Source organism: Gastrolobium bilobum, unplaced genomic scaffold (genome assembly GCF_033153095.1).
Source record: "Gastrolobium bilobum isolate Gb01-03AN ecotype WA unplaced genomic scaffold, APGP_CSIRO_Gbil_v1 utg11607, whole genome shotgun sequence".
NCBI lineage: Eukaryota > Viridiplantae > Streptophyta > Magnoliopsida > Fabales > Fabaceae > Gastrolobium > Gastrolobium bilobum.
In genome coordinates, this window is record NW_026898683.1 from 422,510 (window position 1) to 474,033 (window position 51,524).

General features: G+C 34.1%; 5 protein-coding genes across 6 annotated transcripts; 2 read left to right on the forward strand and 3 right to left on the reverse strand.

Moving 5' to 3' along the window:
- Nucleotides 1-13,558: 13,558 nt before the first annotated feature.
- On the reverse strand, nucleotides 13,559-14,026 carry LOC133318305 (ferredoxin, root R-B2-like). Its single transcript, XM_061520297.1, has one exon. It carries the CDS (start codon nucleotides 14,024-14,026, stop codon nucleotides 13,559-13,561), a length of 468 nt encoding a protein of 155 aa, XP_061376281.1.
- Nucleotides 14,027-16,282: 2,256 nt separating this feature from the next.
- On the reverse strand, nucleotides 16,283-18,913 carry LOC133318264 (large ribosomal subunit protein uL1). Its single transcript, XM_061520257.1, has 5 exons — nucleotides 18,755-18,913; nucleotides 18,341-18,560; nucleotides 17,719-17,884; nucleotides 17,016-17,221; nucleotides 16,283-16,590 (listed from the first exon to the last, which is right to left on the reverse strand). The coding sequence occupies exons 1-5, from the start codon at nucleotides 18,757-18,759 to the stop codon at nucleotides 16,537-16,539; spliced, it is 651 nt and encodes a 216-aa protein (XP_061376241.1). The 5' UTR covers nucleotides 18,760-18,913; the 3' UTR covers nucleotides 16,283-16,536.
- Nucleotides 18,914-21,207: 2,294 nt separating this feature from the next.
- LOC133318300 (myb-related protein 2-like) lies at nucleotides 21,208-22,884 on the reverse strand. Its single transcript, XM_061520291.1, has 7 exons — nucleotides 22,703-22,884; nucleotides 22,533-22,609; nucleotides 22,352-22,409; nucleotides 22,179-22,269; nucleotides 22,001-22,070; nucleotides 21,365-21,905; nucleotides 21,208-21,296 (listed from the first exon to the last, which is right to left on the reverse strand). Exons 1-7 carry the CDS (start codon nucleotides 22,836-22,838, stop codon nucleotides 21,208-21,210), a joined length of 1,062 nt encoding a protein of 353 aa, XP_061376275.1. The 5' UTR covers nucleotides 22,839-22,884.
- A 10,253-nt stretch (nucleotides 22,885-33,137) lies between these two features.
- Nucleotides 33,138-36,959, forward strand: LOC133318314 (uncharacterized). The gene is made up of 6 exons (XM_061520306.1): nucleotides 33,138-33,224; nucleotides 33,323-33,373; nucleotides 33,568-33,619; nucleotides 35,065-35,123; nucleotides 36,362-36,407; nucleotides 36,832-36,959. Exons 1-6 carry the CDS (start codon nucleotides 33,138-33,140, stop codon nucleotides 36,957-36,959), a joined length of 423 nt encoding a protein of 140 aa, XP_061376290.1.
- Nucleotides 36,960-38,369: 1,410 nt separating this feature from the next.
- Nucleotides 38,370-43,712, forward strand: LOC133318278 (F-box/LRR-repeat protein At1g67190-like). Of its 2 annotated transcripts, none has more exons than XM_061520275.1 (2): nucleotides 38,370-39,121; nucleotides 42,335-43,712. In XM_061520275.1, exon 2 carries the CDS (start codon nucleotides 42,379-42,381, stop codon nucleotides 43,642-43,644), a length of 1,266 nt encoding a protein of 421 aa, XP_061376259.1. In that variant the 5' UTR covers nucleotides 38,370-39,121; nucleotides 42,335-42,378; the 3' UTR covers nucleotides 43,645-43,712. The 2 variants fall into 2 exon arrangements, with proteins under 2 accessions (XP_061376259.1, XP_061376258.1); XM_061520274.1 differs by having other exon boundaries at nucleotides 42,339-43,712.
- Nucleotides 43,713-51,524: the final 7,812 nt, after the last annotated feature.

The following is a 51,524-nucleotide window of genomic DNA, read 5'->3' on the forward strand; positions in this document are numbered from 1 at the left end:
GGTCGCATGACCTTAGCTCAATCAGTCCTTGCTAGCATTTCGATTTATTCAATGCAGACCTGCATTCTTCCTACCAAGATTTGTAGGGATATTGAGAAAAAGATTCGGGACTTCATTTGGGGCTTTTCTCCGAAGACTAGGAAGATCCATGGCACTGCCTAGGATAATATTTGTAGAAGTAAAAGAGTTGTGGCCTGGGAATCAAAAAGATACGCCCCCTTAATAGAGCGTTCTTTATCAAGTTGGGTCGTGGCCTCCTTACTCAGTGTGATTCTTTATGGGTGAGAGTTTTGAGAAATAAGTATCGAGTGGGTGAAGGCCTTATCCCCCATCTTTCTGCCAAAAAAAACTCTTATTTCTTATGAAAAAGGATTCTGAATTTTTTGCTTTCAATCATAGAGGTTCTAGCATTCAGGTTGGGAACGAGAATAACACTAGTTTCTAGTTTGACAAGTGGGTTCCTAACTGTGTCCCTCTTGTTGGACAAAACACTGTGGAGATCAATAATAAAAATCGCTTTTGGATTGTCAACCACTTGGTTAAGAGCAATGGAGGCTGGAACTGGAACTACATCTCGACCATGATATCAAGAGAGGCTTGTGAAAAACTAGCTAATATTCTTCCACATACTCCCCTTAGTGGGGAGGATAAAGTTATCTGGACTCTCTCGATTGACAACATGGTCTCCATCAAATCTGCCTATAATCTTGTTATTGCTGCTACTTATTTTGAGGAAAGTCGTGATTGGGATGTAATATGAAATTGGGATGGACCGAATCGAATTAGATTCTTCTTATGGCAGGTAAAAATGATATCCTTATGACGAATGTCAGAAGGATGGAGCGTAAGTTGACTACCTCAGCCTTGTGTCCAAGATGCCTTTTACACGTGGAAAACTGTCAACATGTCCTTAGAGATTGTGCTTGGAGCAAGAGAATTTTGGAGAGGCTCCTCCAAAACCCCTTACCTCAGACTTTCCTCAACCAACCTCTTTAGCTTTGGCTGAAAGATAATCTAACTAAACGCACGGGTGCTTGCTTTGTCCAGCATTGGCACCTAACCTTTGGATTTGCTTGTTGGCATATATGTAAAGCTAGAAACGAGTTCATTTTCAATGGCAAGACTTCGAATGTTTGGGGGACTAACTTAGCTATAAAAAACTTTGTCTGCAGTATCATTGATGCTAAAAAACTCTTTCTCCCATGTGGCCTCTCGTCCGTGCAAAAATATGTTCAAGATATTAGATGGCAGCACTCTTGTCATGGTTGGATCAAGGTGAACGTAGACGGTTCTAGCACCAACAATGGGAAAAGTTCCAGCTTCTGAGGTGTATTGAGGAATGATACGGGCAAGTGGATTCTTGGTTTTTATGGTAGGTTGGGTCATGGTAACTCGTTAACCACTGAGCTTAGAGGCTTTCTGGAAGGAGTGCAATAAGCGAGAAAGGCAGGTTACAAATATGTGTAGGTTGAGGGGGATTATATGGTAGCTGTTAACATATCAACAAAGCTTGCCAAGAAGGCCACCCCTTTGCTCCCTGTATCAGCAGGATTCAGAACCTTCTTTTAGAGGATTAGAATGTGATAGTCTCTCATGCTTATAGAGAATGATTTAGGCTAGCTGATTAGCTAGAATCTTATGCCAACCAATTCCACGATTGGGACGTCCATCTTTTTGTTGAGCCTCTTTTAGGCTGCTGAGATCTTTTATGTAGAGAAGTTATGGGCATCAGTAGCCCAAGATTCTGTAGATTGTAGTTGTTTTTTTTTTTTATTTCCCTTATTTCCAAAAAAATAAATAATGTATTCCTAAATTATTTACACGTTTCTGATTCATATAAATATAATTTTATTTTTATTTTTAGCCCCTTGTTATTTTATTTTATTTTGGTATAATACCGAGACATCCTTATTCAACCTCTTTCGATTACCTTGTCCTCGGAGTATGGCCCTGAAGGCTACTCCCTTACTGGAACAACGAGTGCATTGAGTTTCGCCATCGAAAAAAGGATGAGACTAATTTCCTATTCGAGGAGAGATGCACGTCCTTTGGCCCCCAAATATTTTTCAAGAATTTACTTAAGACAGGGAATGAACCCAAACAAACACTTAGGAGCTCAGTTTCCAACTGAGCTACTTTTGGGGATTAAGTCCCTTGTTATTTTAAAGTGAACACATTTAGTCTTTACTATTCAATTAGTTTTATACTTTTATTATTATTCACCAAGAATTAATAATCATAGTTATCGTATTATACGATATGATATGTATTGTATGATACGATTCACAAGCGCAACAATATATCGAGAGGTTGTATCGATGAGATAGACACAATACAATATCGTAGTGTGTATTATTCGATACGAAAATCAAATCAAATTTTATAAATTTTTAATAAAAATAAAAATTTAATTTGTGATTTAAATTAAAAAACAATAAAATTATTATTAATAAAAAAGAAAATAAAAATTTGATTTGTGATTTAAATTTAAAAGTTAATTTGAAAAATCTATATTAATAAAGGAAACAAACAAATATTTAAAATCTCTTCGGTCTTCAAAATAAATAAATAAACAAATTCAAATTAAAGTAACATAAAGTTATGTAAAATGTCAGAATTAATTATGTCACTAATAAATGCTAATAGTGATAGTAGTAATAATATTAGTCTTAGTGATTAATGAGTAGGAGAATAATTATTTTGTACTTTAATTATTTATGTATTTTGCTAATTAGATCCTTTTTAGAATTTGAATTTATTTGATATTAATTATATTATAATTTTTTAAATTATTTTCTATTATATTTCTGTATCTTACGATTTGATACACATGATATAAAAATTGGACATGATATACGATACGATTTGGGATCTAACAACCTTAGTAATGGTATTTACAAAAAATACTTTTATCAAGTAATGATGGAATAAATGAAATGTCACATCATAAGACATTTTAAATTAAATAAACTATTAGAGTAGCATTAATTTGTTAGGATCCTGATTGTAACTATCACGGTTTGTTACCTTGTATATTAAAATAGATTAGCTTGATTTATGCTTTCTGTTCCTTAGTTTTAGCTGATTTCCTGATGTAAATAGATTAGCTTGATTTATGCTTTCTGTTCCTTAAGTTTAGCTGATTTCCTGATGTAAATAGATTAGCTTGATTTATGCTTTCTGTTCCTTAAGTTTAGCTGATTTCCTGATGTAACCAATTGTAAATCTTGGTCTATATAATAGACCCAATTTAATATATCATCAGGCTGCGAATGACAGCAACTTCTGTTATGGTATCAAGAGCTTGACGATCAACAAGCCTTCATTTTTTTTTTTCATCATGACTTCCGCACCTAAAACCTTCAAGGTTTCTGATTTTACACCAGAAGTTCTACAACATCTCATGTCCTTGGCTGTCTCTTCTGCCCCTCCAGTTGATAAACTTACGGGTAAGATTTTACACCCATCTTGGATCATCGACAGTGGTGCATCCCAACACATGACGGGCACACTCTCCTATCTATCCAATGTGCATTCTATTTCTCCTTGTTCTGTGGGACTGCCGAATGGAGTTCATGATATTGCTACGCAATGTGGCAGCATTACTTTGGGCTCTTCTCTTCATCTCTCCAATGTTCTTTATGTCCCTTCGTTGGCTTGTAATTTGATTTCTGTATCTCAGCTTCTGCGCCAGTCTTGCTTGGCATTGTTTGTTAATTCTGTTTGTTTGATACAGGACCTAAAGCAGAAGAGGACGATTGGAACGGGTGTTGAACGAGAAGGGGTGTATATATTGTGTGCATCATCAGCTTCTGCTCATGTTGCCAGTACGTCAGATTCTGCAGCACTATGGCATCGTCGTCTAGGACATCCATCTTCCCGTTATTTATCTTTGTTACCTTTTATTTCCAATGCAAATAATTTGGCTCCTTGTGACGTTTGTTGTAAAGCCAAACAACCACGAAGTCCTTTTCCTATTAATAATAAACGTTGTTTACATCCTTTTGATTTACTTCACTGTGATATATGGGGGCCATATCATATGGCATCTACAACTGGTGCCCGCTATTTTTTAACTGTAGTCGATGATTTTAGTAGACATGTTTGGATTTTTTTGATGCGCAATAAAACTGAAACTTCCACATGTTTACTTCGGTTTCTCCACTTGGTTCGCACCCAATATGATGCATCTGTTAAGCGAATTCAGAGTGATAATGGGACTGAATTTTTGTCATCTGTAGTCCAAGAGGCTCTCTCATCCTACGGTATTCATCATCAATTATCATGCACTTACACCCCACAGCAAAATGGACGCGTTGAACGTCGTCATCGTCACATCCTCAACGTGGCTCGTGCTTTGCGTTTTGATGGTCACTTACCTATATCTCTTTGGGGAGAATGCATCTTGACCGCTGCTCACCTCATCAACAGGACACCGACTCCACTCCTTGGTGGTCAGTGTCCCTATGAAGTTTTGCATGGCACTCCACCAAAGTATGATCACTTACGGGTCTTTGGGAGTTTATGTTACACTACTGTTTTACCCAAACCACATGACAAGTTCGCTCCTCGCTCCCGTAAGTGTGTGTTTGTTGGCTACCCTTTCAACAAAAAAGGATGGAAGGTCATGGATATCTCCACTCATGAAATATTTGTTTCTCGTGATGTTTTATTTCATGAAACTATTTTTCCATTGGCTGCAACTTCATCTGCACCTTCTGTCCATGTACCGTCACCACAAGCTGTCTTCACCGATTATGATGTGGCACCTGTTACTGCTATTGATACTCCCACAGCGGAGCTTGATGACAGGGGGAGTTCGTCCTCCCCAGTTCCGGGTTCTATTACTTCATCCACGGATGTCCCTGGTTCACCGGTTCCGTTGACAGAACCCAACACTGCATCTGTGGCAGATATTCGTGAACAGCGTGCCAGACGTCCCCCATCTCATTTAAAGGATTATGTATGCAACACAATGACTACACCCTTTCCTCGTCTCTCCACTTCTCCAATCGACTCAGGTATTCAATATTCCATTGATCATTATGTTTCTAATGCATTATTTTCTTCGCACCATCAGATTTTTCTTGCCGCCGTGGATAGTAACCTGGAACCCAAATCATTTAAAGAGGCTATGCAATATCCTCATTGGCAGAAAGCCATGCAAGCCGAAATTGATGCATTGGAAGCCAATCATACTTGGCAAATTCAACCTCTCCCTTCTGGTAAGAAAGCTATTCCATGTAAGTGGGTGTACCGCATCAAGTACAATTCTGATGGAACCATTGAACGCTATAAAGCGCGTCTGGTTATTGCTGGGAACAATCAGATCGAAGGAGAAGATTACACTGAGACTTTTGCACCGGTGGCTAAAATGACAAGTGTGCGTACATTTTTATCTGTAGCTGTAGCTCGAAAATGGAGCATTTTTCAGCTGGATGTTCAAAATGCCTTTCTCCATGGCGATTTGGATGAAGAAGTCTTTATGCGTTTTCCTCCCGGTTTCTCCCAAACCAAGTCTGGTCACGCCTGTAAGCTTCGACGTTCACTTTATGGTCTCAAGCAATCCCCACGAAATTGGTTTGCTAAGCTTCGTAGTTCTCTCCTCAGTTTCGGCTTTGTTCAGTCTCGTGCTGATTATACGTTGTTCACTTACTCGACTGGTTCCCATTATGTTGCTATACTTGTCTATGTAGATGATATTTTGTTGGCAGGTAGTGATCCTTCTCTCTGTGACCGTGTCAAAGCTCATTTACAAACCTGGTTTAAAATCAAAGATCTTGGTCCCCTCAAGTATTTTCTTGGCATTGAATTTGCTCGAAGCAAGACCGGTTTGTTTCTTACTCAACGCAAATTTGCTTTGGATATTCTTAAGGAATGTGGACTTCAAAGTTGTAAACCGGTTGCTTATCCTATGGATCCCAATCACAAGCTTGCTCTTGCTGAAGGACCTCCGTTTGATGATCCTAAACGTTATAGACGTATTGTTGGCCGTCTTGTATATCTCACGATTACACGACCAGAACTTAGTTATGCAGTTCACACACTTTCTCAGTTTTTGCAGCATCCTATGCAGATACATTACGATGCGGCTATTCGTGTTCTTCGGTACATTAAGTCCAATCCTGGCCAAGGACTCCTTCTTCGATCTGACAGTGATCTTCTTCTTCGTGCCTATTGTGATTCGGATTGGGCTAGTTGTCCCTTGACTCGAAAATCAGTCACTGGTTATTTTGTTACTCTTGGACATTCTCCTATTTCTTGGAAAACCAAGAAGCAAAACACAATATCCCGCTCCTCTGCTGAAGCTGAATACCGTGCCATGGCAGCTGCGACTTCTGAGCTTATTTGGTTAAAGTCTTTTCTCAGCTCTCTTGATATTCCTCATGCAGCCCCTATGCAACTGTTTTGTGACAGTCAGTCTGCTATTCATATTGCTTCTAATCCAGTGTTCCATGAGCGTACCAAGCATATCGAGTTAGATTGCCATTTTGTTCGGGACTATCTTCTCAGCAAGACTATTTCTACTCAACATATCCCCACTAGTTCTCAACCCGCAGATATTATGACCAAAGCACTTGGATCCAAACAATTCGATTTTTTGACTTCCAAGTTGGGCATCTCCTCCCTCCATGCTCCACCTTGAGGGGGAGTATTAGAGTAGCATTAATTTGTTAGGATCCTGATTGTAACTATCACGGTTTGTTACCTTGTATATTAAAATAGATTAGCTTGATTTATGCTTTCTGTTCCTTAGTTTTAGCTGATTTCCTGATGTAAATAGATTAGCTTGATTTATGCTTTCTGTTCCTTAAGTTTAGCTGATTTCCTGATGTAAATAGATTAGCTTGATTTATGCTTTCTGTTCCTTAAGTTTAGCTGATTTCCTGATGTAACCAATTGTAAATCTTGGTCTATATAATAGACCCAATTTAATATATCATCAGGCTGCGAATGACAGCAACTTCTGTTATAAACAATCTATATATACTCTACCTTATTTAAAGATAAATTCATTTTAAGAAATTATATGTGAGCAAAATATATAAAACAAGAATCATGATTCCCTCGTGAAGAGGAAATTCAATAGTTTTGGGTGGAACAAAACCCAATATCTCAGACCTTTGCCTGCATACATTACGGTAAATCACTAGGGGATGTTTGGTAGAGGAGAATTTTTTTTTACTAGGAAAATATAATTATTAGGGATATGGTGGTAAATGAAGTTTAGTAGGAAAATTAAAAAAAAAAGTTATTTGGTTGGCCAAAATTTTACCGGAAAAATTGGGTAGAATTTTATAAGTTTATGTTTGATTGAAGATAAAATATTGATGGGTAAATAGGTTAAAATTACCAAATTAACCCCTTTTTAAATTTTGAATGTCAATAGAAGTAGATCTTTCTTCCAACGTGTTGCGTCATCCATATCTCTTGTTTCTCCTACCAATAGAGTCTCAAATTACATCTGGACGAGGGACATTTCAGTCTACAATATCGCTCTAATTTTTTCACTTCCCTAGTCTTCTGCAAATACTACCTCAGAGGTGATATTTGCAAACAGTGTTTTTGACATCAATTTTACACACAATTGAGTTTGTATGGGTAACAAGGTTGTCTGGTCTTATTTTTTTTAACTCTCTTGCAAACATGACATTAATGGTATCCTACTATCACTTATCCATCTATCCCACCAGGAATCATCTACCAAACGTCCCCTAAATGATATAATAACTGTTGTATTAATTATATGAAATTACCTTTTAGCAACTATAATTTTAACATGGCTAAATTATGCAGCTACCAAATTAAAAATTTGTAAAATCTTCTGGGATTAGTGCCAATCATAGGATTCTGATGTGCAAAAGTTGCTTTTGAATTCATTAAGAAGCATTATGTCTATACTTAGCAAAACATAGGGAAAGTCGGTGGGTGGTTCAGGCATTATGCCATTAGTGCTCCACATATGAGAGTTTTTAAGCCATTTCCGTTGCAATTAGGTGCTGAATATTAATTTTTTTAAGAAAAATAAGTCGTCAAAATTAAGAAAGGAATAAGATAAGCTATATTATTAGGATTCGATTCCTGTTATTAATTATGATGTTTCATGAATAGCAAACTAAAAATAATACTAAAAACACTTGATTTGAAACCAGCCTTCTGCCTAAAGCAACCCCTTTTCTCTACTTTCCAGTTAAGTGGCTTCATTCTCAAACCTTGCATAATAACACACCTACATAAAATCAATCATCCAATTATGTACTTTTTTGAAAAAGTATCTTTAAACAATTATTAGAGGGAAAACTATTCATACTTTTTGTGTAGTTATATCCGACTATAAAGAATTCCAATTTCTATAAACTGATTATTTTATTTCACTATCAACAAATTAAGAACAAGATGATTTTGTCACGTAACGGCACTTATATATTTAATGTTTGGACGCGGAGTCCTAAATGATTTTCACGGTCTGTATTGTAACTTGAGGCGTATATTATTAATTTTACATTTTCTTTATTATTATTTTTTTCCCCGCGACCCTATCTTGAAACTTCAAAGTAAAAGGTCATGGATAATCACGTTTTGTTTAGTTAACACTTAACAGTTAACACCAGGATCTCACAAAAATGTATTTCAGATTTTGACATTTAAAATGCTATGTTGTATTTCTAACTTGGAATAGATAAAAAATAAAAAAAATATTTAACTTACAATTACGTATGAATTATCAAAATTTAATACTTTGATATCATTTATATTTAATGACTCACATAATTAATAAATTAGAACTGTTAAATATAAATAAGATTAATAAAAAAATTGATCTCAAGCTCTTAACTTGGGAAATTTAAATTCAAGACATTAAATAAGCTCGAACATTTTTAATTTTGTTCATGTGTTTGATGGTAGTTTTATGGATTTTTTTTCCACTAATTCAATATGGGACTAGTATATATTAAAATCATATTCTATTAATATAAATAGATTTTATGGCATGTTTAATAATAGATTTATTTTTTAAAAAAATGTAAAATATCTCTCAAAAGTTATAATTTTTTAACTTTAAAATAAATTAATTAAAACAGGTAGTTCGTTTAATATATATTACTTAATTTCAAATCAATTTTAATTAAATGTATGATTTAATCTCACAACCTCAAAACTTTTTTTTTCCGGGTTTTACTTTGCTGTGATTGTGAAAGCATAGTATGAAGCCAATCGATAACGTATACTTACTATTACTTAATATATATATATATATATATATATATATATATATATATATATATATATATATGGAAAAAAATATTTCTCCAGCAACTTGAGATAAGTTTCTCTCCGGCTACCCTAAAACGACGTCGTTTTATTTATTTATTTTCTTATATTAATTAATTTACCTTTGAATGGTTATGATTTTCTTTTTCTCTTTCTTCCGATTCATTTTTGTATGAATATGATTTAGTAGTCGGAGATAAAGTTATCTCCGACAGCTTGAGAAATGATAAACCCTATATATATATATTATATCGCTTAGGAAGGAAAATTAGAATGTAATTGGGCTGCTTCCAACGTCAGCTTAACGCGTGCGCTTATGAAAGTTCGATAATGACACGCAAAAATCCACTTGAGGACACACTTCTATAGCAAAAAACAAGATGACAAAGCTAAAATATTGGACATTGTTTGGCAATGATGAATTTGGATACGAAGAAGTGGAAAGGATCATGCATCAGTTAGAGGTGATGCGACCCTTTGACCAAACAGATAAAATATTTTGTGTAGAAGGGGTTGGTAGCCACCGGCATGGCAGCCAGCAACCCCTGTGCCGTCTAAATGTTTGCGTTAATGTTAAGTGACAAAATTGTCATTTTCTGTTCCTCAACGTAACAACTAAATGTAGAAAATCTCAACTTGTGTGACTCACCTATGAAATATCATTTGTTTCTTTTTGGTATGGAGATATTACCATGATTTAGTGCTCTCTCTGTAGAGAAATAGGATTGGGCTATGTGAACCCATTTTCATTTTGGATAACATTATTTAATCACGCAGACATTGAATTTGTTATGTTAATACTATGCATGCGTAGACTGGTAAGAGTTGTTTCGTCTCTGCATTAGTCAACGTACATTTCACAAGTTTTTTATATCTAGCCAGTAGTCATAGTCGCGTCGCTACGAAGCACCGACACTACTCCACACTCTCCGATACTCCGATACTCCAACATGCATTATAGAAATTTAAAAAAAAAATTAAAGCTTGAGTTGCATTGAGTTTTTAATTCTAACTATTAGATTCGTTGGAATACGATTACTATTTTATTGAGTTTAATATAAATATTTGGGAAATCTTATGTTTCTTTGCGAAATTGATAAATATTATAAGTTTAGTTTTATTTTTTTGTTAAATTATTGAATGTTAAATGTAATATACACTATATAAATTAAAAATATTATTTAATATCAAAACGTGTCCTAACGTGTCGAAATCTAATTAACATTTTTTAGAATTAACATGTCGGAGTGTTGTGTCGTATCGTGTCACGTGTCTCGTCTTGTATCAGTATTGGTGCTACATAAGTCATAGGCTTATGAAATCCGTATGTTTATTTATCTTTTTAGTATTTTGTAGGTTCATATCTTTGATTTTAAGGATAAGTTAAAATGGTAATAGCTCATAATATTGCAATGAAAAATATATTTGGAAAAAAAAAACTTCAAGTAAATTAACTAAGGGATTACTTCTCTCATGTAGTATGAGAGAAGTTGTCTCATGTTAAGAGACAAATAAAATGGGCCTCACCAACTTTTAGAAAAAAAAAAAAAAAAGAGGCACATTTTTTGAAAAGAGAGTGACATGAGAGATCTATCTTATACAACATAAGAATATAATTTTCGATTAACTAATATTTGAATCCCTCTGCTCAGAGTTTGTACTATATTCATAGAAGATCCGGCCGCAGTGTACTAATTAAGGCCTTTGAGTCTTACTCCAGGGACGGCCATTTTTATCTTTTCTTCTGTTTTCTAAAAATAATAAACAAAACTGTGCAACAGAATCATGCAAATCGTCAGCATATTCAAGTTGAGTTTCATAATATAAAATTCATCAACAATTATACGTGGATTAATTTAAAGAAAAAGTGTTTGTCCTTTTAAATGACACAACTTACATCATTTTATTTTCACAAAGGGAAATATTTAATATGTTTCAGGACCACCCAATGATTTGGTGCTCCCTCTCACAACATTAATTTTTTCTTTTTCTTTTTAACCCTGTTATTTTTCTTCTTTTTGAATTTTGCCCTTTCATTTACACTAAGGGACCACTTAAAAAATAGTGGTACAGGACCACAATAAATTCTCTCCTCACAAAGAGATGAGATTCACACCTTCATTTTTTTGTCCACTCTCTTTCCTCCTTTATCTATCTATTTCTCTCACTTAAAGTGACACAACTTTACATCCTTTAAAATAACACACATTTTACCCATAATTTAACTATTTATGTTGGGAGAGATAGGGGTAACTATATTTTCAAATTTGTCAATTGAACTATCGCGCGAATTACGAGTTTGAGAATTCTCAGGAATTATATGATGAGTCGTACAATTCTCATCACTTAACTTTTTGGGGTTTGCAATTCAACAAAAGATAATTTTGTCTAATCCACGTATAATAAAAGGGAAAAAGGTGTGTCATTTTAAATGACACACCTTATATCCTTTCACTCTCACAAAGAAGTGGGACTCACATTTTTAAAACTTTTTTCCCCCACTCTCTCTCTCCTATGATTTATCTCTTTATCTCACTTAAAATGACCCAACTTTGTGTCCTTTAAAATGATACACACTTTTTCCATAATAAAATGACTGAGACTCACTTCTTTACTTTCTCTCTCTTCTTCTTAATGGTACTAGCACCACCCATTTTTTGTATCATATAGCATGTATATTCCCCTAACTTTTTCATATAACATTTTGTTTAGGTTTAGGGAAAAACATTTATCTTTCTAAAGGATATAAGTTTATATCCTTTTGTTATCAAAAAAAAATAAAAAATAAATAAAGTTTATATCCTTTTAGATCCTAACCGTTGATTTCCGTCCATCAACAGTTATAATCTATTGGGCCAAAACTTAATGGGCCAAATTTATTATTAATTAATTAATAATTTTAATCTAATAAATTATAACCGTTGATAGACGGAAATCAACGGTTAGGATCTAAAAGGATATCAGTTTATATCCTTTAAAAGGATAGATGTTATTCTCGTAGGTTTAAGTATAAAAGAAGTGATTAATGTTTTTATGTTGTAGACAATAAATATATCTCCTAAATACATATAAAACAATGTGGGACCTATGTGGGTCAATGTGAGGAGAAGAGAGAAAATGAGAAAAAGAAAGGGTTCCACAAACTTTTATGTGAGTTATCTTCTATAAAATGAGAAACATTAAATCCATAATAAAAGAAATGATTTAATGTTTCTGTTATTGTAAGAGATTAACACATAAAAGTGTGTGGGAGTCCATGTGGGTCCAAGTGAACAGAAGAGAGAGAAAAAAAAATCTCATACATTTTTATATATGTGTAGGAGATAAATTTATCTCTTATAATATGATAATCAATAAACCTAAAAAGAAATATCTTAAATAATTTCCAAAATAATAATAATAATAACTCTAGTAACAAGTATATTAACAATCGCATGATTAACATAAATTGTTAAAGGAAAATACTACTCTCATTTTATATGAGGTAATTATCTCATGTTATTTCACTTAAAAAATCTTACCCACTCGTTTTTTTTTTCTTTTTTATGCTTTAATGGTGGGCACCACGTGACTTCTCTATGTAACATGAGAGTAGCATTCCCCATTGTTAAAACATATTCTTATTGGTACGAGGCATTTTTTCGGATTCCCGAGAAATTAAGAGTGGTAATTATATTTACTCACGTTTGGTACAAGTTTTTTAAAATTTTCTCGAGAATCCGATTTTCTCATGATTTTATTTTGTGTGTAAATTTGTTTGAAAATACCATCCAGGGGTGATATTTTAAGATTTCTATAGCAAAGGAAAATTTAATACAACTAAACATAGCATTAAGAAAATTAACTCAATATTTTCGGAAATATTTTAGTCTACCAAACACCTTCTTGACAACGTTCCCAGAAAACTCATATTCTCATCATATTCCTGGAAATCGTGATTTCCGTATAAAAAAAAAATTTCCTCTACCAAACACCCTTGCATCATTTCCTAAAATATGTTAGCATTTACTAATTTCAAAAGTTCAAGAGCTTGGTTAGAGAATCTAAAAAATTATGACAACTACTTACATTCATATACAAACGAAGGTACATACGAGTAATAGGACACAAGTCATTCAAGACACCATTTGAACGTTTGACTGCCAAAAGAAGGTGCATATCAATCTTAAATAACACATCTTCCTGGCACAAACAAAAATTCATTACCCTAAGCAACTTAAAATCCCACATAAGCAACATACTAACAATGGCTGAATGTGTGGCTCAAGTTTCTGGCCAGTAATTCTCAGTAGAGCTCGCCTTCTTTGTGAATATGAATAACACAGTCTGAAGTTGGATAGGAGACGCAGGTTAGCACAAAACCTTCCTTCAATTGATCTTCATCAAGGAATGAGCCATCAGATTGATTAACTGAACCAGAAACAATCTTCCCAGCACAGATAGAGCATGCTCCGGCTCGGCATGAATAAGGAAGTTCAACTCCAACATTCTCTGCTGAATCTAAGATGCAACTATCATCAGGTGCCTCAAACTCATGTTCTTGTCCTTCTGGACCAATCAACTTAACCTTGTAAGCATCAATTGCATTCACTCGAAATGAAGATGATGATTTCAAGCTAAAAGATCGGGAAACACTCTTCATAGACCCAAGAGAGGATGGGCACTTAACCATGGTAGCAATAGTGAATCGATTTTGGTTTGCAGTTTGAAACATGCAATGGGGTGAAACCTCCACATTTGACATGGCTGACATGATTACCCTGAAAATGAATTGCTATTACAACATTTCTTTTTAAGAACCAATACGGAATCTAGTACAAAGCAAAATAAGAGTTAAAATATATCATTTTTCAATGAACAAACGAGTGAACAGAAAAAAAAAAAAAAAAAAAACAACAACCTGAATTCAGATTAAGTACCATAAGGTTAACACCAGAAGGTAAATTAGAAGAAGAACAATACTTTACAGCAGCAGGTTGGCCAAAAAAGATTGAAGTTCACCCAGTGTATAATCTTTGTAATTGCTAATTAAATTTAAAAATATAAAATTCTAAGAGTGAACGTGCAATTAACAATCATTAATATCCACAAATCATATTCCCGTTAGGATCATCACGTTGATAAAAATCATGAAATATCAGAAGCTCTACTCTTCGTTCGAGGCTCCAAATTTATAATTAAAATGTTACGGTTTTGTTTTATTATTTTTTATTTTCTAAATTGTTGGTTTATTTTAAGTGGATGGATAGATTCTAAGTAAGTGCTAATAGTGGGTAGTTTGTTTTACTTCAAAATGTTTAGTTGTTATAGTGGGTAGTTATTATTTGTAAATTGTACCTTGTCTATTTAAACTCTCGTCGTATGAAATAAGAAATCATCATATGAATTAGTCAAGCTTCCTTAATAAAGCAATCATTCTATGTATATAATAGCTTGATATCAGAGCCAGGCATCAGTAGAAGATGCAATTAGTGCACTGTCCATTCAATTGAAGGAGATGTTCACCAAACTCTCCAATGCTCTAGTACCAACCACCAAACCACAACCTCACACGAGTCACATCCATTGTCATTATTCTTATTTCATTTCACATCCATTACAATGTTACGATCTAATTGTAAAGTATGAGATATGAGTATCACATTGGTTATATGAGTAACTAATATGAAGTTTATATGAACTTTAGACTCTCCTACTTCATGCGCTAGATTTTGGCGTGAGGCTCTCCCAAAATTCATATCCTAAAACCAAAAAACAAAGTAGCCTCGCTCCACCTTGACTAATGCCTATGTAAGTATTGATGAACCACATAAGCTTGGAGTTGAACAGAGTGAATATTATTATACACTTGTTATGCATAACACATAAGCTCTTCCATACACAATCAAAGGACGATCCTGAGACTCTAGCATAGCAATGCCACAACAAATAGAGATATAGTCAGCACTCAGCATAGAATACAATATTCTTCTTTGTGTGCATATCCTATTAACATGACAAATCGAAAATCCTAGCCAAGCAATCGTGCTAATAAAATGTAATTAAGAAAAATGAATGAATAAATAAACCAAAATTTAAAGGTAAACTTATCCTAATTTTACTGCATTTGCGACATATAGCTGTGTATTGTTACCCTAACCCAACCATTCCAAAAACATATAAAGGAAATGATAATAAAAAAAAGAAGCATAAGATGTGGGGGGAAAAAATATCACGGTTTCCATTAGCTTCGTTAATGTAATTTAGAGAGATTTAACAGGGCTTACCGTTACTGAGACAATAAAACCGTTGTTTTGTTTTGATACAGTGCTGAAATGGGAGCGAAGGATAACAAAATCACGAAAAAGGTAGAGAACCAAAAGAATGAAAGTGATAGGTTGTTATTAACCATTATCATTGTTGGCTTCTACCTTTCTATATCCTCCTCGCGAATCATTGAGGAGCACCTACTGACCTTTTTTTCTTCGAAAAATACTGCTAATCATTAATTATAAGGGAAAAAATTACAAGGGAACCTGAACCTCTCATATATACGGCATACACTCGTACGCAGAACAATCTTCGTGTGCTTTAAAATTCATTAATTTTTTATAAAAAAAAAAAAAAAAAAAAAGTGCGCACATGCACAAGATTAAAAATGTACACTTGACACAATTTGGCTAAATCAACGAGCTGTAATATTGCATTCAAAGTACACAAGGTTTCTACGCATAACCCATAATTAGAGCCTTAGATGGAGTTCCTTGCAATCTTGCCCTTAATTAAAAACGTATTATACTATTTTTCAAATAGTATTACACTAGTTTTAGAAATCAGTTCTAATTCTTACTATTTTTAAAAATTTGTTGAAATTTTAATTATTTAAACTCACTTAAACTTCATGTATATAAAAACCTAAATGACTCTTACTCGACAATTTTCCACCTGTGAACTGTCATTCAGCAGAGTAAGAAACATCAATAAAGTTCTAAACGAAATGCAGAGTACAAATTGACATGGAATAAGTATCTCCCCGTATAAGTATCAAGTCATAGAATAAATGCATCAAAGGAGCAGGTAACAACGAATTGTATGACACGAGAAGCTTAGAATTAGCTCCCATAGCATTATCCAACGTTGCTGAGCACTTAATTAAGTCAAGAACATGAAATACTAACAATAAAAAACTCATCCAACAAAACTGAAGAAAGCTCAAATCAACTGTCCAGCTATTAAAATAATCAAAATATATTAAGTGCAATGAGAAATTCAAAAAGCAGCCTCTTAAAAGACGCGGTACGATTTCCCCATGGTACTCTTCAGGTACAAGCATCTAACCTGAAATCAACAACAGATTACATAATTAGATATTGGCAGGATAAACCAAATAGAATATTGCAAGGACAAGAAAGAAACAAAAGAACAATAACACACGTAGCACAATTGAAGGATTAAGTCCCTAAAAATAGAGTAAAAAATTGCAAATCCGGTACTGTGACATTCAACAAAGATGCAAACTAAAACATATGCCAAAAAACCGATCTTCCTTGATTTGAGGTAAAATTTTGTACAGTGATTTAATAGCCATACTATGCTCATTGTAGAAAGCAGACTATTCTTATACTAGCTAATTTCTTAATTACAAGGATAAATATTCACACATGGCAAAGGGTAAACAGATCCAAGAACAAACAATTTTGAGAAAAGCACAACTAAAAAGGTAATGTAGCAATGATTTTACTCAACGAGAGTGGACTACTCACGTTCTGCCAATTCTTCTTTAACAAGGATACAAGGAAGTTAACACTCAGCTGCACATTTTGGAAGATTTGCTTTTCCTCCATACTAACATTGCCCACAGCTACTCCCATGCAGAGCACCTTCTTAAGCTGAAATTTGACCATGGCTTTAGTCTCATTAACCTTTGACTCGAGAGATTCTTGGTGAGTAACAAGTGTAGGGAACTTCCCTGCCATGTCATGCAAAATATCAGACTCCTAAAACTATAATTTTAATTTGAAAGAAACACAATATAACAATTCTTTCAATCAAACAAAGCAATTCGCTACATGAAAGGGAAGAGGGTGAAAGAAGCATGAACCAGATATATACGAAGTCATTTAAAAGATTTTCTGCAGTTAATACTTAAAAACAAAAATAAATAGCACAAAAGTGGCCAGATATTAATTAAAAGACTACGACGCCTAATGTAAAACAAACGAACAGAAGCAAATCACCAAGAACTTTCAAAATGCCCAGAAAGTTCTAAATCCTAAACCAAAAGAATAGAAGACATGCCTGCCTTGTTAATACTTAAAAACAAAAATAAATAGCACAAAAGTGGCCAGATATTAATAAAAAGACTACGACGCCTAATGTAAAACAAACGAACAGAAGCAAATCACCAAGAACTTTCAAAATGCCCAGAAAGTTCTAAATCCTAAACCAAAAGAATAGAAGACATGCCTGCCTTGTTGAGACCAGGACCCAGAAGGCGAGGAATCTGCTTAATGACTGCTTCAGAAGCTAAAAAGGCATGGTATTTCTTAGCTAGCTTTTTTACTAGCTTCTTATTTTTGTTGAGCTTTTTCAAAGCTTCAACATCCATGTAGTCCAATCCTATCTTTTCTGCCTGTAGATTAGAGTAATAGACATTAAAATAACAAACTTGGCAAACAATGGAATGAAAATTATTTAAGAAAAGTCCAACGCACTCAACATAAAAAACCATCACCTAACCTCTAGGAATGACATTACTCTTTGAATTGAAGTTACTAAATTACAGAAGCATTGAGTCATTTCAAGAAAAGAAATCAACAATAACATTCAGTAATTAAAAAAAAAAAACTCAAATAGCACACAACTAAAATGGAAGGAAACAAAAAGATAAGGTCCGTAGAACAATAGATCATGTTAAGGGTTGAAATAAGCATACAGCCAAGGTTTCATCTATTATAAAGTACTAAAAAAAGGAGAAAAATGAAGACCGGGTTTGAACCCTGGGGTACACTAGAGCACAAAATATTGCAAATAATTGAAGATCAAACAGAAAAGTTTAATGAATACTACAGATAGAGATAATAGGTACCTCTTCAACATGTTGGGCATCACCAAGCATGCAAATTTTCATCTTGGGGCGAGGGATGTGGGGCAACTTGACAGAGCCACTGAAACGCTTGTCCTTCTGTGGATCATAGTTTTTCAGCCCAATTTGGAGTTCAATGGTCTCAACAAATTTACGATTCTTCTCCTTGGAATCAGCCATGATTCCGGAGATAGCTTCTCTTAGAGCATCACTCTGAAGCTTACTGCAGAATCAACAGCCAAAACAGATCAGAAACACTTGGTTTCCAAGTTCACCATTTCACTGAATAATTTCCATTAACATAAGAAAAAAACTATACAAATTACACTTCAGTTATCAATGGCATACATAACAAAACGCATAAACAAGCTAATAAACGTTGAAACAGTAACAAGTAGAAGACGGGAGTAGAAGTACCTCATCTTTGAAACTAGGCCTTTTCAAATCAACGGTTAACCGGCTACAGATCTCAAACCTGTGAACAAAATTGAAGAGAAGAAGAAAGAAAAATTGGCATCAGCGTTGGTGAAGAAGAGAAAGTATGAAAATCCAATAACAAAATGTTCTGAGCAGAGTAAGTACCGCGAAACCCTAGCTAGGGTTTGATGCGGCCGGAGCAAGGACTATATAGCATGACGGATATTAGATGGGCCGGGCCTGGTTTTCAAAGAATTGAAACGGGCTTTGTAGCTTGGGCAGCGATTAGCCTCTCTTTTTTTTAATTTATTATTATTTTGAGTTTTGTTTAGGTCAAAATACTCGGGAGACTTGTAGTGTGGACTCATATAAACTTTTTTTTTGGACTCATATAATTTTTTAGTTTCCTGAATAGTTTGTCAATGCTAAATGGGCCGGAGTTGTTTAATGAGGTAGTTTTATATATAAGATGAAAATAAAATAAATACAAAATATAATAAAAAATTAATGACATGTGTGATTGTGTTATGCTTTTCCTTTTCTTCTTTTTCTTAGAATTGTTTTGTAAAATATTGGGTAAATTTCATAAAACCACCATGTAGTTAGGTTTCCTTTCAAAATACCACCTTATACTTACAACTTAAACAATTCAGCGCACTAAACTTTGACATTGAAATAATTAAACATATTTATCATTTTTAAGACGAAAATACCCATAGTCTCACCTCATCTGCCATGTCGTTAATTGCAAGTTTTTGAAATGCAATTTCTGAATAACTTCAAAGCACATAAATTCCAATACGATTAAAGAACAAAGCACTTGTGAAAGGAATGATTAAATCATCACAGGAAAAGATTTAAGTTAACAACAAATAAATAAATAAATAAAATAAAACAAAGAAACGAAAAATCAAAAATTACCAGGAGATGACGATGAAGGTTGAGAGTGAGGCGAAGAAGAAAAGTTGTAGGCCTCAGCCATTTGAATATATAGTCTGTTATTATTCAAGTCTATGATGGCACAGTGGTAAGGGGTGGTGGCTGGTGGTGACAAGACATGGCTGGCAACATATTGGTTTGTGGGGTGGTGGTGAAGACAAGGTTATTTTCATCTTAAGTTTACAAAATATGTTTAATTGCTATAAATTTATAGTTTAAGTGGGTTAATTGTTAGAATTGGAAGTGTAAGGTGGGTTTTTGAAAAAAACACTTAGTTAAAGGTGGTTTGATGTAATTTAGCCTAAAATATTTAATGAAATGAGTGTTATTTGTTTTTTTTCTTTCAAAAATTAAAAGTCAAAACAAAAATAGAAATAAGTAAAGGGAGGGGTTATATTTACAACCCAAATAGTTTATAAATTCTTACAATCATATCTTAACCGTTGATTTCTGTCAATCAACGGTTGTTATTTATTTGAATTAATAATTAATTAATAAATTTAATTTGCGAAAATCTTAACCGTTGATTGACGGAAATCAACGGTTAAGATATGGTTGTAAGAAATTGTAAATGAAAATAGATTGTAAATATAACTTTCCTCATAAGTAAAATATATTTTTTAAATTTGATTCTAAAAACTAAAAAACAGTTATAATTTCTAGAATTATTTTTACAAAACAAGCATTATCAAATAGATTTTTTTTCTAAAAATTAAAAAAATATTTTTAAAAACAAAATTTAAACTAGCCCTAGGTTTCTTAAATTTGATTTTATTTTTTAAATGAACGATTGATTTTAGAGGAAGGTTGTACTTACAATCTATTTTCGTTTACAACATTTTGCAACTATATCTTAACCGTTGATTTCTGCCAACCAACGATCATTATTTTTGCAAATCAAACTCATTAATTAATTATTAATTCGTAATAAATGATAATCGTTGATTTCTACTTATCAATAATAATTATTTTCGCAAATCAAACGGTTGTTTGATATTGACGCAGTATTCCACTATTCCTACATGGTTTAAAACTTTTTATAATAAACTTTAGAACACTAGATTGAAACTATTTTAAACTTTCATTAAGATTAATTAGAACATGAGGGTTAAAAACTCAGCATATATGCGATATTATGATGTACATACAATTCGTTTGAATAACAATAAGAAGTTGTACCCAAAAATAAATAAAATAAGAAGCATTTTGTACTCAAGTCTTAACTAACTCATATTACAAATATAATTAGCATGCATGCTTATAAATTGTTTTATTGACCAGACCAAGAAAGGAGATCAGAACAAGGCAAGGTAAGTTCTAAGGATCAAGGTAAGTTCGATGGAACCATGGCGCTTGACGTTCTTGAACCAAACAGTAAAAAAAAGTTAAGCTTGTTGGTTGAAAGAAAGAGCAATTGATCATGTAGTAATAACAAATAATAACACACTGTTCCTACTTCCTACAATCCTCCACTTATGGTAAATCAAATTTTGCTAAATCAAATGTTAAGCTTCTCAGTTCCAACTGAATCTATTCAAGTCCAGTTGTTTACAACTTGTTGCAGCTTCATTATCTCCATGGGTGTTTAAGTCCAATCTTGATGCTGCAAAGTAAGGAGGCAACCTATAATCTTTTTCATCCACTGGTTTCATTGTGTTTCTATCAAGATACATGTTGCTGTCATTTTCTGTTTCTCTTTCAAGTCCAATATGGTCATAGATAAGTTGCTGGGACTGTTTTCTACAGCATAGCTTCTTCTTTCTTCATTCTTGCCTAATGGGGTAAGAAAGGTGTTCTTTTTCACTTCATCACACCATTTGAGTTCAAAGTTCTGAGGGTTGGGAGCTTCTATAGTTGCTTCTTTTCGTTCCATGAATGCATTTCCATTGAAGTGTCTTAAGCCCATATTTTGAATCCCTTGTTCCTTTTGTGATCTGTCACATGATGTGAGGCAACTGTCCACTGAGCAGTCATTTGGCTGGTTTGTTTGTGTTTGCTGAAGACAAAATCCTTGTAATTCCTTCAGTTCTGAAAATGCTGAATTCAGGCACTGAGAGGATACTTTGGACACAAGTTTTGAGAGTTGAACTTTAGCAGCTTCTAGTCCTACCATTCCCAAATTTTGTCTTCCAAGGGTCTCTTGAGCTTTCTCCAACACAGACTGCAGGTATTTTCCTTGAGCCTCTATCAGAAGCTGCAAGTGTCTCTGTACCTGGAAGTGTTCACAATGATTTTGTTAGAATTTAAGAAAGAAACTTGGAGTCAAAAAGCCAAAAGCTGCATGCATAGCAAGTTGCTAAGACTCACCTCAAGTTGTTCATTGAGCCTTCTTTGCACCTCAATCTGCATTTGCAGTGCCTCACTTATATGTAAATCTCTGGGACAAAGGAATTGAATGTTAGTATTAAATCTTTAAGCGATAGAAAGTTCATATCAAATAAGATTACATGAAGCATGTTAAAAAAGTTCTCTTTTTTTTTCTTACTTGCTAGCCTGCGGTCCAAGGCTTAATTTGTTCATGTGAGTTCCATTGGTTTCGAAAAATCTCTCTCCAGATGCTGCACCTGAATTTGTTGCTGGTAAGATAAGTTTGTTCTTCAAAAACAGCTTACTGGTACATAAGTAGATAGGAAGAAATGAAAAAGATTGTTCTCTTACTGATTTTGTGTGTCATGTTGTTGCTTTGTGCATGCAGATTCTTGCTCAATCTGTATTTCTGGTGACGAAAAGAGAAGGATCAGTAATTGCACCATACAAGTTAAGGTGCAAAAATGATAGGCATAAAATGAATGGAATCTTATAATTAAAGGGTTGTAATACAGATCAGTAATGATTTTACCTGAAGATGGCTCTTTAGATGATATAAGGTAAGCCCTGGAATCCTCATGAGTTTCATTACCGTTTTTGGAGTTGCCTCTGCAATAAAAACATTGTACTTTGCATTAGTGAATTCAAATTCTATGTTCCTCAAGATATTGTGATGATCCACAAGCGGATGTGTATACTCACTGTCAGCTCCACCTAGCTGATTGACCACTTCTATAAACCTGGAATGAAGATCTGTTGTCCATTTTAATCTAGGCTTTGCATCAGTTGAAAGCACAAGTCCAGAATCACCAGACCCATTTTCTGTTTGAAGGAACATATGCTTCTCAGAGGGGATTGGAATTCTAGAAGAAGAATGAATGTTTTTTCCTTAATGATGGTACATCCCACCTACAATAGCCACGTATAAACAAACACCTTAACATATAAAAACTAACAACTTATTCCCCAATGCTAAAGACTAGTTGTGTATTTACCTGATGAAAGGTGAAACTAGATAATGCTTTATTTTCAAGTATTACTACAGGCCCTGATGCTAACAAATAAGAGAACTTCTGAATACTTGTTACGCTTGTCTTGTTTCTCCTCTACACACTTCACTTTAGCGGAAAGCAAGCTGAAGTTGGTATTTATATCTGAGAACTGGAGGGGAGCTTGTAATCCAATGGAATCATTGATAAAACCAATAGAAAACCAACTTAATCCTTGTGTGCGGTGACATGAAGAATAGATATTATTCCTTCCTACATTTGTTCACTTGTGGGCCCAGTTTTCTACTTCCTCTTTCCAATTTCCAGAATTGATCCTTTAAATTTGAACCCAATATGCATTCTTATTTGTTTGCCAGGTAAAAGTGAGAATCATATTCCCAAATTTGAAAGAGTATATTTTTTCTGACTTGTTTATGGGGAATCTGATATCCCTCTTGTCTTGGAATAGCCAAAGCTCATCCTTTATCTTTGTTCTAGAGGAAGATTCTCATAAATTAAGTCTAAATCTTTTTCTTCTACACCTTGATCTTGGTGTCATTTTACAAGTCCTTAATGTACATAGTTCTTTAGCAGCATGATAAAATGGGTTTTGGCTGAATGATATCTATGGTAAAGTTTGCAGACAAAGACATGAAGGAACGTCTTAATTGTTTGTATATAGAGGACTTAGAAGAAGGATTCCATTGACTAGAGCACCATGACATGCAATAGAAGGTTTAAAAAAAAAATTATGGGAAGATGTTTCCCATGGGACTGTTTGGAGGTAAGGAATAGAATAAGAATACATTCTGATTTGTCTCCTTCATTAAGTTTGGCACTTATTCAGCCCACAACTTTTAAAATAGAAGGAAGGTGGACTCTTTAACTTTTCATTCTTTCTTTGACACTTAAACGCAGGCCACATCCTCTGGAATCATAAGGAGGAAGGACCTAATAAAAAGGGAAAGCCAGAGTTGTACTTGCTTTTATACTTGCATTCCGTTAAATACAGTACTACAGCATAGGACCACTTCCCTTACCCTTGACTTGTACCATGGTTAATGTATTGGATTCTTGTGTATGAATTATTAAATTGTCATTTCTTATGTAACCAGCCTTTTAATTTTTTGTACACTTGTTCTTATCCATGGAGAACTTTCACTAAATGGCATATACCATGCTAAACCACTGTGAAAGCAATTAAGAAATGTATTAAAATCTGATTCAGTTTTAATTAAAGCCATTCTTCCACAGGTAATGCATGTGTCAACTGCATGCAAATCTGCATTATTCAATTGGAGAGATGTTAAGTTAATACATTGTACTGTTATAGTAAGTGGTGTAGTACAGGATGATTAAAATTCTACGAATGACATTTAAATGATTAACAGCTAATGCAGAATAAATTAGAGTATATGTAACTCATAAACATCAACTTGCCATTAGACATAGATAAAAGTAGAAAGCTATTTACAAACCGCATATGATGTGTTGATATCCATTCATGGTGCTAAAGAGATCAGTAACATAAACATTTTATAGACAACTTGTTAACTGTCAAAATACTAGAGGTATTCATTATAATCCTTGTGTCAACTACACAAAGGAGATTTCATTTATATATTAAACCAAATAAGAAATATAAAGACATATACACAATGTGGGACTTCTATGATACTATTTACAACAACACTCCCCCTCAAGCTGGAGCATATAGATCGTATGCACCAAGCTTGTTACATATCTGATCTATCCTAGGTCCTCTCAAAGACTTAGTGAATACATAAGCTAATTGATCATTTGAGTTGACAAAACGAGTGACTATATCTCCTGAGAGAACCTTTTCTCTAAGGAAATCCCAATCTATCTCAATGTGCTTAGTCCTTTCATGAAACACTGGATTTGAAGCAATATGCAAAGCAGCTTGATTATCACAAATGAGAGATGTTGGGCCAGTGTCTCCAAACTTGAGTTCCTCCAGTAGTTGTTTTAACCAGATGAGTTCATAGGTAGCTGTGGCCATGGAGCGATATTCTGCTTCAGCACTTGATCTAGCAACTAAACTTTGTTTCTTACTTCTCCAGGAAATCAAGTTATCTCCAACGAATACACAATACCAGAGGTGGATTTTCTATCAATGGGAGAACCTGCCCAATCAGCATCTCAGTATCCCACAACTCTGGTATGACCTTTGTTTTCATAGAGAAGACCTTTGCCAGGAGCAGTCTTGATGTACTTGAGGATACGTATTACTACATTCCAGTGATCTTCACAAGGAGAATTCAAGAACTGACTTACTACACTGACTGCAAAGGAAATGTCTGGTCGAGTAACTGTGAGATAGTTCAGTTTCCCAACCAATCTTCTATACCTTTATGGATCTGAAAATAGCTCCCCCTGATTTGGCAAAAGCTTGACATTTGGATCCATAGGAGTATCAACGGGCTTAGCATTCAACAGAGTTGTCTCCTCAAGAATATCCATAGCATATTTTCTCTGTGACAATACAATGCCATCTTTGGATTGGACCATTTCTATCCCTAAGAAATATCGGAGTCTTCCAAGGTCCTTTGTTTGAAAATGATGGCAGAGATGTTGTTTTATCTGGGTTATACCATGATTATCATTACCTGTAATGACAATATCATCAACATATACCACCAAATAAATAGAACCTGAATCAGAGTGTCTATAAAAGACTGAGTGATCAGCTTCACTCCGAGTCATGCCAAACTGCTGTACAACAGTGCTAAACCTTCCAAACCAAGCCCGGGGAGACTGCTTGAGACCAAACAAGGATTTACGGAGACGAAAAACTAGGTTAGACTCCCCCTGAGCAACAAGCCCAGGAGGTTTCTCCGTATAAACCTCTTCCCGCAGATCACCATGGAGGAAAGCATTCTTTATGTCCAGCTGATACATAGGCCAGTGACGAATGACTGCCATAGTAATAAAGAGGCGAACAGAATTCATTTTCGCCACGGGAGAAAACGTGTCTCCATAGTCGAGACCAAATACCTGAGTGTAACCTTTAGCCACCAATCAGACATGGAGACGGTTCACCTGACCATCAAGACCAACTTTGACCGAGGGGGGGAACAGGGGCAGGGACATCTAAAGAAGAAGGTGGTGAAGAGATATATTGAACTGAAACAGGGGGTAAAGGTAGCTGAGTAGCAACAGAGTCACTGGAAAGGAGGAGGAGTCAAAGAATGGGATAAACTCAAAGAAAGTAACATCCGCCGAGTCAAAGTAACGACGAAGACTGGGGGAGTGACAACGATAACCCTTTTGTGAGCGAGGGTAACCCAGGAAAATACATTTATGTGACTTAGCAGATAACTTGTCAAGACCAGGACTGAGATTATGGGCAAAACAAGTAGAACCAAAGACGTGAGGAGTGAGTGGGTACAAAGGTTGATGGGGAAACAACACAGAATGTGGTACCTAGTTATTAAGTACGGAGGAAGGCATGCGATTAATGAGATAACAAGCTGTGAGGGCAGCATCGCCCCAATACTGGAAGGGGATATGACCATGCAACAAAAGTGTCTGAGTAGTTTCAATGAGGTGACGGTTCTTGCGTTCAGCAACCCCATTTTGTTGAGGGGTGTGTGAACATGATGTCTGGTGAAGGATGCCGTGAGATGCAAAGAAGGTTTGAAGTTGATGAGACAAATATTCACGAGCATTATCACTTCGAAAAATGCAAATCGAAACACCAAATTAAGTAAGGATTTCATTAAAGAACTTGTTAAAGATGGAAAACAATTCAGACCGATTTTTCATTAAAAATAACCAAGTACATCGAGAATAATCATCAATAAAAGTTACAAAATATATGTACCCCATAGTGAAAACGGTACGACTAGGACCCCAAATATCTGAATGAACTAAAGCAAAAGGAGACGAAGACCGACGACTGACACAATCGGGAAACAAACTACGAGTGTGCTTCCCTAACTAACATGACTTACAAGACAAACTAGATAAATTTGAGAAACTTAAGACCATCTTCTGGAGCTTAGCAAGACTCATATGACCCAACTGAGCGTGGATAGTAAGCGGAGAATCCACAACAGAGCACACTGGGACAAAAGTTGAAAGCTGATAAAAGTCGTTGGACTCAGATCCGACGCCAAGTGTCCTCTTCGAGCTCCGATCCTGCAAAATGACAGACTCTTTAGTGAAGGAAATAATACAGTCAAGGGATTGAGTCACGCGACTAATGGAAATAAGGTTGAAAGGAGAATTAGGAACATAAAGCACATTATTAATGAGGATAGAAGGAAAAAGGAGAACAGTGTCAATCCCTTGGGACTGAACTTGTGACCCATTAGCCATAGTGATATTGGGTAGGGGACCAGACATATAGAGAGAGGTGAATAAAGACTTATTACCAGAAATATGGACAAATGCACCAGAATCGAGAATCCATGGACCAAGAGAGGGCAAGTGAGAAAAACCAGCAAAGGAATTACCAGTGTGTGCACCAGAGGCAGTGGTACCAACATGACATTTCTCTTCATACCAGTGCAAGAAGTCAGTTAGAATAGACGGAGGTGGTTGTGGTCCAGCAATCAAAGCAGAGTCCGAGGCAGGAGCAACACTCTGAGTAAAATTATCGGAGCGAGGAGGACGACCGTGAAGATCCCAACAACGATCAATAGTATGGCCCGACTTGTTGCAATGAGTGCAGAGAAAGCGTTCCTTAGAGGGTTTTCGTCCAGGTGCATAACCCTTGGAAACAAGTGCAGAAGGATCAATTGAAGAGGGAGCAGATACTGCAGGCTCCATAGCAGACTTAGGTGGAATTCGAAGCAACGTAGACCAAACAGAGTCCAGGGATGGAACAGTAGTAGAGCCTAAGATCTGATCCTGGTTGACAGAGTACTCCGGGGGCAAGCCATAAAGAGCCATGAGCATGAAGAATTTGCTGTGTTGCTCAAGTTCCTTAGCAGGGTCTGTAGCAGGCGGCAAAAGTTCATTGAAATCATGAAGGAGACCCTGAACTTTTCCCAAATAAGCAGACATAGAGACATCAAAGTGTTGAGCAGCAATAACAGTTATCAAATTTTGACAAACACCGTAGAGTCGCTGAGTGTCATTGGTATAAAGTGACTTGGCCTGACGCCAAACAAACTCACAAGTGACGTGAGCAAGGAAGATCTGCTTCAATGACGGGTGGATGGTAGACTTGATGATGCTACATAACTGAGCATCAACCTTTTTCCATCGAGGGCGTTCATCTACCGGGATGGACTCAGCCTTAGTAATGAGATGGTCAGCATAATCCTGTCCATCAAGCCAAAGTCGGAGTCAGCAGCCCAAGAATCATAATTGGAGCCATTCAACTTGTCGACGTGCAGCGGAACATTAACATAATTAGTAAAAACAGGTGCGTCATTCTATTGAGAACCCTTGGATGCATCGCGGGGTGACGAATCAGCTATAGGTCACCTGAAACAAAGATGAACAGTAATGGAAGCAAAGAGACACGCGTGAATAGTAAACAACAAGGGAACAAACGTTGTGGTAATCCGTAACGAAGTCAAAACCACAAAGTGAGGACAGATCCAAGTGCGCAAGGAGAAGACGAGGTGAACCGTGGTGGTCCGACGGCAAGCCTTAGCGTCACGCGCCGCTGCAAGAAGACGGGCTGCAGCTGCTGTCTCACGTGCGTGAAAGCGCGTGGATGAGAATCTGCAGGTGGGTCTTGGACAGAGAGGACCGCATCTTCGTGGCGATCATAACGGTGGGTGGTTCGCCAGAAAAGTCGTCGGAGACGGCGGTCAGGCGGACGGTGGTCAACGGTGGTTCCTGACAGTGACAGTGATCAGATAGGTCCTTAGACAATATATGGAAGCCGAAAACTGACAGATATGACTGTTTTCAGAAAAAAGAAAAAAAATTACTCAGCGGACAATGGTCCACCGGAAAAACGCGAATTCGGATTCCTCTTGTTAGGCTCTAGATACCATGTTAACTGTCAAAATACAAGAGGTATTCATTGTAATCCTTGTGTCAACTACACGAAGGAGATTTCATTTATATATTAAACCAAATAAGAAATATAAACACATATACACAATGTGGGACTTCTATGACACTATTTACAACAACACAACTTATACAAACCATAAAACTAAATAGATCAAGGATTCCTTGAATAGTATCTTCACATCACTTCTCCTTGTTCTTGTTCTTGTTCTTGTTCTTGATTCTGATTTTTGAGATTTTTTATTTTTAGATATTTCAATCGGCTTATCGTTTCGTGACTAGTCTGATTCGGGGCGGGTCCTAGGATTAAGACTTTAAACCCCTCCCAAAAACGGTACTGGGAATGATCGAACACATGCTCTCACCCCCACTTGCTCAGGTCCTGACGCCAACTGAGCTACCATCATTTGGTATATATTTTTGAGAATATTTAATGTAGCCAGGAGAATCTGTGAGAGACTTTGGACAAAGTTAAAGCTGAGTTCCTAACTAGTAACTAGTTTTCTTGCATGTGGATTGGAATAATTTGAGCAAGAGGATTGATCTGGTGCTTTTCCCTTTGATATCGAATTTGCTCCTTAGATGGACTTCATATAACCACTCGTCAAGAGCATTGATTTGGAAGTTGTTATCTTGGGCACTACTAGAAGTCCTTCAATATTTTGAAATTCATCAGAAAAAATCAATTAAATAAACAAAGACACGTTTATAACTCTTAATGTAGGATTTGGATCCTCTCATGTTTAAAAATGGTCATGTGGTCATGTTATTTAATCACAACTACTAATTAATGATGAGATAAGAGAGAAAAATGTATATGATTTTTAAATAAGTGATTGTGATCAAACAACATGATTACACGACATCTTTTAAACATGAGAGGATCCAAATCCCTTTAAGTAACTTAAGAGGTCTAGCTTTTTTCACTGTATAGAATGTATTCCATCGCTAAAATATAGGAGGTCTTTAATATTTCCCCCCCAAGTGACATTAAAAAGAACATAAGAACAAAAACGAGGATATTAATGGAATAGAATAAAGAGGACTAACCTTTATGTTCATCTTTTCGTATAGCTTCTATCTACCAATTGGCAAGTCCTAGTTTTGCATTGCCTGTTTAATTTTATATCATTGTTGCATATGCAATTAGAGGTTCTGTCAGGTGGTGACAATGACGACCGAGTGTTTTTTATGTAATCAGAATTAACCATACATGGAAAAACTTGTTGCTATAACTTTTAAGTCATTTTTTTTAAGCTCAAACCCTGCTTTGATTCTGTTTTTTAGACAATCACAGAAAGTTATAAAGCCTTAAAAACAAAAACCAAATGTAGAATAAGTTTTTAATTTTTTTTTGGTTAGTTTTATTATATCATGCTCATTCTTCTAAAGAAATGTCCTTCCCATATTGGTAGTCATCTTTACTTGATGCTGCGAAACTGCCCTTATTACTTTTAAGTCTTTCGCATCTTTAAAAGGTTGTGTGTTTGTGAAGAACAAAGGATTACTTCTCTCTTTCTAGGAGTATCCAATTGGCTTTACCCTCCAATATGGTGGATGTCCCACCTGCCACACGGGACATAAATTTTTGTTCTTTCATTTTTATATTTTTACAATTACATGTTGCATTAACATAAGATGGATTCATTTGTGAGTGCAAGAAGAAACTTTGAAATGAGAAGCACATTACAATGAGAATCAACTTGTAGACTTAGTGGTCAATCATGAGCAAAACCATTTATTGAGTTTTGATTTGGTTGAGCACACATGATGACATTGGTTGAAGTGAAAAGCGAGAAATGACCACAGAATGCTATTCCTCACGGGGAAAAGGATAAAGAAAAATAAAGTAGGGAAAAGGAAAGTTTAAAAGATTCTTTGGAATGAGAATACGCGAATCTTAACTCAGATATTAAAGCTCATACATCATATTCTCAAGTAAAGAATTTAGGTATTCTTCTCTTAAAGCCACAAAAAATGGATTCTCACTTCCTCACCAATCTTTTTTTTTTTTTTAAAGTTTCCCAATGCTAATTATTAATTAAGGTGAGTTGGCTCTCTCATATTTTTGTAAGTTTCAATTTTTTTAGATGGCTACGAGACTAATCCGAAATACGAAACGAGTTAGGGATGAAGATATTTAAACCTTTCCCAAAAATAATACGTAAGGATCGAACCGAAAGCCTCTCCGTTCCTCAGCTATCATTTTACTTATTGTAATCAAATGCTTTTCAGCATTCATCATCACTATCAAGTCCTAAATAGTATAGCTACATCGATTATTGGAATTGCTATGTTTAGATGTTGTTTATTTTTTTAATAAGATTTGGGGTTCCCTTCAACTCTTATTCCACCTGGGAAGTTACCTGGCTCATACTGGTTGACATTTGTATAGTTCCCCTAACTGATTGGGGTTTAGTTGTCCCCACTTATATGATGCTAGTGCCTTTTTCACTTTTTTCCCTTCACACTTTATTTTCTGATGGGAATATCTAACTATTAAATTCTGTTGATCAGCTTTATAAGCAAATTATATTTAGTTTGATCATCGAATTCTATTCTTATCTATTGAACGTTACTATCTGTCATAATAATATATGAATATGTTAAATCTGATTTGATAACTAATTTAATAGACACTAATTGTTGTGTCTTAATAAGGGTAGAATGTGATTCTACATGAAATGATAATTTTTTAGTGCCAACCAGTGGCAGTCCTAGACCAATTCATGGGTAACTAAATATGAAGATATTTAAGATGGTTTACAAAATATTTTGCATATCTCAAATGGAATATTGAAATGGTCCATGTGTCTGCTATTAAAATTAATATACTCATAAATTCATAATATAATATGTCAGTTAGTTTCTTAATTTTAATCGTTGATCTTATTTATATTTAACAATTTTGATTTTTTAGATATTTGAGGTAAGATTTTTTATTTTTACACAACCTGCCTTAATATAATTTATGAATTTGGTATTTATCCTCATAAATTTATGTTCTTTTGAGTGAGAGAATGGAATACACAATGAAAATCACGGAGGAGAAATTGAGTGATTTTTTTAATTTAAATTTAAATAAAAATAATAATTTTAACTAAAATAACTATTCTTTTAAAGGATAAATATTTTTTCCATAATTTATTAATGTAATTATTTTTCAGAAATATGTGAAGACTAAACATTTTTGACAATCCACTCAAAACATAGACAAACCCAGTCCAACTTAAATAAATTGGGGGGTACATGTACTGGTGCAGTATCTATAAACACAGACGGTGTGGCCGAGTTGACTCGAAAATTGGTAAAATGATTATATAACCAATTCAGGTGAAATGGCGGATCAACAAAATATTGGAATTGATGTGAATCGGTGTAACTCCGTAGATTTTGGTGAAAATAGGTGATCCAGTCCGACCCGATTCATAAAAAAAAAAATTAAAAGAAATAAATGATATCATTTTTTTTAATTCACAAATGATTTGTTTTCTTTTGAAATATTTAAGTGATTTGTTACTTATTAACTTACATAGATAAGTATCTATAACATTATTATATTAGTTAAGCATTATGCAAAGAATTTTGGTTTAATTTAAAATTAGAGATATCGTTTAGATAACATGAGCACCAATATCACAAGTATTATATATTTGTTTGATTCTTGGTGGGATAATAATATGTGATATATATTTTTTTATATTAAAATATTTCAAATTGATATTATTATTTTTTACAAATATTTGAGTATATTTATAAAATTTTTAATATAGATTATAGATTTGTATATATTTACCGAAATGCAGTTGAATTAGTGACTCAATATCTTGGCCGAGTAAATAATGGGGTAGGATTTACTAACATTTAGCTTGTGCATAATTATAGTACTCATTTGGAGAAAAAAATTTATTCTTTTAAAGAATATAACTTTATTTTTAAATCAAAAATATAACTTTATATTATTTTAGATATTAACCGTTGATTTTTATACACGATGAAGATTTATTAATTAGATAATATTAAAAAAATAAGTTTTAACATTCATTTGATCCCTTTCTAGAATGAGAAATCTTCAATTCGAGGACCTAGAATACACTAGAATCTAGAGCAAGTGGTTCTAGACTAGCTGTGGTTTTCAGCACGGAGAGATGGAAGGGTCGAAACTCAGTAACGATAGCAGTAGTCGGAAAAACATTCAATGCCATCACTGTGCAGGACCCCTTTCCAAGGACATGGTATTTTCTTAACTTTTACTTCTCTCCCTTTCTTTCTTTCTTTCTTTCTTTTCAAACTTCTTCTGCTTTTGTTTTTTAACATTCACCATTTTCTCCAGGAAACCAGTCATTGGACCGTTTCACCTCTCATCAGGGATAACTTTTCTATGGTAAATTCTTTCCACCCTCTTCATTTTATTATTGAAATAATTTTTCCCATTTCGATGTTTTATTTCCAAAAAAAAAAAAAAGGTTCAATACAGGATCCAGTCTTGTAATCTTCCATAAATTTATTTTGTTTATATATATATATGGGTGTGCAAAATTTTACATCTTTCTTCGTGGGGTTCTGAATACTGTGCAGATTGGTTCTGCCGTTGGTGGCATAACAAGTGCATTTTATGGATTCAACTATGGTTTGTATTATTGTTCCTTAATGTTGATTTCTTTTTTAATTGAATTTTTTCATTTTTGCGTGCATAATTTTTTGCTTGCTATGAAACTCTAAAGGGGTGATTCATAATGATCAGTTGTATCCTGTTATTTGCAAATAGGAACACCTTGCATGTATAATGCTTTGCCCATCCTTATCTGTTTGCATTACTACTAAGATGCATTGCGTTTGTCATTGAGTTGGGGTATATATGTTAGAATTTGTGTCTAAAATTCCATGGGTTATGAATAAGAAGTGGTTTAGAAGAAAAGGAAAAAGGGAAGATGAAAGAATGTGTGTGGGTTATAAACTAAGAAATCCCATATTGGACAACTAGTAAGAGTTGGAAAAGTTTATAAGCTCCCACCTCACACTCCTAGATTGGCCCTTGGGGCACTACATATTTTGTAGAGGAGAGAGGACTTAGGTGGATCTTGGTCCACCACACACGCGCTGCTGCCGCCGGCCGTCCGGCTCTGTCGGTCAGTCACCCGTGTGTGTGAGATTTAAATAAATTTTTATTAAATTATTTTTGTCCAAAATATCCGTTGCTTCCATCCAACTTTTTCAAACTGAAACGTTACTCCCCGCCAAATTTTTGAACCGTCAGTCATGACAATTCGTTGGCAGCGGTTCATCTTGTCCATTTAATGTCTATATATAGACATTGAACCTTTCAGAAAATTATCCGAATTTTTTCTATCCTTATTCTGCCGAATTTTTTGTAAGTTATCCAAATGAATCCATACACATAGTGCATATTGCCTTAGGCTTAGGAAAAATGTAGTTCTCTCTGGCATTCAGTTGTATTCGTTGGGGCTCCAGATTGTCAGTGTAGTCACCCTCTGGAGACGTACATCCGTTCTATCCTGGGAGACAATTGTTCATCAAACCTTCGGTATCATTGTGAGGGAACAGATTGTCTTAAGGAGACAACTTCGGTTAGGCTCAGATGCTTCCATTTTCTGCATACTTATTTATGATTCGTACATACTTCCTGTGAGTCTGTTCTTTTTCTTTTTATTGCACTTTGTTTTTACAATTAATTAGTATATCTGGTTCCATACACGGGTTCAAATCTTTCAGTGATTTTATATATCACCCATTGTCTTCAACAATATATACGGGGGTTGTGAACATGTTGAATGAGAATGTATAAGTTTGGTTGTTTTGTAAATTTTAATTTGCAGAAATATTTTATCTTTTAAACTGAAAGCTTTAATTTTTAATGTAAAAAAACTATATATTAATTTTAAACATGCACTCTGTAAACTTGTAGGTTTGCTTATTTTCTTACATTATTACATTATTACACTTAATATTCCAATCCATCTTTGGCACTTAACCTCAAGTTCATGAAGCCTATATGTTTTCACATATGGAATTTCTATAGTCTATTCAGAAGCAATTCTTTGTTCTTTGATGCAGTTATGCCGGTTGTCCGGAGATTGGTAAAAGGAACCATGTGGTTGCATTTTTTCATTGGTGTAAGTTAATTAGTGTCTTTTATTTCTATTGTTTTAGTTTTCATTCTTTCATTTTTGCAGTGTTCATTCATGGTTTTTCCTCATATTTAATGCTTTGGAAAAGTAAATCTTTGACTCCTGAACTCTTAGATTAAGCATCCTAAACAACTCATAATTTTCTCTTGTTTGACTTAAGAGCATCACATTATGTTCTTAAAAACATTACCAATTTATGATGTTGGACAAATAATTTCTTTTAATAAGAATTCATGGAGATATTCTTAACTAAGAGTCTATACTTCTTTCTTGTTTTCCTCCAAAGCAATGGCAAAATGATTTGGCAACTTAATGTAAATTCGTAAGTGTACAAAAGAAAATCATTTCGCCGGCTCCTATAATAGTTCTTGTAAGGTATTGAAACCATTCTTGCATATCTATGATATCACGAGACAGTTAACAGGTACCATGTAACCTTTCCTATGGTGTTAAAGGAACAACCCCTCTGTCCTATACACCTTTGCTTCCTGCTCTGATGTAGAGTCATTTTGCCACTTTAAATAGAAGTAAACTGACTTATATCATTCTATAATCTGCAAGAGAATCATAAATAGAGCTTAAAAGAGAAGAACTTATTGTGAGTATTAGTTCATACCTGCATGATGACTACATGCATAGTTCTTTGATGACTTAATCTTGGATGAGATAGATTTTACATTTTCGTTTGACAATAGTGCAAATGGTGATTTTTGGAAAGGGGTTGAGGGAGGGTTAGGCTTTTGTTACATTCTTGAAGCAGTGTTTCTAAAAGTTGTTTTTACCCACTCGCTTTGAACTTTTTCATTGAGGAGATTTTAGTTACATTTTCCAAAACTGCTAAACATGATGCCTGCACGTCTTGGATCATCATTGTCGTTTCCATTTTGGATCAGTCTTGTTTTAAGGCATACATTATTGCTTGTTTTCCCAGTCCAATCTCCATGCTTTTCTATTACCTGTGAATTCAGCTATTGCTAAAAGTATCATTTTGCTGAACCCATTTCTTATTGGTTTAATTGTGTAATTTGTGCCATTTAGGTTGCAGTCGTTGTATATTTTGCGGTTCTTTTGGAATGGAGTTTCATAGGTGTTGCAGCATAGAGAGCTTTTACTCATAAATTTTACATCTGAAATACTCCCAGTCCCAAGACCATACTATATGTCTTCTTAATTCAGTTAAAACTTGTTACCATCATACTGACATAAATTCTCTGCAAATTCAGGCACCACCCGTGATAGTATTCTCTTCAGCCTGTGCAGGACTGGCTGGTGAGTGTCTGATTATGTTGTTTTACTTTGCTTGTATGTTTTGTATGTTCTTTTTATTTTTGGTTTACGGTTGAGCTATGCTTAACATTGTAGAAAAAGTTTCACAGAAAAACGCACAAGATGATAAGAATTTGTTGTGTTCAAAAGTGAAAAAATCTTTTTTGGCCAAGTGTGTCTGATTATGTTTTCTATATCTTTGAAGTGCCAGCCTTTCTATTAGTGCTATTGAATATTCTTGATTGGCACTGTAGAGTTTTTATGGCTGCTTATATAGAAGAATAAGCTTTCTATTTATCATGTTACCATATGACAATTCAAGTCACCCAAGGCTTCATTATAGGGAAAATAAGATGATGTTCGTCTCATAGTTATGTGGATTTACCTTGTTGCTGAGTTGATGAGAGTTTTGTTGACACAACTGCAGGTGGGGTTGTTCCTGCTGTAGCACAACTTGTTTCCTCATCTTACCACGCAGCAACTTCATCTCCTACCTTACCTCCACCATCGAAGGATGATGAGATTCCGAAGTCAAGAACTTCCTCCACTATCTAATATATAAATTACATACATGTATGATATAATGGCTTTCATTCATGCTGTGTGCTGAGAGTTTTGTTTTTCTTGTGTAAACACTGCTCTTCATCTCTGCTTTGTAATTTCATCTGCCATGAAACTGGTGCTTTGTAATTTCATCTGCCATGAAACTGGTTCTTGAGATCATTAGAGAGGCATAAGAAATCCAGTTTGCTAGTTACCTGTTACTTTCCTTGTGCAATCGGCCCGGAATTTTTTATTTTTATTTTTTCTAATTTTTATTTGCATGCATTACATTCTTGTTTGTTGGATGGAGAAAATAACAAGTCATTCACGACTTAGTTGTTATTTTCGTTCCAAAAGTAAAATCTTTCATAATTTTTTAAACTTACAAGTTACAAGTAGTTATTGATAGTTTTTAAGTAGTTGATAATTTGGTTGAATAAAATTTAATAACAATTAGGAAAAAATGATTGTCTAAAGGAAAATTTTTATGTCATGCAAAATGATTGTATTTTGGTGCATATTTGTTATTTTATATATTCTCTTACTTTCACAATATTCTCTCTTTTCCTCTCCTTATAATTTTGTGGAGGAAGGATGATATAAAATGATATCAAATGTATATTAAAACATATTCATTTTATTTAAAATAATATAAATTTATATTTTCTAAAATGATAAATATTTTTTCCATCGTTTTCATCATAAAATTGATAAAATGCGTTAAAGTAAATAAAATTTTAAAATTTAATTTGAATTTTTAATTTTTTTTTTTGGAACAATTTTTCGTTAATTAATCCATGTGTTTAGCAGTAACTTTTTAAAAATGATAACTCATTCATAAATTTAATCGATCACACTTTGTTATTGTTGTGATCAAGATTATTTAATCACGTCATTATCTTCCGTTTGCAATATAATGAATAAGTACCAAAAAAAAAAAACTGTAAGAAAAATATCAAAAAAAAAATGCAGTATCATTTGTAAATGTTTTCCATAAAAAAAAAAAAGGAGAGAGAGAGAATGATTTTGTTATAAATAGAACTTATATTTAAATAAAATGTATGTTAGTTACACTTAAAGATACAATTAAATTGTATAGAAATTTCACAGCAGACACGTTAAATTTTAAAGGGTTTTATTAATCTCCTTTCACATAAGATAGTTATCTTATGTGGTAGAGAGAAAATGGGTGGGTCCCACCATTACAAGAAAAAAAAAAAAGTGGGGTGCGAAAATCGAAGTGAGAGAAAATGAGATAAGTTACCTCATGTAAAAGGAGAGTAATATTTCTCAATTTTAAAAGTATTAGTGGTTCATTCTTATTAATTTTACGTAAGGGTATTTTGGGAATAAGAGAAAGAGCGTTGGTATATAAAAAGAGCACAAACCCTAACCAGGACCTAAACACTACTTGATCTTATCTGAGCAGAGAGAAGCCACGGCAAGGTCGCCGCCTTTTCGAGCGTCTCTTCTTCCCTTTAACTCGCGGCCGCGACGGTGACGGCGGTTAAGAGATGGAGGCGGAGGCGCTCGGGTTTAAAGGTGTGGCATTTTGCCGTCGGAACCCTGCGATGACGACTGCCTGCGGCCAGAGCCCCTCTCTGTATTTCGCATTGGTTGGGGCTGTGATGGCCACGCGGGCTATCCAAATATCTCATTGCTTTTTATTTTTATTTTTATTTTTAAATTAAGATGTTCATACTTTAATTGCATAGTTTTAATTTCTCAATGCTAATTTTTTTATAGCTACTCGACTGTTCAGTTGTGTATATGATAATGCTTTTTAAGATGAATGTGTGTATATATTTTTTGAGAAAAAAAGTATCTAATTTTATTTTAGATAACTTTCTCTAATGTTCATCGAAACAACGTCATTTTAAAATTACAAAAACACTATGATTTTCGTCCCAAAACGATGTTGTTTCGATGAACAAAGTAACCTTAGAAAAAACAAACCCATATTTTCTTAGTAATTTCTTACCGTTTTCACTTTACTTCCTTACTTATTTGCAATTTGGTTGTTGATTAATTGGTTTGGCATGTTGATGTGCTGATTAATTTTGTAATATATTTTTAGTGAAAATGTATGTAACTAACAAATATTTCAAGGGATGACAACTGAAGGTGCAGTACCTGCTGTGAGAGATTGGTGGGACAGTGTGGAAGAAGTTATAGTAAGTCAAGTTTCATGCTTGCTCTGTTTTGATCTTTATTATTAGGCTTTTTTACTTGTATTCACGAAACTTAGTGTGCAATTAAATTTCATTGCTTCCTATTTATTTTTATGTACTCATGTGTAAAAATAAATATAATGGAATCAAGGCATGTTAGCGCGTAATTGGACAACATGGTTTAAGAGTTTTAGGATGTGTTTTTTTTTTCCAGAGTTTTATAATTTTCATGATAATTGAAATCTCATGATCTAGAGACAAAAAGTTTGTGAGACTTATATATTAAAAATAATTATGTGTAGAAATCGAAAGGTGTGATGAAGATTTCAATTTGAACTTTAATTATAAAATTATTATTTTTTATATATTTACTCTATTTTGTTTTCAAGACCATGTAATCCGTTGTGTGCTCCACGGGGCGCGCGACTTTATGTTGTGTATATTCATTTCTTTTTTCATGTATTATTTTGAGTTGAATGATAAAATGTTGTCTAATTTTTTTTTTAATCTTAATAATCTCTATTTCTGTAGTTTAATTACCATTCTATTTCTGTTTAATTCTTTACAATCTCCAACTACACTCTTTTTTTTATTCTCGAACTTAAATCTATTCAAATTTCAAATGCTATTATATGAACGTTCAATGTAAAAAAAATAAAAAATTCAATAATTCAAAAAGCAACTAAGAAATATGATTGAACCAAAATCATTACCAAAACATCGTGCTGGGTTGGCTCACAACTTTTTATTTACTACGTTTACATGATGAAGAATCTTTAATGCCATTGATTTATTTATTTTTAAATTGACTTGCGAAAGGAAATAATGAAAAAATTTGTTACATTTTGTCAATTATTCATTTGCTTTTAAAATTTTTCTCTTCCCTTTTCAACCATGATTAGTTAAGTAATATTAGTAGTAACTCTTCCTAAAATTTTCTTTCAAGACCATAATGCTATAGGGAAAGTTATTTTGTATTCACTTTTGATTTGGCAGAAAAAGGCATTAATACAAAAAAAATAAATATGAAACTTGTTCCTGTTTTTGGACTTTAATGATGTGTTGATTAATTTGTATATATTCACATACTTGATGTTATTATTTTGTTATATAATTATACTAGAATTATTAATTAATTTTAAAATCATGGCGTGTGTAGTTGTATTAAATGAAATTATTGACTTATTTTTTTTTTTTTTGTCATTGTCTTATTTCTTGACGCTAGTTTTAAATTTGATAAATATTTGGATGTTGAAGATTAAAAATAAAACATTAGTTTTGAATATATATAGTTTTTTAATATATTAAATTTTTAGATAGATTTTGTCCGGCCAACCCGTCTTAAAATAAGATGAATTAGTATTGACAGTCACGCGCACCCTTCATATCATAACAAATGAATTCTCTCTCGTGTTAAGAAAATTTGTGTTTATTTCTCTCTTCACATGTTTTAAATAAGTGAGATTTAATTATTATTAATTAAAAAAAAAATATATATATATATATATATATATATATATATATATATATATATATATATAAAATTTTTGTATAACCAGATCATATAAAATTTTAATAATATAAAATATTTACTCGAGAATTATTTCCCGTGCCAGATTCTTTAAAGTTCTAGGAAAAACTTTTTTCTACAAACTAACATTTTCATGTTTATTTTATGGGTTCATTTAATCTCATGTTACATGAGAGATGATCTCATGTGTTGTAAACACACATGTGATGGGCTCACTATTTATAGAAAAAAAAAAAAAAAAGAATGTCACGATTTTCGATGGGTCTATAGTAGTGTTTTAAAACTCTACCCTGCCTCCGGGTTGACTCGAGTCAACCCTAAACCCTCCCCTCTGAGGGTTGGGGTCACAAGTTGGACTCTATATGCATATCGACCCTTCTGACCCTCAAAACCCAGTCGGGTTTCTGTGGCTCCTGGTCCCGGGTCAGAGGGATCAAAGGGGTCATTGCATGTTTTTATTTTTAAAAAAAATTTCTTGAAACAATATCGTTTTATTAAAAAAAATAAAATAAAATTACTTGGAAACCTAAATCTAATCATTCTCTTCTCTCCCAGCGACCTATATGTCTTCAATCTTCACCTCGCTGCCGTGAATCTTATAGAATTTTACCCATTCAAATGAAATCCTTATAGTCGTTGATGGAAAACAAAAACTCATTCTTACTTCTTTTAAATTTTCCTTTGTCGGGGACCTTCTCAAAAGAGGCAGGACCAGGTCAGCGTAGTGACCCCATTAGAATATGAGTTTTGTACTTTGGTCTCTTGATACTTTAATTAGGTTGTGTAATATTGACTTGTGATTGTAATTGGTGAATTATGTTAAGTATATTTTGAATCTTTGATGATTGATATAGGAGATAAAACTCTTATGTTGCATAATTCCCTTATTTTATTTTTCAAATAAAAGGATGTTATATTGCAAATTTATAAATGCCTATTCAACATGAAAATGAACGTTACCTAACCATTTTATTATGATTTATAAAACAATTGATATGTCAAGAATTAACAAAATAAAAATAAAAATACTAAAAAAAACTCCGTAGTTGATACGGCGCCGAAGATCCATAACTCCGTTTTTTCTTCTTCCGCTTTTGCTACCAATTGCTACCTCCTTTTTCTACGATTTACGCACGGAGATCCTTCATTCTCTTTCTACTATTCAGGTATCACAATGTTTCTGAATCTTAATTCACATTTCTCCTATCATTTCTTTCTAGAATTTTTTAGAATTCATTTGCGCATAATTTTTTTTTTCCAATTTCCGGAATCGGGTTAAAATCAATTTTAATTCTAATTTCCATACCTTTTTTTTTTTTTTGTTTTCTCATGAATCATCAGTTTTAGGTGCTTGATAAGTTTTGCCATTGTTCGAATGATTTCTTACGGTTATTCATGTTTCTCAGTATGAATGTTGATCATTTGAATTTCTTAATTGAAATTTTCCTATTTATTTTATTGCTTGTTTTCTAAAAGGGATGAACGTAAAACTGTTTTTTCATAACTAAAATGTAAGAAGTTCGGGTTTAACCGGAAGTGGTTTTTTATTTATTGCTTGTTTTCTGATTTCTAGGTGAAAAGCTTCTGATGTGGTTTTGAATTTTCCAACTCACTCTTGGAAGGATTATCTTGTTAATGCAACAAAGTTGATTTTTTTTTTTTTGTTTTTTTTTTGTTTTTTTGAGATAGCAACATTTGGGGTTCTTGGATATATAATTTTTGACACATTATGGAGAATCTTCCTGTTGAAGTGATTGGGAACATACTGTCTCAACTAAAAGCTGCCCGGGATGTATTGGTAGCTTCTGCAATCTCTAGGAAATGGCGTGAAGCATGCCGCAAGCATCTTCACACACTGTCATTTAGTTCCAATGATTGGCATATTTACCGTGATTTGACAACTAGTAGGCTCGAAATCTTGATAACACAAACGATTTTCCAAACTTCAGCATTGCAAGCACTGTCAATTTTGATGGAAGACGTTGAGGAATTCTCAGCTTCCACTGTTATTGCTTGGCTCATGTATACAAGGGAAACTTTGAGGAAATTGTTTTATAATGTAAGGACTATGCCTAATGTCAACATTCTTGATATATGTGGTAGGCAGAAGCTGGAAATACTGGAATTGGCTCATAATTCCATTGCAGGGGTTGAACCCAATTATCAGAGGTTCCCTTGTTTGAAATCCCTTTCCTTGAGTTATGTCAGTATATCAGCATTGGATCTCAATCTTTTGTTATCTGCATGTCCGAAGATTGAAACTTTGGAACTCATCAATCCAGAGATTACAATGTCTGATGCACAGGTGACGGTTGAACTGAATAGTTCAACACTAAAGAGTGTATATGTAGAAGCAATCAGTTTGGACAAGTTTATATTAGAGGCTGATGGTATTGAGTGTTTGCATTTGAAAGATTGTGCACTTGAGGTTTTTGAACTGATTGGCAAGGGGACCTTGAAGCATTTTAAGATTGACGATGTTAGTGTTATACATCTTGATATTGGTGAGACGGTTGAGAATCTTGAGATTGTAGATATCAGCAACTTCACAATTATATGGCCCAAATTCTACCAGATGATTTCAAGATCATCAAATTTAAAGAGGCTTCGGCTTTGGGATGTGATGTTTGATGACGAGGATGAGATTGTAGATTTAGAAACAATTGCTACATGCTTCCCACACTTGAGCCATTTATCTTTGAGTTATGATGTTAGAGATGGGGACGGGGTGCTTCACTTTGGTCTCCAAGGCTCTTCTTATCTGCAGAATGTTATTGTTTTGCAGCTTGGCTGGACTGTGATCAATGATCTATTTTCCCACTGGGTTGAGGGGCTGCTTAAGCGAACTCCCAATCTTAAGAAGCTGGTCATCCATGGAATTGTTTCTGAGGCTAAGTCTGATGAAGAATGCCGGATGTTAGCTAATTTCACCACATCAATGGTTGAGCTTATGAGGAGATACACGCATGTAGATCCACATTTTAAGTATGAATAGAATTCTGCTAAACACCTTGGGATAGATCAAATTTTTGTTTGTCGAATTGTATAGGCACATTTGCTGGTTACTTACAGAATTCAAGAGTTTATGCACCATTTTGACTTAGTCATTGTTTGCAATCTTTATTTAGAATTTTGTGCGACTAACTAACAATGACATTCAGGACTTTGATCACTTCTTATTAAAGAAAAATGTTATTAACTAATCTAAGCGGTGAGTCTTGATAACCTTTAATTTTTTTATTTTATTTTGGTATAACCTGGAGGGTATCTCCATTCAACCTTCTCCGGTCACCTTGTACGGTTCGAAGGCTACCCTTTCATTGGAACAACGGGTGCATTGAGCTTGCTACCGGAGGAAGGATGAGACTAATCCCCCCTCGAGGAGAGAGGCGTGTCCTCTAGCCCGCAACAATTTTTCAAGAATTTGCTTGAGACAGAATTTGAACCTTTGACCCAAACAAATCCTTGGAAGCTCAGTTGTCAACTGAGCTACCCTTGGGGTTACCTTTAATTTTAGGTACACTGCCACGATATTGGAATCCTTAGATATATTTAGACATGATTTACATTGAACCAACTTGACATGATATACATTGGATGTTGAGATGAATAATTCTTTATGGAGATGAATTATGGCGGGTTATGTAAAAGATCCTTTCAGTTTACGTCGCCAGCTACCATGGCAACTAGAGGATGAGGAGATGCTGAACCAACTTATCAACAGAGTTGAAGCGGTGGTAACATTAATAAACTACTTGGCAGTTCCGAAACTAGAAAAACATGTGTCCATACGCTACTCAGCTACTATTATGTATTATGTAAACCACAAACTCGTCTTTGTATATATTTGAGTGTGTGGCGGTGTGGGTAGCATTTCTCTTTTTCAAATACTCCTTTTGATAATTTACATATCAAAAACAGAGGATTTGAATTATTATTTACTAAAATATTTTTTCCTAGTTTTCTCTCATGAGTTTCTTGGAAAGAATAGCTAAAATATGCCTGACCACTAATCAGGGCTTTGTATATCCTCAATGCCTATCTCCTCTTTTGTGCTTATAACTTCCAAATGACCTCTCCTCACTTCCATTATTTTTATTATTTTATAAATGATATATAATGGATCTTGTACTGGATCGTGTCAATCCATTTAGGATGCCCAATATGAGAATATCATATAAAATGAAGTGGAAAATGATGTGCAAGATTGAGTTGTTAAAAAAGAAAATTGAGTTCACTAACCTATAAAATAGTACGATTTTATTATGATAAATTTTGTGCTTTTATTTCTTAGTAGTGTGTTTTTAATTTACAATAAATGAATGTACTCTAACTGGTTAGTGTGCGTGGGCTAAACGGGATGGGGTTCAATTTGCATCTTGATATCACGTGGGTGAACTTTACTTGCAGTTCTGGGAATCAAATCCTATTAAAAACACCGGGTAAGTTTGATATAAGTTTTCTTGGAAATATTATCAAAAAGTTGTTAGGTAGGCCAAAATATTCTCAAAAATATTGGGTTAATTTTATTCATGTTATGTTTAGCTGTATTAAATTTTTCTTTGTCATAGAAATCTTATAATACCATCCGCTGGATGGTATTCCTGGATGATATTTTCAAAAAAATTTACACACAAAATAAAATCTCAAAAAAATTAGATTCTCGAAAAAAATTTAAAAATCTTATACCAAATATAGATAAATACGATTATCATTTTCCGAAAATCTTAAAAAAAATCTGGTAACAAACACCCCCTTACATGGTTAAATATCCAAGTGGGGATTAACTCCACACTCAAAAGGACATGAAAACAAATCATAGGAGACAAAAAAAAAACGGAGGATGGATAAGTCATTCTCCTTTTGAATTGTAATGATTAATCTGTCACATTTCTTTAGTAGAGATCACTTCCAACCTGTCGATATAATTTCTCTAGTAGAGATCACTTAGAAACCTTTGGTAGTTTATGCAGCTACCTATTATACAATCCCGCCATAAAAATAAGGTTAAATGAGTCTCCTACAATAGGAGAGTTAATGTCTCTACTGACAGGCAAAAAAATATGTTGGGCTTATATGTAAAAAAAAAGGTCAGAATGTGAAAATTGATGAGTCAATAGGAGAATTTTTTTCTCTTTTGCGACTGGATAGTCGTAAAACCCTAAAAATAATGTCTTTAGAATCATAATTTCTCATAGGATAGAGAGACTCAAACCTGAAAATAATATATCTCTACTTATTAATGGATAAGTAATTTTTTTAAGGAAAAAGTTTATAAATTCCCTTGTGACTTTTTCTTTTATCACTTACATTCATATGTTTTTTTCTTATCAATTACCTCCATGGTTTTTTGCATCCAAGTCCACTTTAACACCGTTAGTAATTAACTAACTTGTCCATTTTACTCCTTTTTTCTTGGTAAAACAGAGGGCCTAAGCCCACCAAAGAAAAGAAAACAAACAAATCAAAAATGAATAACTATTGAACAACTAACGTACGAGGTTTGCCCACAGCAGCAAGGTCAGCCAACAACAACAGTTGAATTCCAGGAGGAGGTTCTCTGCTAATGAAATAATCTAAATTCTCATTGTTATCTAAGATGAAATTCGTCATCCAATCGGCACAGACATTCCCTTCTCTGAAAGTGTGATGAAATTTGACAATCCAATTTCTCTGTATCAAAGCTCGTATACGAGCAATCAAATGACGCCCACGAGCTACTGCACCTAAAGAGGTGAGCACAATGACCACACTAGAAGAGTCATTCCAAAACCACTTTCCTAAACCCAGAATTCCAAGCTAGTTCTTGTCCCCGGAAGACACCCTAGAGTTCAACCTTGAAAAAACTACAAACACCTAACCTTAAAGTAAAACTAGTAATCTAGTTCCCTTGAGCATCCCTAACCACCCCACCATAAGAAGCTTGTCCTGGATTGCCACGAGAAGCTCCGTCAGTGTTAACCTTAACGAAACCCTCAATTGGAAACTGCCAAGCAATATCAATAATCATAGATCTTTTTTCTGATTGTATATTAGCCGAGGCTTGCAAAGATTCATGCACTTCTTTAACAAAAATTACGAAACCAAAGCATCATGGATAGTTCCATTCCTCCACTGCCATAACTTCCAACAAGTACTAAAAAAAGTAGATAACCAAAAATCATGCACTAAAGTTCCCCTTTGTTGCGACTTGGCAAGTGCACCGATCGTTAAGTAATAAAGTGTACCGGAGTACGAGATCGTTCCCACGAGGATTATTTTTCAAGCATTATTTCACTAATTGCCGTTTAGTTGGACAATCGAATTTGAGATGAAAAGAATTGAAATTAAAAACAAGCAATAACATTTAATATTAGAATTAAAAGCAAGAAAGAAAAAAGATAAAAGTTTTGAAAATCAAGAAAGAGCGTAGTTAAGGTTTCGACTTTCAATTTTCTCTTTATGCTATGAATTAAATAGTCAAGAATCCGCTCTTAATATAATGCCAATCAATTCTTTCTAAGTTAATTAAGGCTCAAATCCTTGTTACCCTAATTCTATGTGATCTTGAAAGAATCATGGTTCCCCGGTTGTTCATCAAGAAAACATGCATTAAAATCAAGAATTCAAAGATTGCACAATTGCCCTATGTCTATTCCTAGATCACAAGGATTATGATGAATTTATCAAATCAAGGTTCATGCACCAACATTCCTATTGTCATACAATTCTCCTAAATCAATCTATAAGGAGCAAATTCATAGAAAACATTAAAAGCAGATAAATTCATTCAAATATAGAAATAGAAGAATTCAGAGACAATTTAATTCATAGAGCAAAGATCCAATTGGGTTTCATCTTCCCCTAACTACATAAAAACTTAGCCTAGCATATTAAATTCAAAACAATTGGAAAGAAAATAATTTCCCAAGACTCCATTGATGTGATGTTGTCTTGACTCTTCAGTGCACCAATGCTCCGCAACATGATTCCTCCTCTTGATTCTTCAAAACGCTCTCTCTTTGATTCCAAAAGCTCCTCCTCTTGAATGTGCCAGCCCTCTTTTTATAGAAGAAACCATATCTTTTTATTTTCCATAATATCATCAATGGAATCTTTACTATAATCTTCAATCATATCTTAAATCAAATCTTTAAAATCTTCTCTTTTATATTTAAAGGAAACAATTTCCTTAAAAATATTCAAGAGAATCTTCATTAAGATCTTCAATCAATTATATGATTTAGAAAAACAAATCCACTTGAGCTCTCCAATATATCTTTTTATAGAGATGAAAATTACTGCAAAATATAAGAATTTGTATTAGAATATTTCTGAGAATAAAATAACACTTTAATTATAATTCTCATAACTTTTAATTATTTTTAAATCAATTTCGTGCTCATAATAACGCTTAATACATAATAAATTAGAGACTCATTACCCTCCCATCAACAATGAAATTATGAAGTCACATTTCAAAATTCTGATCAAAGAAAATTTCCCACAACTCCTTAGGAAGTAAACTGTATCACAAAGATTTTGCATGATGACAGTCCCTTAACACATGAAGAATAGATTCAGACTGCGAATTACATATTAGACAAGAGTCATTACCACCATTTCATTGAGCTATACATTTCATCGTAAGAAGTCTATCATGATCCACCTTCCACATAAAAAACTTAATTTTTTGTGGCCCTTTCCATGCCTAAATATTCTTCCAAACATTACAATCTTCGACCCTCAAACCTGTCAGTCTACTGATACAATTATAAATATTCTTTACGTAAACAACATGATGCCCCAATAAGTCTCATGTCAAAACTTCAGGATCATCAACGCCGGAAGGGGCTAAAGTGTTCCTAAACTTCTCAATTACATAATCAGGAAGCCAACAATTCAGTTCTTCATAATCCCAATCACCTGAAACAGTTATCCAATCAGCAACGGTCTTGTTCATATCCATGACCTGATCATTGTTATTGAGATCCTCTAATAAGGATTTTCCATGAAAGAACCATTTATCTCTCAAAAAATTAATCTTCTCACCATTACCCAGTTCCCAATATATCTGAACCTCCATTTTCTTCCACACCCTAAATAATTTTTTCCACAAATTTGAATCAGCATTCCTAGATATGAAAGGATCACCACGACACCTATCAACCTCGTATTTTGCATGTAACACCTGAGCCCAGAGATGATTAGGAGAAGAATGGTACTCCCAAGCCTTTTTAGCAATGAAAGCATCATTCATCAACTATAAACTTTTCAACCCTAAACCACCACACGCTTTTGGCTAAAGAATGACCTCCCAACTGATATTGTGATGCCTATGACGATTCTCCTTATCCCCCAAATAAAAGCACGTTGCATTTTCTCTAACTCTAAGCAGATACTCCTAGGAATTTTACAGCCCTGCATATGAAAAAAAGAAATAGCTGCCATAACTGATTGTGTAAGAGTAACACACCCAGCCTGTGAAAGACATTGTTGATGCTAAGCGCTTAGCTTACCTCTAACTTTCTCAACAATATTCTCATAAAGATCTCTAATAACTCTTCCCTGTTGCATCATGGACCCCATATATCTTCCCATATTCTTCACATGCCTGAAGCCACTACGATTGGTTATGCTCATAACCAACTCTTCATTAGTGTTCTTAGAGAAAAATCATAAGATCGTCTGCAAAAGCCAAGTGAGAAATCTGAGGACCTCCTCTACCTGCGCGGATAGGCTCCAAAGATGACCCCTAACAGCAGTGCTAATAATATGTGATAATTTTTTTCATTGCAATAACAAATAAATAAGGAGATAAAGGATCCCCTTATCTTATCCCTCTTGAGGGAATAAATTCCTCTGATTTGCTACCATTCCACAGAATATTAATCTTAGGGGATTGCACACAACTCATAATCAAATTAATCAAATGATTAGGAAAAGCAATTTCCTCCAAAGTATGTTTCAGAAAATTCCAACTGAGCTTATCATATGCCTTCATAAGATCAATTTCTATAGCCATGAAAGGTCTCCTGCCTCGAATCTTATGCATGGAATGGATTAATTCCTGCACAATGATTATGTTATCTTGAATTTTCTTATTGGGAACGAAACTAACTTGGAAGGGAGAAATAATTTTCTCCATTATAAGCTTCATTCATTGCACAATAACTTTAGATTGGACCTTATACTCTACTGAACAAAGTGAAATAGGGCTGAACTGGGCAATATACTCTGCGCTATTAGTTTTTGGAATGAGAACTAATAGGGTAGAGTTAATATTAAAAATAAGCTCTGGGTTGCTCCACATACTTTTGACTGTATCACACACCTGATATTTCACTCTAAATCATTATCTTTGAAAAAAGACTGCTGGAAAATCATCTACTCCAGGTACTTTATACGCACTCATGCCAAGTAACAGTTTAGAAATCTCATGCAAACTAGGAATCCTCTTCAACTCCAAGCACTCATCATGAGAAATACCAGCCCAACAATTGACAGAGGATAACCATCTACGATTAAAATTCTTTTTTGTAAACAAAGTTTTATAGAAATTACATACTAATGATTTAAGCTCCACAGGGTCTTCAGTCCAAGCTTTAGCATTATTCTTGAGTCTGTTAACCTTATTATTGCTCCTTCGAATGAGTAATCTTTCAAAATTTTGACACCAAATAAATTTAATGATAATTTATAGTATTAAAAAAATACAAGTATTTTAGTAAATTTACTTTCTTTTTATATTATGTATTTTAATAAAATATTTTTTTTTTCAAACTCTAAAATAACATGTTTTAGGATTTTATATTATGTTGTAAGAGGAACATTAATTCTTTTATTACACGTGACTAAGAAAGATACAAATAAATACAGGTGTTTCGCTAGGAAGACTGTTGCTGGCCACTGGCCTGCTGGTTTGTAAAAACATAATTTCGTACTGTTTTGTTACTAATACATTAGGGATAAAGCAAATGATAAGGAAATCTTAGTTGGGGTCAATCCTTTTTATTTATTATTGAATAATGCTAAAGTTTCAATTACAGACACATGATCTCACATTTGTATCATTATCTAATTATAGTTGATCTCATTTCATTTTCTGTACACTTGTATTCTAATTCTGTCACTTCACTTATTTATGAGAAGTGATATAAATCAAAGGAATGTATACCATTTTCGTCATCAATGTCCCCATTTTATGACCCATTTACACGTAATTGAGTGAGTGAATTTAGCATATTCCCATTAATAATGTCAGGGTGTTCAATACAAAATTGACTCTGGCTTCATGGGTCCATTGCCAATCATTGACTACCATGATTTTTCTCAATATAAATGGATTGTTAGTGCCATGTTAATTCCTAAACATGACATGTCTGCTTGATCTGCAAATAGCCATTCACCTATAAAGAATGAAAGACAATAGTCACAACTGCTCAACGTTAATCTTGATGCAAATTTAGACCAAGATGGAAAATGCTCTAGCTAGGACCCAAAGAAAATTGAAAAAATAAAATAAAATGCACTTTTAGTTACTTGCTTAGCCGACAAGTAATGACTTAACATAATAGTTGAACATAATCAACAAAAGAATAATTAATTCTAGGATTTCATCCAGACCAATCACCTTTCTAATCAGGGAAACAAGGGAACTCAAAGAATTACGGCTCAAGGGAATGGCAGATTCGTGGAATGATCTATTGTCTAAAATCTTCTCAAGAACACTTGCACATGAAGATGTTGTAAGGTATATTGGGAACAAAGGTATATACTTAAAATACATATTGACCTAACCCATGAGAGCGTTTATATTTTGAGCCAAACCCCCTTTATTTTTTTAGACCAATCATTGGCATCATAAAGGAATAATGGGTAGGAGGCATATTACCT

Coding starts and splice junctions, on each gene's coding strand:
- LOC133318264 (XM_061520257.1), bottom strand. Junction 17,885..18,340: donor ATGCCCAACATGTTGAAGAG/GTACCTATTATC, acceptor TCTAATCTACAG/GCAGAAAAGATAGGATTGGA. Junction 17,222..17,718: donor TCCTGGTCTCAACAAGGCAG/GCATGTCTTCTA, acceptor ATGACATGGCAG/GGAAGTTCCCTACACTTGTT.
- LOC133318305 (XM_061520297.1), bottom strand. CDS start 14,026: ATGTCAGCCATGTCAAATGTGGAGGTTTCACCCCATTGCATGTTTCAA.
- LOC133318314 (XM_061520306.1), top strand. CDS start 33,138: ATGGAAGGGTCGAAACTCAGTAACGATAGCAGTAGTCGGAAAAACATT. Junction 33,620..35,064: donor ATTTTATGGATTCAACTATG/GTTTGTATTATT, acceptor TCTTTGATGCAG/TTATGCCGGTTGTCCGGAGA. Junction 35,124..36,361: donor GGTTGCATTTTTTCATTGGT/GTAAGTTAATTA, acceptor CTGCAAATTCAG/GCACCACCCGTGATAGTATT.
- LOC133318300 (XM_061520291.1), bottom strand. CDS start 22,838: ATGTTCCTTCAAACAGAAAATGGGTCTGGTGATTCTGGACTTGTGCTT. Junction 22,410..22,532: donor ATCTAAAGAGCCATCTTCAG/GTAAAATCATTA, acceptor TTTCGTCACCAG/AAATACAGATTGAGCAAGAA. Junction 22,270..22,351: donor CAACATGACACACAAAATCA/GTAAGAGAACAA, acceptor TTATCTTACCAG/CAACAAATTCAGGTGCAGCA.
- LOC133318278 (XM_061520275.1), top strand. CDS start 42,379: ATGGAGAATCTTCCTGTTGAAGTGATTGGGAACATACTGTCTCAACTA.